The sequence below is a fragment of the Rhyacophila brunnea genome, unplaced genomic scaffold, assembly GCF_057557595.1.
Source record: "Rhyacophila brunnea isolate RB1 unplaced genomic scaffold, BYU_Rbru_1.0 scaffold_11, whole genome shotgun sequence".
NCBI classification, from domain to species: domain Eukaryota; kingdom Metazoa; phylum Arthropoda; class Insecta; order Trichoptera; family Rhyacophilidae; genus Rhyacophila; species Rhyacophila brunnea.
The window spans coordinates 34,479,395-34,530,609 of NW_028232763.1; the positions used below are offsets into that span (position 1 = coordinate 34,479,395).

Sequence of the window (51,215 nt, forward strand, 5' to 3'; positions counted from 1 at the left end):
TATAAAATTATTAAATCAATACCGTTAATGCAAGTTAAAATTTGTTGGAAACAGGGACCTACGACTTTAGTTTTTATTGTACCTTGGTAAAATATTTCTAAAATAAAAATTATTCATATTTTTCTGAATACCAACAGGATAGTTTGAAAATTAATTATAAAAATATATTTCGGCATAGAAATTTTAATTGTTATAATAATGATTTGATTGAAAAAGAATGTTTATTTAATATAGGTAGAATAGGTAGGTAATTTTAATGACGTTGACGTCGAATAACAATATGCATCACCAGCTGCGAAATAAATTTAGTGTACGGGCAACATCGGGCGTTTAATAAAAAAAGCAAATTCTGTAAAGAGGTTGGGGTTGGCCTGTTACTCCGTCGTCCCACTGATTGTATAAATTTTTTGTATAGTAATTTTTTTGTTACCAGAAAGTGATAAGCATTTTTTTATTTCGTACAATTATGTGTTTATAAACAATCGCCGTGTAGATAATCTAATTGTCGACCAATCTTATGATAATAAGTGACAAGTTTGGTAATGGTGGCCATGTCATGAAAATCCCGACAACCATGGATGATAGCTCGGTTTCACACCAAAATGGGGGACAATTGGGCCCCCAAATTGGCGGTACAATCAGCGATAAACAAACAGAGGAGCCAAGTCAGACGCCCGAATATTCGATCCCTGGCATTTTGCATTTTATACAACACGAATGGGCCCGCTTCGAGCTGGAGAGGTCTCAATGGGAAGTCGACAGAGCGGAGTTTGAGGTACGTAGTTCTGACGTTACTGCAATGTCAAAATACGATTCAATATTTTTTATTAACGGGTTAGATTTAGAATAAAACATCTGACGATATAGCCACGCGTGGTCAACTCGCTATTTATAATTAGCTTAGTGAATGTAACTTCAAAATCTGCTTTATTTGTATGTTTGTGTACTTTCCCGACGGTGACATTTTTTATGTTTTTTTATGTCACTCGCTAAAACACCGATTTATTTACATTCGATATTGAACTATTATTATTGAAAATTCAAAGTTGTGCACTTACCATCAGCGCATGTATAGTTATTGGCAATTACATTTTATTTATTATTATTTTTTTTACAAATATCACTAAAATTTTCTATTTTACCCTTGATGTCAGATTTTCAATTAATGTAGATAAATTGAATTTATTAGTTGTATTTATGACTTATGACTTATTTCAGATAAGGAGTTATTTTCTTAATCAATGGCATAATTTAGAAACTGAAATTCCAAAATGAAAAATCATTTTATTTTTCGATGTCTGAAATTTATAACCTATTTATTTGGGGAGTGCCACAAGCGAATTTAAATACCTTAAATGCACTTAATTATATTTGTACCAACATAATAAATAATAATTCCAAATGTAGGGACGTATTAAATGAGTCATTATGCACTGCTTTATTACAAAGATAAAATCTGATAGTTATCTATAATAAATAATTGATTTCAGATAGTTACCTGATTGTAGGTGGTTGATAGTCATAGTTTGGCTTCAGATGTTTATTGAAAACTGAAAAGAATATCCTCTCTTTCTTTACTTGGTTTAATATAAAAATATATAACTAAATCTCTAATAAAAATAGGAAGTTGACGTACATTTATAGATTTAGAATTGATTTTAGTCTATGGTGCTGAATTAAAGTTTTTAATACAGTCGAGCTCGATTATTACAATCACGGATATAGCCAGATCTCAGATGTAACGAGGAAACATTCGTTGACATTTTAGTTTATGATTTTTTCCATACATTTATTCACTTTTATAATGAGCTCCATATCGGATATACCGAGGTAAAATATCATCAAAATTTTTCTTAAAACTGTTAATGTGTCGATTGTTTAAAAAGATTTTGACCCTAAGCAATAAAATCCGACCGGACAGGATGCCGCCGGGTTCGGATTATGTTTATGACACTAGTTAAGTGTCTAAGTACCTAACTAATTGGTTTTTTCGCCGACAAGATTAAAATAGTATCCACGCATATGGTTGAAAAAAATCCAAGGTTTGTGAAGTAAGTAGGTACCTACCAGCATTCATTACAATAAACAACTTCTTTTGTAGTTATGAATGCCATGCTTGTTCGGGGAAAAATTCTAATTGTATTTTTGTTTGAATTGCGACTTTTTGTGTTATGTGACCGCTCATTTAAAAATACCTATTCTCTGACATAACGAGTAACGCTTATAACGAACAAATTCAGTTGGTCCCATCTTCCTCATAATAACCAAGTTCGACTGTATATGTTTTTTTATCGTTATGTCGTCATCTTAGGATTGGTTTGTTGAAAGCGACAATATGTGAAATGTTCAGGAGACGAAAAACAAAGTTCATTACCTTATAACGCCTGTACGTGCATGGATTTACTGGCGGCAATAGTGCTTATTTTAAACTATCATCACAATAACTGTTTACACGTAAAAGTGCTGACTGTCTCTCCAATTCATTCTCTAAGAGTGAGTGTGACGCGATGTTGTCATTTTATGGTACTATTTCGTACTATTTGACAGCAGTGAAAATCGTTAACCTGAAAGTTCGTTTTTTTGCTGGCAGGTTCGCCACTATCGTTCTACTGCGCAGGCGCAGATCGAAAAAAATTTTACTGTCATGAAAATTCAGAAGCTTCCAAACTTGTTTGATTCGTGCATCCAATCTTGCCAACTGCAGGATAATACATGTTTACCCATACATTTTCTTACTGTCAACAGTAAATCCATGCGCATGTAAATGGGGTATTAAATCAATGCTTGAAGATCTTTCATATTTATTTATTTTACGTAGTGAGAGATACACGATATTTGAATATATTAAAACAGGCTTGGGCAAACAACGTTGTTGTTGAAATTTCTTTTTCATGGTAAAAATACTATAGGTATGTCCAAAAATAGTATTTTACTTGCGGACCGCCGTTCATTTTATATTACTAATTTGGCCTTTCATCCAAAAAGTTTTCCCAGGCCTATAAAGAATAATCCAGCAATATTACTCATTTATTTGAGAAGAATTTGTATTTATTTAACACCTGATACTGCACTTGATCGTTCCGAATTGTGGAGATTAGACAATCCAAACTGTATTTTTAAATGTCTGTCATAAACTACAGAGTGGCAAAAAACAGTTTTACAAATTTTGTGTCGATAATTTGCAACAATATGAAAGAAACAACAAGTGTGGGTAGATGAGCTCGCACACCTAGAAATCAAACGAATAATACTACTAATCACTCTACTTCTTCATCGTGTATATCCGTCCACCTTTTCTTTCTGTATTTCACGGGATGAAATCACGGTCGATCGCTAGTATAATTTTATTTTTCCTGGGCACTGCAAGCCCTCTGTGGGTCTCGGCCTCCTGTAGAATCTGTATCTATCCAGGTCCACAAAGCTGTTTCCATCCAGTTTAGGTTAGGACGCCCGTGGTCTTTAAATCCAACTCATCACCATTACTCCATCTTGTACGAAGTCGACCAGACCTTTTTTTGACTTCCGGCTTTCCGAATGTCAGTTTCTTTATCATGCGTCGCTTGTCCATTCTGTGTACACGGCCCAGTCATATAATGCGGCCCACGGTGTTCACAATATGACTAACACAATAATGATTCTTATAATTTTGATTTACTAATGTATCATTGTAACCATTGCAAGGTTTTATACGTGAATCCATGACCTTTGAATAATATATCACATAATTTATGGAGTCACTATATCCACAAGAATGATATTCGTTCAGTTTTAGTTCCAAGCATAGAAATAGCTATTATTGCTGTTCTGACCATGTGACGAGTTGAAAATTTTGAGATTTTCTCTACTTATAAACCTTCATTTATGTATTATTATTATAATTGTAACAATGTAATTAATACACAGGTTGTCACAAAAAAGTATCTTTAAATATTTGTTTGAAATTCAAAAATTCAGTTATTACAATGTGACAATTATAAGAGGCTATGTATCTATAGGATATGTAGGATAATATGTATCTATGCTAGTTCTATAATTATTACTACAAGTAAAAATATAAGACATCGGTGGGTGCGTAATTTTTTTCAAAAAGGGACTGCTGTAAGAGCCAGGCCACACCGGGCGACTCTGGTCTCTTCGGGTGATTTACTCGGGCGACTTGCCGGCGACCAGAGAGGCAGCCAATAATAATAACACTAAAGAACGAATGTACACGCAAGTATGCAAAAAATACGCCTCTCCGCGGCTTGGCTGCCGGCAACTGGTCGCCTAGTGTGGCAGCGCTCAATACATAGCTATATGTTTTCATACATCGCTACCGATCGCCCGACCAGAGAGACGGGGAGACCAGACCGACTGCACGAACGAGATTTTACTGATCGCCCGACTTTATTGCTTGCGCGACTACTGGGCGACCATATAACATATAACTGCATACATCGGTCTGGTCTCGAGACCAGAGTCGCCCGGTGTGGCTCGGCTCTAAGAGATCTGATATTTATTAAAATATCTTAGAATGGACAAATATGATTTTGAAATTTTGCTACAAATGATACTTTCAAATATACATAAATTTAAATGTACCTAATGTACAATAAAAATTTACAGATGTTAATCAAAACACACTTCACTCTTTCTCCACCGAAACAGTAAACATATCATTGAAAATCTAACTTTAGTACCAGAAGTGGACACCGGTTGACTTATAATTTGGATTATTGTTGCAGGCTCGCATAGCATTCCTGCAAGGCGAGCGGAAAGGGCTAGAAAATCTACGCAATGACCTGGTGCGGCGGATAAAAATGCTCGAGTACGCTTTGAAGCAGGAGCGTGGCAAATTTCACAAACTCAAGTACGGCGTGGAGCTACAGCAGGGAGACACCAGGCCGCCCGCCGATGACGAATCCGAACTGGCTGAGCAGGGACCCGAACCACTACCCAATGTCACATGGAGACAGGGACGGCAACTCATCAGACAGTACTTTGAGGTATGCGTAACTCTTTTGTCCCAAGCACATTGAGATCTCTCGTTTATCTGGTTATTTCTAGACATAGCTCTGTTAAATATGTGCGTATCACAATATACATCACATTCTGAAGAATTAATAAATGTGGAATCGAACCACACCACTTTATGAAGACTCCAATCTATGCTCGAGTCAAATATTCATCTACAATAGTATTCAAAGATTGTGTAATGTTTTTCAATTATTAAACAAAGAGACAGTATTTAATCATGAGAAAAAACTAATTAGTGTTTTCTTTGCTGTAATGTGGAAGGAAATAAATCATTATTCACAAGACTTATAAGACAGCGATGTAAAATATCTGCATATATAAAATTTTTGCTCCTTTTGACCAATAAGTAAGAACCATGATCTCTCGGTCAATAGGCATACAACTGTTTAGTCCTTAAGAAGACAACGATAGATGACTACTTGGCCGCAGTGTCTCAAAAGATACCGAAATATAATCTATATTGAGTAGTATATTTTTGCTCCTGTTTATGAAGTTTTTATGATGAAATTGCACGCTATTTTAAAACCAATAAAGTTTTCATTTCCTTCACGGTAAAAGTTATAAAAAATTCATTTTGAATTGGCAATTTAATAGAAATCCAAAAACATTGTAATTGGCATTGTGAGTTTACCAGTTTAGTACCATCCATCAATTCTTCATCATAGCTATTTACATAATATATACCTATATTTAAGGGGGAGTCGTTAAACAAGAGTGAATTGTCTATCTGAATTTCATTATCGGCGACGTCTTATAGCAATGTAGGTAGAGGTCACTATCAGGCAATATTGACTGATAAAAATAATCGGATTGCAATTCGTTAATAATCTTTTCATGAATTTATATTCTAAATAGATCATGCTTCAAAATGTGAACAAGCTCATTGTATTCGGGACTATGATATTCACTCAGATAATATTGAATTGCATTCTACCAATCATAATTACATAATATACAAATTAAGTGTGTATGGTATATTAATATGTATAGGGATGAATGTATGAGTAATCAGATGCTCCATAAAATGACATTTAATGACTAATAAAATATTGATTCTCTGTGTTACAAAATTTATGTCAGTTTTATAGCGAATTAGGTAAGCAGTATCGCAAATAATCGTTTACTTAACCTTGGCTTTGCTACTGATATCAATAACAGTTTAATTATTATTGTTATAAGTTGATTCTCGTTTTACTGGGATAGACGGGAAAATTATTCCCCGTAATATCGATATCCCCGTTAATCTGAATAGATGACAATGTTAAAACTATGCAATGGGCATAATATTCTTACCCAATTTCACTGCACGTGTCGAAGGCTTACAGACAATCACACTGACTCGCCACTTATTTACTCATGTTATTGTTTTTAAAGACTTAAACAATTCCGTATTGGTACGGATGCACACTAGAAGATGCACGCATGGTGTTGTTGGCAGTTGGTCAGCTCACACTACTGAAAAGAGTCCCATGGCACTGCCTATGCCATGTGCGCCGCGTGTGTGCAGTGTGCTTTTGCTCTTAGACAACCTCTTATTTCTCTGTATGGCTCCATGTGTCACGTCCATACAGAACTATCCATTATACCGTCATGTTGTAAAATACGAAATTTGTTTGGTTTCAACTTTTCAGTGTCGGCTAACTTAAGGAAAATGTTACTGTTTTCGGTAATGGTCGTTGCCAAATACTATAAAAGTCAAAGACATAGCTTATAATCAGTATCTTTAGAATTATCTTCAAATGTGTGAATCGTGCCTATTCTTTGAATAATAAAATGCCTAATTCTTGTCAAATTTGGGATCACAAAGATTATAAAATATTATTTTTTATCGTAAATATGTTACTATATAATGTTAACATTATTTTGCGTTTAAAAATTAATAAATGTAAAAAATTTTAACACCACTGCACATTTATGTACTGAAATACGACTATATTATAAAACATTAGAGCGAGAGGTTTAAAAGAATACTATTTTATGTAATAAAAATACTTTATGCAGTCACCAAATGTTTAAAATAAATATAATGGATAATAAGGCTTCAAAATTATATAAATAGATTATCTACAACGTTTAAGGTATGTCCAGGATCATGCTTTGAAAATAGAAAAAAGCTCCATTTTGACCCACGCTGAGCACGTCCGTCCTTAAAGAAGACCCGTTTTAGTGATTTTGTCTCACATTTCACATGTGAGATAATGGTACGATCATCATACGTTGTACCTTACTCGCCATGCGCTATCTTCCTCGTATATCTTTCATTGATAAGGCCTAGCATTCCAATCCGTAGGTCAATACGGGCCTGATGAGGGTTGTGTTTAGTTTTATTTTACTTATTCTTGAGAGGAACATTCACTTAAGTGCGGACTTCTTGGTGGATGTTGATTTGAGGGGTAATGCATGATCTCAGATACATATCGCACCGTGAGTGTAAAACCAAGGCATCTCCAAATTTTTCAATTTCGAGATTAACGCTTTCGCTGCTGAATAGATAATGAGATTTTAATTGCCCCCTTTAAAATGCAGGTTAATTACATCGATCGGCCGCCTGGTCATTACGCACCGTGTGCGTCTTCCGCGTCCAAAGTATTAAATGCAAAACAACTGCAAAAGTCGTGATCTTGATAATGTAAAAGTGAAGTAACTGAAAGAACATGCAATATAATGTAGATATAAACCAAATATTATGGTTTTTTTTAGAAACTCTATTTCTAACAAAATGAAGACTTCAAACCCCAGTATTTCCAAAATATGTCTTTTGCAGATGCCTTGGTTTCACACTCACGGTGCGATATATGAATTCGTCGGCTCGATGTCAATTCTTAGCCATTGATCATGATGGGAGCCTCACTCGCAGGCGTGTATTTTACAAATATATTATAGAAATTCCTTTATCTACAATAATGTTATTGATATAAAATGTCCTTGTTTCATTGCAATACAGGAGATTGGATATGCGGAGACAATATTAGACGTGCGTTCAAACAGGGTACGCGCTCTGCTTGGGATGAACAACAACACAGATCAAGAGGATAACATCAGCCTCAACTTAAATGGCAACGAATCAGATAAACGGGGCTCCGACACTCAAGGTATTCGGTCTTATATACTATTTTGACACGGTAGTGTTCTACTTTTCTGTCAGATTTGTGAACAGATCGATTTAAAAATTGTGGAGCAGGATTGGACAAATTATGCCCTGCTAATTTTATTAATCTAATGCAGGGATTAAGATCATGAATTGAAGAAATCTTTCGAATTGTTTGATCAAGTCGAATTAAGTTATTTTTGAGTTATCAGCCTGCGTAAATAAAGAATTTTATTATTATTGGTTTGCTGAAAATCTACCCTTTATAGTTCTACAATTCTACCATATGCCAACAGAATTTTTTCTGTTGCCATAGGTTCACCACCACTGGACTAAAGGAACTTTATGATATGAATTTAAATTCTAGTTAATAAATGAAATTGTACAAAATTTTCCGCGATTGTATGTAATATAATTTTTTTATTACATACATTATTAACGGTGTACCGATTTATGTATTGAATGGCGGTGTGACAGATGCAGGTTGTGTTACAGTGAGGCGGGCTCCGGGTTCGGTGAAGAAGGCGCTGGTGGGCGGGTCTCGGGGGCCGGCCTCCGACCAGTCGGCCATGCTGGATGGGGAGGCGGCCGTGCTGGCCAACTTTGAGTTCCTCACGGGACAGGAGATGGACGTCGACGACCTCGACGACATGGACACCAAACCTTCCTCCACGCTTATCACCAACCCTGGTAATTTGCTCATTTCTTAACAAATACAATCATTCTATTGTCACCCTTCCATACGAGTTTGTCGGATGTATGCTATAAGCATACAATTCTGTGCGGGCAAGGACGGCTATAGAAAATGAGCGTGTATACATGCTGGACTTTACACTCATTATGGTAGGCCCGGTAGCCATTGTTTTAAATAATTCAATATATTGTGCATTTATTGTCATCTCTTGGAATCATGGTGAAATACATGATATACTTTTAATATATTTCCATAAAAGATATTTTTTTTTTCATAGAAATTCGCAAGAAATTAATAATAGAAACAATAATTTTTGAGGGAAAGACATTGTTTTAATTAAAATAAAACACATTATTAATAAACATCTTATATCACCAATCCCTTCCTGACAATTATTAAACTACAGTCGAACTCGGTTATTATGTTCTCGGATGTATTGAGGAAACATTCGTTGACATTTTGGTTTATGATTTTCTCCATACATTTATTCACTGTTATAACGAGCAACTTATCGGATATACCGAGCTAAAATACTGTTAATGTGTCAATCGTTTAAAAACATTTCGACCCTAAGAAATAAAATCCGATCGGACAGGATGCCGCCGGGGTCGGATTACGTTTATGACACTAGTTAAGTGTCTAATTACCTATCTAATTGGTGTTTTCGCCGACAATAATTAAAAAGTATCCACGCATATGGTTGAAAAATCCAAAGTTTGTGAAGCCCGTAGGTACCTACCAGCGTTCATTACAGTAAACAACTTCTTTTGTAGTTTATGAATGCCATGCTTGTTTCGGGGACTTTTATGATGGTTTTCAGATTTTTTATTTTCGACTTATTGTGTTATGTGACCGCTCATTTAAAAATACCTATTCTCTGATATAACGAGTAATGCTTATAACGAGCAAATTCAGTCGGTCCCATCTTCCTCGTAATAACCAAGTTCGACTGTATATTATGAAATAAGTACTGAATGTGTTTTATTTTTTAATTAATTCTTAGACTATGGCAACTATGTATAACTCAAAGGCAATTTGTTTAGGAAACTGTTTAGCTGGCAATGCTCACATTAGCACTACCACAGCAACACCGCTTGTTAAAGTTGTCCCAGTCTAGCATGTATGCCATACTTGTTTGTAATTTCAATGGAATTACATATATTATTATTTCCAGATGCACGTAACATCTTACTATGTACAGTAAAACCCCGTTAATAAGAACACGGATAATTCTAAATTTTCGCGAAAAAAGTGCCTTGAACATTATTTTCATATAAAACCATACCTTTAATTCGAATTGATTTCAGAGTCCTGGCATATAAAAATGTTATTGCAATAAACCGTAATAAAGTACATTATTTCATGAGGCAGTCATTGAAAATTGTGACAGACTTTTCTTAACCCTTTCAAAGCGTCAAGAATACCGCTTTAATACAATAGAGCGCGTCATGATTTCAAGTTGTGATAAATCACAATAAATGTCAGTCAAACATGTACAAATACAGTCATCAAAAATATTTTAAGTGTTCAACGGTGATTATGAATAGTCGCAATATTTTTAACGATCTTAAAAATAAACATTTGTGACCTGATTATGATAAAGAATGACGAACAAGCCGCGTTATACAAAAAGCGTGTGACTTACGTTTCAGTCGCCATTTTGTTGACGTGTCGGCTCCGGACAAGTGCGTCGATGACAGAATTATGTTCAAAACTTCAGAGTTAATGCAACCGTAATCCCAGACCACTTAATAAATTATGAGAAATCCTTTTTTACACCCCACTTGATAATATTAATGGTTTATTTTGATAACATGACAATACACTATTCACTAAACAGAACACATAATCCACATAGTTTCAAATGTTATTAATTTATAAATTTCAACATCGTCTGATATGTAGGTAGGTCATTTTAGTATTTTTGAAACACTTAAATATTTTAATAGTTCACCTTTTCATGGTATTCTCTAAAGCACGGATACACGCATAATGGCACGTTACACTCGGAACACATGTATCTGGAATATTTTTTGGTTTTCGGCTTTTTTTTTGTATTCGCACAAAGATGACAAACTCTGCAAGGATTTATCCGTTTATTTGCGGGAGGAATTATGTCCGGCATATGCTTTGCCATCGCTCTAGCTGATAAGCGCAGTGGATGGTCGACGGGTTGCTGTGCGCGGGATGTGGCTGGAACTTGATATTTTTCAAATATTTGCCTGATTACTTTTAACTGAAAATTAGCTAGACCTGTTTTTTTGCCTGTGATAGTACTAAACAGAATATATGAATTTAATAAAAACAGATCTATGATATGGAAAGCCACCTTTTTGTACCATTTTATTGATTTTCGCATACAACTTAGTGTACTTAACATCATATCAGCTTTATCTACAGATCCCATACATTTATTATATTGGATAACACATGTAGGTTTCAGTATAGGCTCTCCGGTCTGCCTATTGAATTTTCCTGTGGGTGTAAATGAATCATTGTGCAATGTAGTCAACATATGGACTTCGCGCCGGTCGTGCCATTTTATAGCCAATAGCGAGCTACTATTTTTTGACTCCACTTCTCCTTTCTTGAGCTTCCTAAATGTTGGCATATTTCTTCGATTTTTTCGGACTGTTCCGCAAGCATTTGTTTTTTTTTCGTGAAGATGTTTAAATAAGTCTGGGCTTGAATACCAGTTGTCAGTCCACATAGTATGACCTTTACCGAAATATTCGTTCATTAATGTCGTTACCACAGCTCCCGAAATGCCAAGTCCCTGCTCATCGACAATATCTGTTCCTTCCCCGCAATATATTATGAAATCTAATATATAACCAGTCATCACATCGCAAAGAACGAACATTTTTATGCCGAAACGGTGGCGTTTTGAAGGAATGTACTGTTTAAACAGCAATCTACCTTTGAAAACAATTATGCTTTCGTCGATACATAAGTTCTCGTGCGGCATCATTGTTTTTTTGAATATTTCTCGGCAATGGTCGATCAGAATTTTAATTTTATGTAATTTATCTCCAGGAATTTGAGTATTGGGATCCGAAAAGTGCAACATCCTCAAAAGCAAAGTATATCTGTCTCTTGGCATTACTTTCCCGAACATTTGGCTGGATAAGAGTGGATCGGTTGACCAATGTTCCTCTATTGTGATGTGACGATTTCTAGTCATCAACATACTTACAGCAAAAAAAATGTACATTTCTGGGACGTCTGTGTTGACCCACTTATGCATTCGTGATTTCGGCGATGGTTCTTGTCTTCTAATGTCTTCTGTATAATAGTTATTTGTTTCGATTACGATTCTGTCCATTATATTTGAATTCAAAAAATGCTCAAAAAATTCTATTTCTTTAGAGCTATCTGATAAATTTGTGTGCGGGCTGACTCCAGAAAAGAAATCATCAAATTCGTGAACAACTGGTATGAAAGGTCCAGTAGTCCACGAAGACAGATCGTCAACATTACGATTTACATTTAAATTAGAGGCGGCGGCAGCAGCACTTTCTGATGGGGCACTGGAAGTATCTGAATCATCGTAGTACTCATTTTCACTCAATTCATAATCTGAATCAGGATCATGAATTGCTTCTCCCATTTCATCGCTCAAATTACCAGGGATATCCATTTTAAAATAATGACAAAATATCGACCACACACAATATGCTATCACAAAATGTTTTTAATTTTTCCGATACAGAAATTTTCAATTGTGTGAAAATGTTTATTTACTTAACATATCTTTTCTTTATAAATGACTGATAACTAAGGTAAATAAACAACTTTTGTCCGTTTTACCTATTAGTATAATCAGAAAATAGTATTTAAAAATGTTAATCAACAATAAACAAAGAGAAATATTGAATCGCGGACTCTTATATTTAAATTACACCTTGTTCAAATTATTTTCCGAAACTATTAACTCGCGGATAATATACTAGCAGGTAGACGAATGAATGCAATCTCAAAAAGCATTCCTTTTGTAAAATGTTTTGTAAATTCACTTTGATCAATGTAACTTTCTCATATTCTATATAACAGTTTATGCACCAAATAGTTTTTCAATCACTAAAAAACAATATAACATATTATATCGCGAATTCGTATCGCTACAAACGCGTCAGTCAAATATCTTCGGCGCACATGCACTAAGAAGCGATAAGACACTAATATACCCGGCAAGTTTGAATTGGCCCGATGACTGATATTTTTTTATCCAAGACACGCTCCCGAAAAATATTTATTTAAATTAGATAGAACAAAAGTTTAGGCTATTCATTGACAGATGTCAAGAGAAGGATGATTTCTGAATAAATTAAATCAATATTAGATTTTTTCGCGCCTGGCCGAAAGCAGTACTAGGCAAACGAAAATCGAAATGACTTTAGTCAGCTGACGCGCGGATGACTTGCGCGTATAGGCTGACTAAAGTCAGTTGCCGCGTTAGAAAGGTTAAAACATCATAAATTACTTATTTTAAGAACTGAATATAAATAATCCTGATATTTTATGACCCATTAACACACACGGAATCGGAAATTAAGTAGGCACATCTATGATCGTAAATGATCTTAATGAAAATCGAAAATATTTTTTTTTCAAAATTTTAATATTTTCCCCCATACATTTCATATTTCGTAATTCGAATTTTTTTCGATTTTCGGTCCTGTGGAATTCGTATCAACGAGGTTTTACTGTATGTAGTTACCTCTTAGAATTCAATTTAAAAGTAACATTCATCTTTAGTGGAGAAAGACATTCATTTTTGTTTATTCCTACATGTGTAAAATGGGCACAATTTGTTTGATTCTTTTTCTGTAATTGCAATGGTGCACTTCATTTTGTAAATCTGGGAAGACACTCTCAACCAAAAACCCACATCCAAATTTTGGAGTAATTTCTTATTTGAAAACTTAATTTGTATAAACATACCACAAGGGGTTGGATAATTTTTGACATGAAAAGACAACAATATAAACATAATGCCTTCCTCCCGCGCAGGAGAAGAATTCGCATCTACGCTTATTCATTTAATAAAATCATTACGAAAATATAAATTAAAATCAATTACGTTTTCGTCACATGCGGTAGGGCAGTGACCAAAACATGAAATAAACAAGTGTTGATGTTTATTAATTGATAATCTAATATCAGTAGCGAAGGGTGGAGGTAGGCTGATATAAATAGTGCCCTCTAAACTTTGTCAGTCATACTTATTTGATTTCATTGAACACGGTATGTTGGACTTCCGCACTTTTGCAATTAATTTCTTAAAAAATAACTTAACTTGGATATCCAATCTTTCAGCTCTAAAGTATAATTGGACTACCGCTATTTTAGAAGTGAGTATTGTTAAAACCATGCGGCATTAGACTTCTGAATTTTCAGCATTATCAGAATGTGAATACGCATTTAAATCTGTATACATACTTGACTTAAAAACGATAAAAATGTGACTTCCGCACTTTCAGCTCTAAGGTACAGATATAATATGTTGAATATCACTGACTTTAAAAAAATAACATTGTTTTACAATTTTTATATTAATAAATCGAATTACAATAATTTAATATAACTAATTCCAAAATGAAATGTTCAAACACATTGGTGCATATTATGCAGTTCACAATAAAGGGTTTTCAAAATTATAGTATTAATAATAAAATGACTCGCATACGCATAAAATGCGTGTTTTGTGGTGATGCTGCAATATGGTTGAGTTGAGGTTGAGTTTGAGAATTGATGCATTTTGTAAATATAATGTTTGCAGATGAAGTGGATGCGGAGGCAGAAGAAGTGTTGAATGAGCTGGACATTTTGAGTCGCGACGAGGATGATTTAGTTAAACAAGAAAATAAAGGAATGATATGGACAGAAGGTAATATTTATTCATCTGTGCTCTCGGTTATTGTCTATTGAATTCTAATTGATTGAAAAAATAATGCATACTGTGATAATCTATGGTAATATGCTGTGGTATTTTCAATGTGTGTTTGATTGAATGACTAACAACCATTTATCCTTTAAAAAGGTAATCTCCATTTTGTGGGGGAGTCAAAATGGTTATTTACCATTTAGATATATATGCAGAAATTACAATGTATATTTATTGTTATTAAAAAAAAAGGTAATTCTACAGTGTCTGAAATTGCTCCTTTAATTTAATTTTGTATTGTCACCATTACAGTAGTCTTGCTAATGTATTTTCCAAAATGTACTATGTCTTAGTGTAGCCAGTGGCGGATTGATGATCTGAGCTCAATCAGTTCAAAATTAAATTGTATTTAAAAATTTAAATTTTAAAAAACAGTGTTGAACAAACACGTGAGACTGAACGAATTCTGTTGTGGAATATTGAGCAGCTCGGAGGGCAGTAAAAATATAATCGACACAGCACGACAAGCTACCACGAATTATTGCATATGATTTCATGAAAACAGTTTCACTTCTGTGACATATTAATTTGTAATCTATACACACATTGTTCATGATTTGCAATAAAATTGTTTAACAAAAGTATTTGAATTTGAAAGTTGTCAGTCTGGGGCTTCTCCCGGTGCCGTGCTAGGCCATTTTGCCCCGCCCCCCCCTAGCAGCTAAAGCGAACTTACTCGCCGTAATTACACCAATTCTTACATTTATTACTACCAATTAACTAATTGCGGCATAGAAGAGGCTAAAATTGCATATCCTTATTGACAATTGTTTGTTTACATGTGCTTGCGCGGCAGTAGGTCGTAGCGGGACGTGCGTACGTGATGGGGATGAGGACTCACTGGCACTGGGTGAGCTGGCACAGCTCTCCGTCACCAACGAGGCCGACGCCTACAACCTGGTGCAGACTAAGGTGTCCTTTCGCAAGACATGGAATGCAAAATACACACTGAGGTCGCATTTCGACGGGGTGAGTGTTCCTTCAATACTGACAGTCATAGGGCTGATTTATTGGTTTCAATGCAATTTTTGCCCCCGTAGTGGATTAGGGCACATATCCTAATTCCGCAGGTCATGGGTTTGAATCCCATTAAAATCACATATTTCTATTATCAGTTAATCAAGGTAACTTTCTCCTCCATTCTGTAGACTGTGCTTCTGTGTTGCATTGAAAATGATGTCTTACCCCATTTAACCACATGAAGGAATCAAGAATTGTAATTTGAACGGGTGTATCATTTCAGGTTCGGGCGCTGGCCTTCCACCCGACGGATTCGGTGCTGATCACTGCATCAGAGGACCACACTCTGAAGCTATGGAACCTACACAAGACAGTTCCGGCGAAGAAGTCAGCCAACCTGGACGTGGAGCCGCTTTACACATTCCGGGCGCACCGGGGAGCCGTGTTGTGCTTGGCCATGGGCGCCGGCGGACAGCAGTGTTGGTCGGGGGGGCTGGACGGCGCAGTCCGCACTTGGAACGTACCGCCCTCCTCCACAGACCCGTACGACGCGTACGAGCCGGAGGTGGTTGGACAGGCACTGCTGGGACACACGGATGCAGTATGGTCGTTGGCACACTGCCGCCAACGGCTATTGTCCGCCTCGGCCGATGGCACGGTGCGGCTGTGGTCGCCCAATACACCGACGCCTCTCACCTCCACCCTGCGTTCAGAAGCGGACGGCGCACCTACCTGTGTGGACTTTGCGGCCGACGGCACTCGGGCTGTGGCCTCTTTCCAAAGCGCTCACACGGTGATCTTCGACCTGGAGACGGGCAAGCCGGTGACGCGGTTGGAAGGCGAGGGTCGCGGCGCCATGCGAGTGGTGTCACACCCCTCCTCTCCACTGACGGTGACAGCGCACGAAGACCGCCACATCCGCTTCTGGGACAATGAGACGGGCCAGTTGACACACTCCATGGTGGCGCATCTGGACGCCGTGACCAGCCTGGCCGTGGACCCCAATGGCCTCTTCCTGCTGTCGGGTAGTCACGACTGCTCCATCCGCCTCTGGAATTTGGACAACAAGACGTGCGTGCAGGAAATCACGGCGCACCGCAAGAAATTTGACGAGAGCATCCTGGACGTGGCCTTCCACCCAGCGCGGCCGTACATCGCCAGCGCGGGCGCCGACGCACTCGCCAAGGTCTTCGTCTAGCCGCCGCCCTCTCCCCCCTCTCCGTCGTTCGAGAGATATACTTCAAACAAATATGTAATTCGTATCGCTCATCTTAGTGTTTTTATTTTATGTTTTAATATTGATGAATTTTAGAAGTGTTTTTGATGATATTTATTGACATTGTATGATAAATAAAGCAATTCGTAGGCGATAGGTAGCGTATTACGGCGCCCCCCTTCCCTCATCCCTGTCCCTTCCCCTCGACCCCTCCGTCCCGCCGCCCGCTCGGATCGAGCTTTTCACTTTTATACGACGCGAAACCGAACGTCGCCGCCCCGACTCCATCCGGGCGTGTCTCTGTAAATTGCCTGATTTTTTTTGTACATCCGCTCGTACGTGCGTGTAGGGGTGCGTTTCCAACGGATGAGAGCGGCCGCTCGGCGCGCTCCAACGGCGGACGGATAGACGGAGAGGTGTTCCCATCCGTTTTATCAGTTTGAAAACGGTTCCGAGCGGCTTTTGGAGCGCATCCATCGCCAGTTATGTATATTAGGGGAAATATTACACAAATATTGTCTATAATATGCGTCGAGACATGTTCGCGTAGACATGTGACGCATGAATACATAAAATATATATATCTATCTATAAATATCCATAGTCATTTGATTATTGTCGTAATGCAGCATCTACTTTTCAAAAATCACATTTTTATGTTGAGGTAACGCGCAAGCTATAAGCGGGTGATTGTGTTGGTGACTAAATTTTATCCTTTGTGAATGGCGTATGGCTGCCCTGTATACTTCACAATCTCTATAGAAAGGACAGGATCAGGTGCACCATCATACACCTGGCACAAAGTATGCCAGACAGGGTAAGAAAATAATCTAATTAGTTGGAATTGTCTTCACTTCAACAAAGATAGAAGAATAATTTATTGTTTCGTGTCAATCATAACAAATACGTCATTTGGTATGTATATAAATAATATATGTTATGTTACAAAAGCCGGCATGTTGCTTTTCATGCAAACCTTTTAGCATTTTCATGAGAAATTTTTAGCTGTGTTAAAAAATTTAATGCTCTCCGCCAGATACATAGTTTATTAACTACGAACCTATTAAAAAATGCTAGAACTGTCAAAAGAACGCTCGGTTGGCAACACCGATATAAACAATCACCGCCGTCTTATAGTTTGCCGGTCTCTTTAATGTATTGTTCAAGACGAGGCCGCCCGTCGTTCGGGTGTTTATTGGATTTTGTCACCATTTTAATTTAGGTAGTGTTCTTTTTTACTATCATATGATTTGGATTCTTAACCTGATCGCTAATGCTAGGGATGTTGTATGATAGGACGCACTACCTTACCAAACGCTGCTGCGATATCTCATTTGTCTTTATCGATGTAATCAATATGTCTTGTGGTTTAATCCAGGCGCAGATATAGTAGTCTCACTGGCCAATCAACCGTATTTATTTTATCTTGCGGTGACTTTTATCACCTTATCGTTTAACATTTTTTGCTCACATTATCGTCTATTTTCTCTTGCACACTACCCAGAAGAGGTGCCTAGGTTTGTCAAGGCTCTAGTTATTCCAAAACAATGTGTCCAAATAACGATAATACATAGACAGAATACAGTCTTTCCTTGATGCTTAACTCGTTCAGTATTGAGGTATTGTGGGAGAGTGTTTTATTTACAAAATCATCAACACTTTTTGCCAGCATATTTCATCTATAATCGTACCATTCCATACAATAACAGAAGTATAGGTACATTTTCCAGAGAAGGTTATGGACACCTGACAAAACTTGAGTGGAGGATTATAAGGTTCTAAGTGTTTTTGGCGAAACAAAAGTAACAATGAGGCAGCTTAGAATACTACTTAATTGTTGCGTTTGTTTTGTAACGGATGAACACTTAACCCTGTAGTATTAGGCTCGCAAAAAGTCTAAGAATCTCCCTATTGCAATGTAGGTAGAGTTCTCTTTAAAGTACATAACAATAAAATGACATAATATGTTGTTTCTGGAAATTTGGAAATTGACCCTTATTTCAAATTTTTCCATCACTCTCATCTTTATTTATCTGTTAATTATGATAAAATAAATTGTTCGTGGAATGATTCTGGCATACTAAACGTTAGTCCACTCTTGTCCATATAATAATACGTCAATGTCTAATATAAAGGAAAACAAATTCTTATTTTTATTCAAATGAATATTGAATTAGGTGTCATGTTTCTAGCATTGTAGGTACCGCAGCTATGCTTGGTAAGGCGTTAGGCGGAAATGTAATTTAATCGATACGTAGTGAATTTGTGTATGCATCTGCGAGCGGCCCGGTCGCCTCTCGACACCGGAGATGAAATCAAACCGACCCCGATGCCTGCGTCGCGTCGGCTGCTTAACATTATCAAAATATTGTGTGTCGTTTTTCTGTAACTAAAACCAGAGTGAAATCCAAAATTGTAACAATAATTTTGAAACATTCTCAATGAAGTAATTATTAATACCTCACATGTAAATTGTTAGGTAATATTTTTTTACTGACGCATTTAACTAATGTTTATGAAATTCTTTATCTAGAGCTTACTAAAACTTACTTTTTGTCTTATTAACTTAGAGCAGGACAGGAATGAGTGTGACATAGAATATCTCTATGCAGTGAGCAATATAAAACAAATCATTTGTTATTCTGTACCTTACAAAATAAGATAGACTTAAAATTATTCAAACACGTCTGGTATGGGTTTGATTGTTTATCGATTTTTAAAGTAATAATTGGTAAATTTTTGGGTCACAAATTCAACATGGAACAGTGCTGAATTTTGTTTGAAAATACAAACATACTAAATTCATTCAATGGAAAATACGTTTACTGTATGCCAATATAAATTATAAAAAGTGCTGGAAAGTTTTCAAGTACAGCGAGGCGTACAACGGTCGATCTATCCAAATAATGTACCTTATATGTACAAGTTATTTATTATCAGGCATACAGGTGTAGAGCAGTATGTAGTGGTTATTTTTAAATCGAAAAATTATTGGAAATATCAAACCAAATATCATATGAAAACCATTGTCAATCACGTGATTGTGTTCAGCCGGAATGTGCATCATCGTTGATTACTTTAACTTGTAAGTCAAAGTCGAATAGATTTATGATATCGATCACAACACCGGTTATATACGTCCGGGGCAAGAATATATTGAAATTGTCGATGTTGAAACCAGCACTATTTATCTTGTGTATTTGTGGCAGTAATTCAGGATTAATTTTTTTGTTTCAACATATATATAATAATATTCACTACATCTCATTGTATAACTATATGAATTGAAAATATAGGAGAAGCCCCCCAAGCACAGACAACATTCTTTCGTAAACAATTAATATTTTCTATTATACATGTATCGGTGCAGGAAATGGATATCAATCCTTTTGACACACATTAATCTTTTTATCATTTTAATCCACTGGCAAATAATTTTGATTCTAATTAATTTTGGGCATGTTTAAATGCCTATCACAATGTCAGATCAATAATTTGTGTGGGCATTTTTACTTGTCCAACGCAGTGTTTATTCTCAGTTAATATGTGAAATATAAGAATTTTTACAGTGCTAACAATGCGAATAAGCATTAAGTCAAAAATACTAGTTTTGAGATAATCGAGTTTGAAAGTTTGGACGGTCTTAACTTGTTTTATACATATAAAAGGCAAATTCCTTTCTGCGATATTGCTTTGAGTATGACTTAGTGCAGTTTCGCACGCAGAATTTTGTGAATACAGCCTGAGAATGAGAGAAGCAAATGCACTAAGTCCCTTTAGTGCCTTTTCTCTGAATTGATGTATGTCTTTTTGACTTATAACATAAATTATCTTCGCCAGTTTTATAGATATGACTGTGTGTGTTTTTGTAGACTATAGAGCGTACTCTTAATAAGATTACCTCATCATTAAGTCAAAACAGCAAAATTTTGACTTAGTGCTTTTTCGCAGAATACCCACGAATGTTAAAATGGATATATTTAGATACAGTCAAACCTTCTATTGCGAACAAAATACCTTTTTATATTTTTATTATTTCAATTAAATATAAGGTAATCGAATTTATTAATGACTTCACTGTCGCTAACGGAATCACTGCCATCTGTCGGCTCATTGGAGTCTTTTTCTTTTTGTATGATTTTAACAAGGAACCTTTCCAACGACACTTGCTTTTGCCTCCTTTTGAGGATTTCTCAGTAAGCAAGAGAGAGGGAGAAGAACAATCAGTTCAGTTGTGATCACGTGACGCTCGGCCGACGGCGTATACGCATTATTGGTACTGCAAAACCTTGCTTGTTAATCAAGTAAACACTTAAACCAAGTTACTCACAATCCAAGGTTTTACCGTAATTGTCTATGCTACGCGTTGATGTCATAATTCTATTCTACAAAAATTTTGCTTGTATAAATAATTGAAGAGTTCTCCACGATAATTGATTTAAAACATGTATTAAAAAAAGTATGAAATTAAAATTGCAATGGTTTGTTTAATATTATCTTGTATTAATCTTCTTTTCATTATTAACCCGCTTATCTCTTCCTAAAAACCACACTCGTTTGATTTGTACAATTATATTTCTGCTTTGAGATTATTTTTTATTGTAAGTGTATATTGTATTGTATGTAAATGCATACATTATAAAGAGTTTGAATTATTGTCCTTATCTGAACATAGATACTTTGGAATGTCAATGACGAATCCACAATTCACAGGAAGAAGCTTCGGTGGGCACCATTATTAGCAGTAGTTGATAGCGTTATGTAAGTTTTCAAATAACTTATTCCCATATACCTCTCATTGATAACGGTGATTCGGAAATACACAGTGTGTTATCTGAATGCGGCCGATTGGTTTTCAAATTAGATTGTAATCGATAAATAATATTGTAGAGAAAATCTTTCACAATTTTGTCAAAATTATTCATTGATATGATAGATCCCCGTTTTACCTGTCGACATGTATAATTATTAAACTTATCGATCATACCGTATTATTTTTGGTTATAATATCTTTTATATTGTGATCATCATTGATTTGCTAGTTATTATTAAAAATAGTTTTGCTTATATTAATACTGTGTATTGATATGGCTTTTGTGTATTCTGGCATTGTGCGTCAAAATCACTTCCCATAAATTGTACAACTAAATTGACAACTAGGGAGTAATTAATAACAAAAAAAACTATAAATAAAATTAATAAAGATTGAATTGATTCGCTTTTATTAAATTGTTTTGGACTCGTTAAGGACCCTTTGTACAATGCTTTTATTTGAAGTATGTAAGCCTCGTGAATGTTTTGATTTTTTACAGAGTTTGATGAAACATTCTGAATCTTTTTATTAATTGTATGTTTCATACAGTATTTATAATTTAATAAATGGAATTTTACTTAAGTTAGTTTCTGTAATATTTTCAGTATAAATATTTAACAATCTATTGTAATTAAATAATGTTTGTGTGTTAATATAATTTTCATTAAATATTATTAGCTAAAAAAACCTTATTCCATGACTATAAAAATTAATCCCATAGGGTTATCGGTGACCTTCCGTTTCCTTTCTGTAGGATGTCTTAAGCCTTAAGGTCTAAGGTCCCCCCTCCGCTCACATTGACAAGTATCTCTGAATGTACCACGATTTAAGGTTCTGTTACTTTGTTTTTGAGAACATTCCACCAGGGTGATATGTGTGTGAATGTTTTTTTACATCATGAAGTTAAAATTAAGAACACTCCCTATTTATGTAATACTAAAAATTTCAATGATGAAATATATGACAATCGTTATGAAATTTGAGTGAATCACTGCTATTTCAGCGCATTGTATGTATGGATTCGGAATACTACTTACGCAAGACACACCTAGTATATAATATTTATAAAAGTCAAGTAAAATGTAATGCCGCGTCGCGTTCGCGTGAGAATAGATGAATGAGTTGATATTCAAACGCCGACCGTTTCAAGGCTAGCAAAAAGACACTGCCGTTTTGACGCAAACGAAAAGTTGTGCAGACAAAATACCATGGACAAAGGGCAAACAGCAAAGAGCGCATTATAATAATTAACATTGTTTACTTTTCCTTTGTACAATGATTGTATTCAGAGCTGTAGTCTTGTTACTCTCCCTGACTGGAACTTGGGATTAAATTAAAGTAATAATTATATAAAATATTAATTTGTGTGTAATATATTGTATTTAAAGTAGATGATGTATTACCAATCATTGTAATATGGTTGCTTATTATTACCTAAATATAAAATTATAATATTATTTCGTTCTTATTTATCAGCCTTCTCCATTATACCTCGAGAAATTATAACGACATGCGACATTCATGTAGGACTGACTGAAACAGACGAGTCAGAGGCTACCTGTTAATCAGTTGTACTGACTCGTGATGTTGTGGTTAAAAAGCTACATTTCCACCCAGTGGGCATCATTCATAAACACTTTTAAAAAAGTGTGTTGGTGCGAGAAATTTTGTTTGGGAATCGAATGACCTAACTCAGCGTTTCTCAAATGATAGGTCGCGACCCGCTATCGGGTCGCAGAAAGCAAAATGCCGGGTCGCCAATTTCCTAAAATAAATCCGTATATTAACTATTTAATTTCATAATAAGCGAACATGACGCAATTGAACATGGTCAAAAATAGTTTGTTGTAGTTGGTAAGTGAAATTGGGTTTTTTGTGCTGGCAGCATTGATGCGATGCTAACACCTAAGATACGAGGGTGGGTCAATAAGTCCTTAGAAAAGCCGACAGGTGGCGCGACTAGTACTGTAAGCGGTTTGTTTTCATGCAGCGGCACTACCGATTCAGTATGCTGCGAAGTTTCAATCAGATTGGTCGGGTTGTTGTGTGTTTCTCGTACATTTAAAAAAAAAATTTGCTTGTTTACAAAAATGGAGAAAATTGAGTTTAGAGCTGTTATTAAACATTTTAATATAAAAGGGTTAACAGCAAAGGAAATAAAAAATGAGTTGGATTTAGTTCACGGCATATCTGCTCCTTCACTTGCAACTGTTTATAACTGGTTAAATGAATTTAAACGTGGTCGTACATCAACAAAGGATGAACCACGCTCAGGACGTCCTGTAGAGGTGACTACACCAGAAATGATCAATAAAATCCACGATATGGTGTTAAGTGACCGAAGATTAAAGTTGAGTGAGATAATTGAGGTTACAGGGATCTCAAAAGGTAGCGTCATTTCTATTTTACATGACAAATTGGGCATGAAAAATATTTCTGCAAGATGGGTGCCGCGTTTGCTCACAGTCGACAATAAACGCAATAGGGTGGTGGCCTCTAAAGCCCTGTTGTCGCTCATGCAACGCAATCCGGATAATTTTTTTCGTCGCTTTGTGACTGTAGATGAAACATGGATACACCACTATACTCCCGAGACGAAAGAACAGTCAAAGCAGTGGATTGCGAAGGCAAACCATGTCCAAAGAAGGCGAAAACCGTAAAATCAGCTGGTAAGGTTATGGCTACTGTATTTTGGGATGCACGTGAAATTATTTTCGTTGACTATTTGGAAAAAGGAAAAACAATAACAGGGGATTATTATGCATCTTTATTGGACCAGCTAAAAAACAAAATTGAAGAAAAACGGCCTCATTTAAACAGGAAAAAAATCCTCTTTCATCTGGACAATGCCCGTGTTCACACATGTTTACGATCAATGGCTAAAATTGAAGAATTGAAGTTCGAATTGGTCGACCACCCACCGTATTCGCCAGATTTAGCCCCCAGTGACTTTTTCCTTTTCCCAAACTTAAAAAAATGGCTAAGTGGACAACGTTTTTTTTCAAATGAAGAAGTCATCGATCGGACAAATGCTTATTTTGAGGACCTTCCGAAAACTTATTTTTCTGACGGTTTAAAAAAAATTGAGAAACGTCTAACCAAGTGTATTGAGCTCCAAGGAGATTATGTTGAGAAATAAAAAAAAATCCAAAAATAAAAACTGTTTTAATGCTTTTTTCTAAGGAATTATTGACCCACTGATACACCCCTGTTACAGGCGGGCTTCTCCCGGTGTAAAATAATCATTTAGTAGCTATAAGTCGAAACGTAACCCTGACCTCTAGAAACGGCTTCATAAAACATCTAATCTGATTCCTTGCTCAACCACGTAAGTATTTTTTTTTTAATTTAAAAAGTAAAAATGATGATGGATGAAAGAGATAATTTTAAGACTAAATATAAGGATTCAAAAATAATAAATTTTGCCGCGCTTGTCGGCAACGTCCAAATTTCGACGCGCCTGCGCCAGGGTGGTCCTCGTGATTCATGAAATCAAAAAACATCACGCGATAAAATTTGGCCAATCACGAGAGTCCTTTTTGTGGAATGGCGTGGGTACGCGAAGTTTGAAAAAGAAAAAAAAATTAGTAAGCGTCCCCTTTCCGATAGGATAGGACCTGCGACTATAATCGTAAAAACCCAGATATAAATTTGTGAAACTAAAAAGGATAAGAAAATATAAGACCACGTCACGAACACGAAAGACCGAGTTTTATTTATACTCCAACCATTTGAATTTCTTTTTTTGTGAATCCGGGGTTCGATGGACTCCTGAGCTAGCCGCTGGAACCCCGGGGATCTCACCACCCTCGTACATAAAGTTAAAAAAATTTACTAGCTTTTGTATTTATTGATTACGTTTAATTTGACGATGGACAAATGGATGATAAGACAACAAGTACATGATGTGCCACTAACGAAGTATTCGATTAGCACCGACAAACAATCAAGTGATGTCCAGTCGGGTACAACTTCTGAAAGCGGAACCAACGAACGGAGACAGATTTTATAAAAAAAATGTTTCGAGGGTTTTGTTAAATGAAAAAGGTTTGGAATAACTAGTCCAGGGCAATTAATAACTCAACTATCAAGTGCAACCATTGAAGTGATGCTGTTAATTTTACCAATGGTCTTTTGAGTTCTTAACCGGACACAGTGGTTGGCGTCTTAGTTCTCAGTTTAAGGGCCAAGACACAGTGTTGAAAATTGAGGCAGACATTCTCATCTTGTTTTGTTCAGTGTGTGTTTGAATAATGCGAGGACACAATGAGTTTGTCGAATGGATAACAATGACACTTTGCAAAAAACTCTGTTAATGACCGCTATGTAGTGCTCAGCTTTGAAGCGAATAGTATTTTATCCTTGCCTACTTGTTATAATAATATAGTCTTCTGTATCGGTATTGCCATCTTTTTTGATGCTGATTATAGTACGTAGACATAAAAATTATAGTATTTCTGAAAAAGATTTAGTACCTACATGAACATTTTTCATTTTATATCCTATAAAATTATTGTATTTTTGGTATATTTGGCATAAAAATATAGTATTTCACTATAATTGTAGTACGGATGGATAGCAACACTGCTCTGTATGGAAGAAGAATCTACAAATTTTGAGGTTAATTATAAGAAAATATAATTGGAAACAATGTCTAATTGCAGGGCTGCTTTGAGAGTAAGGGTACCGTAAGTTGAAGGCGGTTAGTCTATGGCACCTGCTACGGCTAATCACTGACTTGATCAATTTTTTTAATGGCATTACATGTCACTTTTCGAAAGATAGGAATGGGTTGCAGGGCCGAGACCTAGAATAGATTATTAGTACCATGCCTACGATCACCGACTTATAATGTCATGGGTCGAAATTCACCTTTTTAATGTGTGTTCGGATCAGACAATCCATTTCTCGTAAAAACAAAAATCTGTTAATACGTCATAATACTGTGGACCCAGAAATAATTTTATTGATCTTAGGATCGAACATGGCAAAAAAGTGGACAGAATAAGGAAACCAAAGAAGTAAAATACAAAATATGATTTTATTATATTAAATATTAATTGCATCTTACAAAATTACATTCATGTATCATTGATAAAATCACTATCCATTTTTTGAAACTTCTCTTTGTAGTCTTCAGGAACTTCCACACTGCTAATATCTTCCACTGCCATTTCTTCTTCTTTTCTGAAAAATTTACATGTTGACTAATTAAATTTGGGGAAATATGTTTATAATACAATAAGTTTATTGTTGACACTAAATAAAAAATGTCTCAAATTGCAAGCTTCGTATTTTGTCGCTAGGTGCCTCTGCGAGTCTATTCTATACACAAGGCTGCTTTCGGTCCGCTATGGCAGCTAAATAGGGTAGGAAAGTATCGAATTATTAAAACTTATTGTAACAATTACAATAATTTAGTTATAATATTGTTACAATAAGTACTATGTTTTAACAGCACCTCTCATAAGCCTCAATTATATTGAGCTTCTTTACGAGCTGTTTATTGACGAATTTAAAAGCGGGCGATTCAGCTACTGCAATTTGATGATTATACACAAAACTTTCCATTTGCTGAGAAGCCACAAGCCAGCGACTATTTTGACGGAACGTAGTTCGTTTTTTTACCGGGAGGTTGGTACTGCGCAGACGCGGTAGGCCCACACGCCGGCGTGTAGCGTGTAAAGTTGACCGGCTTTCAACTTTTCTCAGTAGAGTGTTTACAACCTGCTTATTAGCTTATTCGATGATTACACTGGGCGACTTTACAGGCAGATTGTAAATTCGCCATTAAATAGCTCGTAAAGAAGCTCAATGTAATTGAGGCTTTACACTGGGCGAGTTTACAGGCAGATTGTAAATTCGCCAATAAACAGCTCGTAGAGAAGCTCAATGTAATTGAGGCTTTATGCGTTAATGACATTAAGCTACTTTACAAGCTGTTTGTTGGCGAATTTAAAAGCAATTCAGCTACTGCGATTGTGATGATGACACACAAAACTTTCCATTCGCTGAGAAGCCAACAAGCTAGCGACTATTTTAACATAACATAGTTCGTTTTTTTACCGGGAGGTTGGTACTGCGCTCTACTGCGTAGACGCGGTAGGCCCACACGCCGGCGTGTAGCGTGTAAATATGACCGGCTTTCAACTTTTCTTGGTAGATTGTTTACAATCTGCTTGTTAGCTTGTTCGATGATGACACTGGGTGACTTTATAGGCAGATTGTAAATTCGCCAACAAGCAGCTCGTAAAGTAGCTCAATGTCATTGACGCTTTAGCTGTGATAAATTTTAGACCGAGATAGACAGTTTTGACATTTCAGACGGTTAACTTATTGTAATTGTTACAATAAGTGTTAATAATTCGATACTTTCCTACCCTATATACTTAGCTGCCGTAGCGGAACGAAAGCAGGCTTGTGTATAAAATAGACCCGCTGGTAGGTGTAAATATTATGTACATCATTGTTTTTTTCCAAACTGACAGTGACATCATTTCATACCTGAATAAAAAGAAATATACATATTCGCAACATACCTAATAAGTATATCAACGACATTTTCACAAGCCAGAAGTGCTCTCCTGTCTGTCTCCCACTTGTGAAGCTCTCGGAGAATGTAATAAGTACCATGATCTCTTAAATATTCCCTGCCATGACGTTTAGTGCAGAGCCTGCTCAAACCTTCCAGCAGAAGTCTTCTAGTGGTACGAAGAAAATTTTCTCATTAATAATTGACCAAACACAGGAGTAAGACTTAAATTAAATATAAATTTTACATAACTGGTGGTTTTATATTACATTATATATGATGTGGTGAAAACCAAGCAATACGTATACATACATACTAATCTTTCTACATTGAGTGCAATGTGATAGGCAGTTTTTTTTCAATGTGGGACAAAAAATTCCAGAACCAAACAACCTACTAAGTAGGTGCTAATTTCTAGGTTTCAGCAGGTTTTGGTTTGTTTCTATGCCCTACGTGGAATTAAACAATACACCAAAAATGCGAAAAGTAGAAAAATCATTAGACAATAAATATTATAATACAGAACTATCAAAAATTACACGTAATGAATAATAATTGTTAACAAACAACTATTTTTATTATTTAACGCATAAGACACAAGATGTGAGAATGTAACATTCCATATATTGAACATACATAGTTTGAAAACATCTCATGCATCACTACTTAATTACCCACTAGAAAAACTCCAGTTTAGAAAAAAAATTCGATACCCAACGGGACTTGAATTTGTAACCATTGGATTCGTGCTAGTGTGCTTTTCATATTAAGCCACGGGCATCCTACTTAATTATGATAATTTTAACTAGTAGTTCTTACTACTTATTTTTTTTCTAAAATGGATTTTTTCTAATGGGTAGATGTTTTCAAATAATGTATGTTAAACATAACTACAGTGAAACCCCGATTCTACGATTTTTAAGGGACCCAAAGAAAAAACGATAAATGCAGGATATATAAAAAATAAAAAAGTCGTTTTCTCCTGAATTTTTTTCGACGTTTTGAATTATTATCAGTTTCTCAGCTAGAGTTCTAGTATTTTCATGGGGGGCATTTTAGTTGCGACTTATAAAAATTCGTGATACAAGATGCGAGGCAAGCCTGAGCACCGACCTGCCTGTCTGAACCTGGCTGAAAGGTCTGTAGTATATGTCATAAATAATTCTATGAAAGCAAAATGAAAAATATTCAACAAAAACGGTACAAAGGACAGTATTTGTGATGGGACCATAATATTTAGGCGATAGATCGAGGAAAACGATAAATCGGGGAACGGTAATGCGGAATTATTTAACATTGTTCTTATGGGTGTTTGGCGGGACTTTCAAAAATAGAATGGTAGACCGGGGTCCACTGTATCCTTTTTTCTAATAATATGTATGTTTCTTTATTGTAAATTATGTATTTTCAACATAAACTAAAGATTGCGATTTTGTGTCACAGTGATTCTGTTATGTCATTGCCACCGTATGAATAATTGATGAATGAATGAATGAATGAAAGCCATAAAGGTATTTTATAAATCTTCTGTTTACCTGATATCAGGGTCCTGTTCTCTTTGTTTCTCCTGTGGCAAGTATTGCAGAGAAGTTGGCAACACATCCATCTCATCATCGCGAAGTTCCTCCCCCCCGGCCAAAGGTAGTAAGAGATACGTTAAAATATCCACCTAAGAGATTAAGTTAAGAGATTAAAAATATATTATTTTTGCAAAAAGAAATTGGCCATCGTATTACTGGGCGGGAGAATTTGTTATTATTGAGATTGATATTATATTATTGAGATATTTCATTCAGTAATAATAATATAGAAAATAATGGTGTACTTTACCTCAGAACTGAGTAGCCAATTATGTTTATCCACATCAAAGCAGATATTTCTTATTGTTCCTACTGCGCCCCCTCTTCGTACAATGGATCCTTCATATTGACAAAAGCTGGCAACACGGATGACACCTCCTTTGCTTTCAGTATTATATAGCCATTGTCGGATGCAAGAACTGCCACTAATATTACTCAATAGAGGTCCTAAAAAAGAGACAATTTTAAAATTAGTAAAAGTAAATTACCATTTTTGTTCATAAGTATTGCGTAGTAAATCGAAGACATGCCGCCGCCGTAAACTTTTGTACCTACCAGTTGTAAAGGTTCTGAAAAAAAAAAGATTTATTATCTAGAAAGAAAGAAGATTTAACAGTACACAAAGCAAAGTGTTTTGTTTAGTAAAGATGTTCAACGCACTGCCGATGCAAAGATCGATCTAGCCTGCTTCCATGTCGACGCCGTGTGATTACCGAGTTCACCGCTCCGTCTGTCTTGGGTTTGCCGCACGTCTGCCTTGACCCTTAGACACACGGCACTTCGAATTACCGCGCTGATGTGCATTGCATTGTCTATTCTTCAACGTAGCGCGGATAGGCAATACAATTCATATCTGGCTTACGAAACCGACCTAGTATCTGAGTCAACGTGGCAGTTTGCTGCGGCGTATGTCTTAGCCCTAAGTAGAGCATATGGGAGAATATGAATATGAAGATACTACCTATTATTTATTGTCTGTACTGGGTTTGAGAAATTATTTGTATAGAAAGACTGGCTTACCTATGTAATGTAGTTTTGAACCGGCTGTATTGTACGAAACATTGGTAAAAGCATCCATTATCTCTGTCATGTGAGGTAGTAAAAGTGTTGCACAGAATTCAACATTTGATTCTGACCGTGAAATATTCGATAAAGCCATACAGGCAGCATCAGAATCCTGAAACATTATTTAAAACGACATTTTTATCTTGTGTATTAATAATTATATGAAATTTGTACACTACTTACTTAATTAAAAAAAACATTTTTTACAAGCAAAAAAGCAATCTAGTGCAAAATTTGGTTCTTGTCCACTTTATGGCCTGATTAATTTATGTTTATTTGCACGGTTTATATTACATGGTAACGTGGACACTTGCTGTGTTAGGTTTTGGCTTTTTTAAAGGTTACATATTACTTTTTTGTCACTTGTCCATGGCGATAACGTTACTGACCTCTGGCATATTATGTTAATACCATGTTCGATCTTAAGAAGCCACAGAGTGGAGTTTGTATTAAAGAGATTTTTATTTTTTACGAGAAATAGATCTTAGCCACTTGCTCAATTTATTAGGTCCAAACATACATTGAAAAACATGCAAGTTTGCCAGACCTTTGATTTGAACCCGGGACCCTCGATATAATAAGCTGATGCGATAATCAGCCATCGTTCGCATATAAAGGGTACATGGCAAAAACAGGCGCATGGATTTTTTTTTCATTTTTAAGATTTAAATGCCATTTTGTTCAACAGAGCAAGTGCTCAAGAATGGTATCATTAAAACTACCAAAATCGATTTCATTGCTTCATAAAATGAAGGGAGAAGAAAGTGTAGTCAAGGCAAAAATCAGCTCATTGTGTATGAAACTATACAAGAATGTAGCATTTATTATGTTTTATTACTTTGTTTCACTTTTATTATATTTAAAAATAAATGAGAAATCAATGTATAATTTATTTTACTTAATATTAAACCATTTTCCAACCAATAAGGATTTCATTCTTCTTTTTGCTCTTCTGCACAACTATCATTTTGTCAATGAGCTTGTTTTTGCCGTGTACCCTTCATATGCTAAAAAAATAATATGTAGTTATACACAACCTTATTCTGAGGATTAAGCAATGATTTTATCAAAATGTTGACGACGTTTGTAAAATTTGGGACCACGTCTTTGTAGGAGGCTTTATTTTCTAACAACATCAAAGCGACAGCTCCCACTTCTTCTGCAGATATATTCACAAGGCAAAGGAGAGCGTCTTTTTTAATAGTTTCTGCAGTATCCGTCGTCAATAGTATTATTTTCTTTAAGACATGGTCACATTTTGAAAGCAATGTGACTCCATCGACGGTAGCAGAGAGCCCTGTATAAATTTATTGAATTAATGTTACAGCATTTATTTTAAGTAACAAACAAACATTCTAAGTATTGATTGAAAATATGGCAGACAGCAAACATGGGACTCCGGATAAACGAAAGAAAAACAAATAACACGCCAGTTCTCCAGAGTGCAACAGATGATCATAATACCTTTATCATTGGCGGTGATGCTTTGGAAACTGTGGAGTCATTTGTTTATATGGAGTCACAAATACTAATAACACAAGCGACGAAATAAATCACCCTCGCCAAAAGATGTAATTTAGGTTGACGAAAACTAAATCAACCTTATATAAAACTCTCAGTTATAATGCTGCAGATGACCGCATAGCCATTTATCATTTTTTTTTTGTGGAAACAGTTTATCCCATGTAGACAATTGAAAGTTTGATATTTTCATACATTTCAATGCATCATTATCACACACTAAGCTTACGTTGGGTTTGGTCTAAAAAAAAAGTTATAAAAGGTCATGCGGTCATCTACACCAGTGCTCCGCAACCTTTTCCCACCCATGGCACACCAAAGGTCTTCCCAGAATCCCGCGGCACATCACACGTAAAACAATTTATACACCAAAACATAGACCCCACATCCTGAAGAGGGGGACCCCAGGCCAAGATCCTTGGCGGGCCCCCCTACCTATAGCTAAGGTTGAAGACAGCGTGATACTCTAAAATTGCATTTTTAAAATAGTGTTCGAGGTAAAATTAATGGTATTGATTTTATGTTTAGCAATTTTTCGTATGGTTATATTATATTAATATAATTATGGTTAGTTGTCAGGTTAGGAATAATTATTTGTCGAGTATTGACACAATAATAATAAATTGTATCCTATAATAAGATGTTTTAAAATATTAATACTAAAAATAGTAAAAAGTAGGAGGTGACTTTTTTTGATTCGAAAATGGGAGCTGAACTGCGATAGTTTTGACGGAAATCAGAGGATATTTTTTATTAACCGAAATCCAGAAAATAACCAATAGAACATCAGCGAAGTTCAGTTTTAGCGTCCCGTCATTTATCAATTCAACAAATTCCTCTCGAATTTATAGGGTAAGCGCTTCTATAGAATTTTCGGCATTGGTTGCAAAAGGGTTTCGTATCCAGTCGCACTGATTGTATGAAAGTACTGATGAAATTTCTTTTGCAGCAAAGTTAAATGTTTTTGAGACGGATCCAAAATTGATTGCTTGTTTTCAATGGTGGTCTGGTAGTTCCTTTGGAACATTTGTAGAAATCCTTGTCTTAGCTCCTGCCAAAGTTCGAGTTTATTTTTGGATTCTGCTAATTTATCAGAGCACGTCAATATATTTTCATTCTGACCTTGCATTGTTTTACTAAGTTCATGCAGGTGCTCAAATATATTACCAGCCATGTACACAAATTTGGCTATTGCACCGCGGCACACCTAGCATCGTCTCACGGCACACCGGTTGCGGAGCACTGATCTACACCGTAGATGACCATATCACCTTTTATAACTTTATTAACTTGCCGTAGATTCGACAGCACCATTAAAAAATCTCCCCTGCTCCCAGCATTAATGTATGGATCAGAACGCTGGGCGCTCGGGAAACAGAATGAGAGAAATATAGATATCTTTGAGAGAAGAATCTTTGGGGGTTGCCAAGAAAGTAGCATTTGACAAGAGAAGACCTGGACGGCTTAAATTGAGATGGCTGGACTGCGCTACAGGAGATTTATGAATGCTCATTCGAAGTAACAGGAGAGCAGTATCGGCGCGTGATCGTCCAGGATGGAGGAAGGTTTTGAAGGAGGCCAAGACCCGCCAAGGGTTGTAGTGCAATAAATAATGATGATGATGACTAGGACCATTTCTTAAATGTGTCGTACCTATGCTATAATAGTATCATGTAATTATTAATTATATAGGTACCTACCCATAAGATGTTGAAGGGCCACAGCTTTTAAATCTAATCTCGCACTTAGATCGAGGAATTGCGATATTTCTTGCAAGGCTTCCATTATTGTTTAAATATGCCTTCTCTTAGGATGGTAAACACAAATCTGTGATTCTTTCATTCGAAAAATTCTTTGAAAATATTTCTTATTTTCGCATGTGCGTTTGACAGAAATGGTCATAGACAATTTTAAATAATTAAAATCTCCAGATGTCATATTTTTTAAGTTATTATAATATTACATACCATAACGTCGGATAAAATAACGTTATTTAATTATAGAGTATTGTTTTATAAAACGAATTGTAATTGAAATATTATTTTTGTGAAAAATTGCTCTCCAAGCGAGCTTCAATTAATAATATTTACATGTAGCAACATTTTTTCACTAACGTTGCTTTGTTGTTTTTGACTTGTACGTCTCAAAGTTGGATTTTGCCGTGAAAAATTGTTGGGAATAACGTTTTCCCAAACATAGAATACAGACTATTTCCCAACTTGGGAATAAATCGTTTGCGTGGTTGTATTGTTAAAACAAAAGGTATTTTCTAAACCCCCCTGAAATAGCCAAATCGCAAATGGATCGAACAATTAGCAAGAATAATGTCCTGTCCTCACTGTAGTCTTTAACCTTACTTAGCGTTGCGTTTTTACACCGGCTCTCTGTTTAATTATTGGCGGCAAAATTAGACATTCCAATGATTATTTGAAAATAATAAAAAAAAGTTTATTGTCTGAGGGTGTCACTAGAATTTCTGTATCATCATTTGACAGAAAGAACTTTTATTCTATCTCATGGATTTCATTGGTATTTTAAAACAATCCAGAAAGAAACTACATAAGACAAAGACTCCTGCGTAGTCCCATGGCCGCTCCTCAAGTGGAGCATATGGACACAAAGAGCCACCTCCAAGAATTCAGTTGCTCGTATGCCTTTTTGCACCCTTCCGGGTCATGCCAGCATCTCGTAGCTCCGGATAGTATTTAGCAGCACTATAGAACACCTGAATTCGGTCGGCTTGAAGAAAAGGCGCCATGGCATTTGGCCGTTCGGGGTCAATAGGTCTTCTGTTTAATGTGAAGACATTTTCTGAAAAAGTCAAGCACACCTATTCCCGTTCTCGAAACTCAGTTTAGAGTTTCTCCGAGTCTTTGTAAGGTCCCATGGCTTATTGGCAACCCTGGAGTATACCTTAGAAATTTATAGTAATTTTTAAGTTGCTTGAATTGCTTAAATTACTTAAATTGTTTTTGGTACAAGTCGCTTATGGGGAATACAGCGACAAACACATTTTGAAAATAGCTGATATACTGGATTATCTGTTAGGTTAACCTAACCTAAACTAACCCAACCTTGATACCCATATCTGTTATTATTCATATAGAAATATATTCGCTGATATCGCAGATGGTGAAGAAAACCTTCTATAGAGATTTTTCCTAAACATATGAAAATAAGCCAAAATTGACTACTAGGACTTGTAATTTTCACAAAAACTCTGAAATGAGAGAGCTTAATTTTTTTTTGTATATCACGTGAAACTGGAATTTGCTTTAGTGATTTTTACACGAAAACCAAAGAAGGCGGCACCTGAAAGAAGATTTGACATCTTTGCCTTGTGTCCAACCATGAAATCAATTTTACACCACCATTATCAAATTTTTTTGCGTGACAAACTGGTTTTTTTCTAATGTAATTTCTATGCATGCAAGATGAAAGCTGTCAATAAACTCACGATCTGAGTGGCTCTATTATTGTCCATTATCTTATTTTTCATCAGGACCTTGTGGTCCTCATGATTTGGTTGTCAGTCAATCATATCCATTACTCAACTACGTCTCTTTTGGCTATCAGTAGCCCGCTGAGCCGGTGTCAGTGGAAAGCGGATGGAACTCTTGATTCGGTTCGTCCATCTGAATCTAAATGACAATCTAAAACTAAATGGTCAAGGAAGAGCTATCCTTGTCCTTTTAGATCTTTGACATGATGAAATACCATGAATTATTCCAGGTTGGAGAGTTTGTTTGGAATGTTCAGCTCGTTGAGTCGGTTGCCCTTTTGACTTGCCTATGTCTTTTTCTTGTCTTTAACAGTCAAGTTTCGGAGCCATATATAACAATCTCTGACTAATTATATTCAAATTGTATAATCACTTCAAAGTCATGAACAATATAATTTTGGGTTGAGTGAATGACCAACATCTATTCATCACTACTTATAATAGTATATGAAAAGATAATTTTATTTCTTAACTTTGTCCTTTTTACATATCTTGTTGAATTTACAATATGACTATAGTAATATCTCGATTCTTCAAATTTCATTATGATTATCAGTTTCAAATGAACAGCACAAAAAGATGTTGAAAAAATGATTATTCTGGAAGTAAACACAGATTATTCTTGATTTTTTTCGTTTTGTCAAACTACTTTCATCACATTGAAAATCACCAATTCATTAGTCCGGATAATCAAAATTGTAGTGTATCTGATTACAGCTTGAGATTGCTGCAGTTCACCATGACGTCTCAACCGCATTACTCTTTAACATGGCACCAATACCATGCGAGTATGTGCTCCAATTTCAGCACTCTGCAACAGGTAATTATTCATTATAGGTACATATTTTGGAAATACCTCAGAAATATACCTACAGTGGAACCCAGATTTTACATGCCTGGGATTCACGCTTTCCCCCTATTTCCATGTAGTTTCTGCAATCCCATTTCATTTTAGTTCAATCAAAGTTTTTATATTTTTATTTCCTGCAATTTACATCTGAAATATTCAAAGTTCAATTAAAATTATGTATTATAATTAAAAATCCAATTTACTTGAACACATTCAATTGAATGCATGACATTGAAGTTAATTCCAGATGCATGTGTGCGTTCTATTTATAGATCAAGGTTACACAATGCAATTTTTTAAGTTTGTTTTTTGTTTACACACATTCAAATAATGTCTCGGCAAAGATGGCATAATATCTCTCTCATATAGTCTCGTTATTTAGTTAGTGGCATACCTATTTTATTTATTTTTCGGTGACTTTTTTAGGTGAATTTGATGAGTCTTGTAAAGTTAACCGTTCGGAGCAGTCAGTAGCGCATTTGTGTATTTAAAAGTTACAAAACAAATTAAGAGTTTAATTGAAGAAATCCGTAGAACATATAAATAATGGGAAGTGGGTTGCTTTCTGAGTGAGGTTGTAACAAGGTTTAAATCTCGAGTGTGGAGTGGGTATAAACTTAAATAGGTGTGAAAGAATAATATGATATTTTGAAATATGTGTCATAATAAATGTGTTAAATTTTGTCACATAAACAAAACATCGGTTATATTTGAGTACAATCGGCGTGCTTTGTGTTTATTGTATTTTATGGCCTGACTGTCATAAGGTAATAAACGGAGTCTGGCTTTGAAGCCTTGGACAATGGCGACCGGCTTTCACATTTCTATCTTATTATTATTATTTTATATGCTTATTTTTCAGAGGGGCGATTTTGTGGATTTGACGCTGGCGGCTGATGGACATTTAGTAAAAGTTCACCAATTGATTCTCGGTGTTGCCAGCCCCTACATCAAGGAATTGATTCAATCCGCTCCGTGTAAACACCCTGTTATATTTCTGAATGTAGGTTTTATTTTAATATTGTAATGCTTTTATTATTAAATTCTTAAGCGCCACCACTAGCCTGGACGTTTTAAGTAATACACCATTCTGCCACCCGCTTGTTACTCTATGGTTATCTACACTTCGTGAAGCTTCCTACAAATGAACCTGCAATGCAAAATTATTTGCAACAAATTGAATCATTAGTCTAGTAACGAGATTATTAGTTTTATTTTCATATAAGTATAAGCCCGCACATCTAAACTCGTCTCGTCTGCGGCACTGCCATAAATCAAACCTTGTAGGAATGTCGCATGCATGTTGCATATTCAACTGCGCCACATAGGCGCCTAGCGACAGTGACGCATGTAACGTCACGAAACGTCGACGTTGTCAAATGCCAAAAATATTGGGTTCATCCGTTAATTAGGCACATCTCCTAGTATAGTCATATATACACGATATTTCTCAAATTTTGAATGAAGTAAATATCCGAAGGTCTATAAGATAACGTGTTTTTTGTGAATAACGATTACGTCACATCGACGTATTTGACATGCTGCAGACAAGACGAGTTTAGATGTGCGAGCTGGCTAAGATATTATCTAACATGCAACATTTCAGGAGAGAAATTTCAAACTTTTTAAACTGATTGTTATTGGCTGATTTAATATAATAAAATAGTCTTTGTGTATTTTCAAATACAAAACGTTGTAGCTGAATATATAATATACTTATTAATTAAATTATCAAGATGGAAAAAATGCTGTCCACTTAAACGGATCACTGTCTGATTCGTTAGCTCTATAAATTATCTGAATCATGGAACTGAGGATTTTTTTGTGTATTACTTCATTGCTGTACTTGTATCTTAATCCCATAAGAAGGCCATTTCACAAATATTCAAAAATATACTAAAACTGAAAAGGATTCTTTTTTACTCATTCCTCTTACGTGCATAGCATTACAGAGGCTTTCCATCATCACAGAATGAGAATTTCCCGTTTATCTTTCCAGAAAGTATCCTATTCAACGTTGTGTAGTCTTCTGCAATATGTGTACACCGGAGAAGTGGCAATCGCCGAAGAGAACTTGTCGACGTTCTTTGAGGCGGCCAAGGCGTTGCATATTCAAGGACTTGATGGAATGGTATAATTACTACTTTACTCAATATGTTAAGCATACCATCACGATTCTTTCATTGCTAAATATTTATTTCCATTATCATCAATAATGGCAACCAACTTTTGTGATTTATAAATTAAGGTTACCAACTAACTCATAGATATTGTCAGATTATTTATCAAGAATATTGACATGAATATTAATTACTTGAGCCGGTAGCTTAATAAATATTGGTATACTTAATTAATCTTGCCCGGATTGCCATAGATGTTGGTTCACGTCCCATTCAGTAAGTCTTTTTCAAGTATTTTTCGAATGGGTATGTTTCTGATTGTCTTAAATTATGAAGAATGTATAGTGTATTATGTGCATGGTCCCCACAAGAGGGGGGGCTGACAGGGCTCTAGTCTGGGGGTCCGAGCTCAGCGGGGGCCGGCGTGGTGGTTCGACCAGATGACTGAGATAAACACACATCACAAATTTGCATTAATAGTAAAAAAAAAAGTATGTTCCATAAAGAATATTAACATTTTGAAATAGGTTGTTGTGTGATGCGATTTTTGATTATTGTGTGTTCGATACTCAACGACTATGGATGTACTTAGAAATACAGAGAATCGCTAAAAATACACTGAATACCCGTAATTTTATCTTTAACACCATTTAGAAAACGATACTGCAGAGTATCACTCTGTCTTTAACCTTAGCGACAGGTAGGGGGTCCGGGAGTCCGCTTCAGGATATGGGGGCCATGACTATGTGTCAATGTCCCCTTTAGTCAGTGGTTCCCACTCCTAAATTTCTGGCATGTTAAGTTAGACAGGCCTAAAAAAACAACATATATTTTCACTTTCTTACTAGCTACGTTACAAATATTTTGACAATATGTTGCTGCAGTATTTTTTTTTATAAAGCTGTCCAATGACATCTATCATCCGAATATCTAACCAAATTTAACTTCCAAAACACTTATTATTATTTTACTATTAATTATCATTATTTTATTAATAGGTCATATAAAAACATTTAAATTTAAAAAGAAAATACAAAAACAGTGGCAAAATGTACCCTTTTCCATTAGTTTTTTGCAAGCTCTCGCCGAACCCTAGAGTTCCATGAAATGATTGTTGAGAATCACTGTACTAAATGAGAATCTTTATGTAGAATAAGTAACACTGTACCTGCAATACCACTTATCCATTGAGTAGCTTATTGTCTACGGTTGCTATCAGGGAACTCAGAAATAATGGGAACTGAATCTCTTACTCTGTTTAGAAGACTCTGTTTAGATCGTACCTGTTATATTACCCATTACCATAGCATCCAATCCATTATCATTTGTTTTCTGTCCAAATTATTGAATGGTAATTGATAAAGTGGTACGTTAAGTATATATTCCGTACCTATATGGCAGAAGCATATAAGTCATTTTTTCGCATTTTACAGGAGAAGGTTATTAAGGTTTAAAGAAGTGTCACAAATCAGGATATGATGGAAATTGGATTGTTTAATGTTATTATTATAAAAAAACTAGTATATTTTTAAAATATATTTGATAAAAAAAGAAAATCAAGCAATTCAATGAGTTATTAAGCATTTAATGACATATGAGGTTTTGGCATAAAAATACTTTCAACATTTTGACATATCATTTACAATAATAGATGTTTTATTATAGAAAAACTTATGAAATTAAAACAAGAGCATGGAAATTAAATGAAAACATGATAAAATTAAACTAACAGTGATAATAATATTGGTAAACAGTTGTTTATGAGTATTACTTATAGTATGTATATAAAAAAATTAACAAGTATTTAAATTTATATAAAATGTATGATAAACTGGATCTATCAATGGCAATAAACTGATGAGGTCATCTTTCTTAGATTGATTAATTGGCAGAGGACCGTTATAGTATTGCTTAATGTTAACAATGTTCCTTCTTCCTCTTGTTGTACGTCGTAAATGAAGTTGAAGAAATGGGTCATCTTCATGTAATGAATATTTAAATTTTATTAAACCAAACTCCTTCTCATACCTGAACGATCTAATTTTGTTCCAAACGACATTTTCTCCAACTGTATTAATTTTTCGCTTCACCAGTTGATTAGAAAGAAGTCTTGAATAATTGTAAATTTCATCCTGAGACATCTCTTTACCAATAAAAAATTTCTTACCCCCTACTGTTCTAACAAACTGATACCAATCATGGGGAATATTAATTTCTATGTTGGAAGTTTTCTTGGCTTTTTCAACACGTGAATGGTCAGTGTCACATTCAATTTGCGTATGGCCTGGGAGCAAATATTTATGGTCCATGACCTGGATAGTTGGTGATGTACTTACAAAGAAAGATAGAGCTGCAGTTATTATGTTATTTTTATTTTGTCCCGGACAAGAATCAGAGGATGCAATAACATTTTCAACAGTTGGACTTAAGGTATTCAGAAGACTTATCACACAAAACGCTATTTCGTTGGCTCCCCTTGCAGCTATTCCCTTGTGCCACATATAACATGAGGTTTGGTTCGATGTGCAATTTCTTATGGTCAAATTATATGTGTACAATTGCCTTTTATAGTACACTATACTTGAGTTAAGAGAAGGCGTTGGCAAACACTGCTGCAGGTCGAATGCTAAAAAAGCAATTTTACCTTCAGATTGGAGAGCTTTGGTCTTATCGTTTTTTTTTTTTTTTAATTCATAGCCTTCATCTGCCACTTGCAAACTTGTGGGTTTCCAATATTTGTTTTATTTGTAAATCTGTAGCACATTTTAATTGAATATTGTATGTATCACAAGTTTTTCATGTGTTTTTGTAAAGTACTTTAAATTTATATCCGGTGTTTTTAAAAATTGAAGCATACATACTATATGACACAGGAATCATATTTTTTCTGTTTGCATATAACAATACATATCAAACATTTTGGATATGTTTAGCTGCCCAGACAGGTATTCTTTGGATGTGCGACGACGTGAATAATGACTTTCATGTTTAGGAAAGCTTTCTATGTGTGCAGTAACTTCTTCCCGTTCGTTTGTTTTCTTGTTTATGGGATAGTGTTTTACCACGGTTATCATTACCTTGTTGTTTTTATTTAATAAAAACAACGATACAATGCAGTTCCACCATGAATTGACAGTTAACAAAATAAAAGAAATTATCATTACCAATAAATCCTGTATCTTTACTTTGTTTGCAGTGATTCCAAAGACATGTTGAAACATTTTTTTGCAAACTTTATATTCCAGTCCCTCTGTATTGCTAATTTTATAAATTCAATAAAGACAGCTGCCAAAAATGCAGAATACCATAGATAAGTCTGCGCATGTGTAATTTTATAATATGCCAAAAGCATATATGTCAGACATATATGCTTTTGGCTTATTAGAGCTTGACATTTTATGACATGTATTGTTTTTCCAAGTCGTTTTACGAGAAATCTATAGGTTTTAGAGATATATGCTTTTGCCATAACATAAAGTAGGCATTTTTTGATATATTGGCATTCAAATCTCAAAATCGCCAAAACACGACTTATATGCTTCTGCCATATTGGTACGGAATTATATATTGTTTTTTTTTGATTGATCGTTATTTTGTGTTTCTTTTATTTTTAGGACACCGATACGGAGCTCGTAAACAACCCGAGTTTGAATATCAGAACGAAAACGGTAAAGGCTGAAGCTGCACCTCAGACCTTTCAAATCGAAGTAATCGGAGACCCGTTGAATCCTGAACAAGTCAAGGATTTGAATATTTCGAATACTGTTAGGATCGCGACCACGCCAGAGAAATTCCCAGTAATGATTAGGAAGCGTCCGTCCACACTGAAAAAGTCTAATGATGCAGTCAAAAAGTAAGCAGTGTTTCCCGACCGCTGATTTGTAGAAATTTTTGGCCGGTCCGTAAAAAATGTCCCCTATTTGAAATAAATTCCAAGGAAATCTTCATGCATCTGCAATTAATACTAGAGAATAAAGAAACCTAATCGAGTTGTCTGTTGATTGCTCAATTCACAAAAATATTGTACGATGGTGTTTTGAAAGGATAAGCTTCGGAATTAGAATCGTCTAGTGATACTTGAGTTGCCGCCAAAAATGAAACCGAAGGCAGTTATATCTTCCGGTTTCGTCAGGCTATAAATTATCAAGGTTAGCGGTTTTTATCATACAATATAATTTAGTAATGTGTTAAATTTTGTTTATTTATTAGGCTAAGCATGCCAAGCTCCGAGCTTGCAGACACTAGTTTCCCTGACTCGGACGGCGACGACTATTCGGGTGACCAATCCAAAGCTGGCAACACAGGAGTGGGATCCAACTCTGCTCAGCAATTCCAGTTGACAAATGTAGTCGAGAATTCCGGCCCCGCTTACACCAAAAGTCTTGGTAAGATCTACCTCTTTTCACTCATTGAATTCAAAATAGACAGTACACAATGATTGATACCTCTTAACAAATCCGTCTTCCGTTTATTTTTATTAATACAGTCGAACTTGGTTATTACGATCACGGAAATAGCGAGATCTCGGATGTCATGAGGAAACATTCGTTGACATTTTCGTTTATGATTTTCTCCATACATTTTTTCACTTTTATAACAAGCTACTTCTTGGGTATACCGAGCAAAACTGTTAATGTGTCGATCGTTTAAAAACAACATTTTCGACCCTAAGCAATAAAATCCGACCGGGCAGTTAACTAGACCAATGCCGCCGGGATCGGATTACGTTTATGACACTATTTAAGTATCTAAGTACCTAATTGGTGTTTTCGCCAACAACATTGAAAAAGTATCCATGCATATGGTTGAAATTGCATGTAAAAAATCCAAGCTTTGTGAAGTCAGTAGGTACCTACCAGCACCGGCGGCTCAGCACTTCATTACAATAAACAACTTCTTTTGTAGTTTATGAATGCCATGCTTGTTTCGGGGATTTTTACGATGGTTCTCAGATTTTTTTGGTTCTATGCTTAAATAGAACGTGGTGTGAAAAATGTTATATAGCGATATAACGAGCAAGTCAGTCCCATCTTCCTCATAATAACCTAGTTCGACTGCGTTACATAGTGAATACTTTAATTTTGTTTCAGAATTGCAATATACCGTGTCGAATCGTGGCTCACTGCAGCTCATTCTAAACCGGTATATGTATAACTTGTTCTGCAAGAGTGGCGGCGGGGAGATAAGGCGTTGGCGCTGTGTGGACTATCGAGATCACAAGTGTCCCGCGTGCGCTGTCACCGAGAAAAATGTTGTTATCAAAAGGTAAATCGAATCGATCCCTTCTTGCATTACTAAATAGCAAACCTGTGGTTCTGGGGCAAAAGTTCTTGTGTGTTTTGCAAGCAAAGTTTTTAAGTGACGAAAACATATTGGGTCTATTTTATAAGTTTAATATTGTTACTTCAAAGCAATTTGAATAATTTAAATATACTTAACTCATACAAATAACATTACCAATGAGGAAGTTTTAAGATGACCCAATACGACGAGAATTTATACCTAGTACATATTATCAAGCGCCATACATACGTGGGGTTCGATGTGGGAGAAGGTGATGAGGATGATAAAGGCAGCAGTAGTGGAAATGGGTTTGATGTTTATTGTCTTGATGTAGAGTACAGAGAGTTACAATGGTGAACTGGATGCTCAGACTGAGCCGCGATCCGGTAAGAGTCATTGTCGCAATTAAATAAATCTACACAAATAGATACTGTTGATCTAGTTTATGATTGAGGAGGTATGTAATCGCTTCCACCACTCTGGTTTTGTTTTGACAACTAAACATAAATATTGAAGTGTGTCACACTTGTAATGTTGAGTGGTATGATTCCTACACATACTACTACAGCCATATTTTCTGCATTGAGAGGTATGATTTATGTATTCCAACTTATAATGCCGCGGTAGGTGGAGGCCAACGGAGGAGGAGGAGATTCTTGGCTAGGCTACTTCCATAAGTGACTCAATGTCCAAGGGATTGGGGATCTGATATGACTGGCTCAGAATAGGGGGATGTACTGCAAGTTTATCACCAATCTTCGATTGAAGATGGCACCAATAGAATTAAAACAATAATTTGTTATTTTTCAAAAGATCTGAATCCAACATAATTTTCTTCATTCATAAAACATAATATTTATCTGAAAAGGAACAATTTAATACAAATTATTACCATATTGTAGTAATACTATTGGTTTGCGTCTAAAATATTATTTTTCTTCTATATATAGCAAAACAATTGTCACTCTGGTCGGAGTGACACAATCGGTAGTGTCCGCGTTTGCTAATCGAACTGTCTATGGATCGAACTATCCATCCTGCCCACTGCCTTTGATTTTTATTTCATTTGTCAAGTGAATCACCACGGTTTTTCATCATAAATCACTGGAATTCTCTCTCCTCAGAATTTTCGTGTGCTGCGCGTTGAAATGTTCGACTTTTGATAACTTGGAAAATGTCCATGCGTGCACTGAATTACGTGTCATTTTGACTGAACACGACGACACGAGCACACTACATAATCGCTATGTTTTCTTTTACACTTTTGATACAACTTTTATGATTATTTGTATTTTTTTCCAGGACAAATCTGCACAACCATCCATATCACGACAAAAAAATAATGGCCAAGATTGAGAAGAAGGCTGTCTTCTTGGAAATCAAAGCAGTCGATGGGGTGGACCACGGCTTAAACACATAGGGGGTCATCCATATATGATGTTACACTCCAAGGGGGGGAGGTGGTCTGATACAATTTGATGATTTGTAATGAAAGGGAAGGAGGGGGGTTGTAGAAAATATGATATCATTAAACCAACAAACTGTAATCTAATTACAATTTTTTTCTGAAAATATAAAAATACATAAAAAGTTTCAATGAATTTGTTTTTTAATGAATGAGGAGAGAGTTCGTAATTTGTAATATAGACAGGCAGATAAAAGATTCTGTGAAAGGGCAGAGGGGTTAAAAATACCAAAAATTATGTGCCGTCATTTATGGACAAGCCCTAATCTCACAAATCTTATACAATCTTATTTAGTCAAGATACGTTAGCCATCAGGCAATATGCCGTATAATAAATCATTTGTGTCAATAGAAATCTATAGGATCCGTTTTTCAGCATTTTAGAAAAAAATTTGAGAATCTCAGAAGTTTTTAGTTTAAATTGCATTTTATTTATTTCAAAATCATTTTTGAATATTCGCCGGCCGGCGAATAATAATTTTCGGTAGGCAAAATCGATCAGACATATTGAGTGAAACAAGACTAAATACTATTACATTGTATGGCTTGAGATGAATGGATTATTAATTATATAATGAATTCAATTTAAATGCTGCTATGGTTAATTATTATGCAAATGAAATTAATATAAATGCTGCAATGGCAATTATTATGCAAATGAATTTGATGTAAATGCTGCTATGGCAATTATTAAGTATGAATTTAATAAAGCTTTAGAGTTTTGGACAATGATTGTAACGCTAGGTAGGTAGGTACGAATTTAATGACAAGGCTGAGAAAGTAATTATTCTTAATACCTACGTATTTATGAAATAATACCTATTTAGTTAAGACTTTGTTGGCTAAAAAAGGGTGACTATAAAATTTCTTACATCTAAAGCAGCGATACTCAACCTGCGGCCCGCGGGCCACATGCGGCCTTTTAAGCTTTTATGTGCGGCCCGAAACACATTTATTATCAGGAACATGATTTTTAATTTTGAAATAAACGCTTGGATACACATTACTTTTGTTTATAATTTTTAAAATCTCAAAAAGGTTTTGTAAAAAAGGGGGGGTTTCATGATTTTTTTCGTCACACCATTAGTGATGCGGCCCGCGTTACTTTACAAATATATGTATTTGACCCGAAGAAAAAAAAGGTTGAGTTCCATTGATCTAAAGCGTCAATTACATTGAGCTACTTTACGAGCTGTTTGTTGGTGAATTTACAATCTGCCTGTAAAGTCGCCCAGTGTAATCATCGAACAAGCTAACAAGCAGATTGTAAACACTCTACCGAGAAAAGTTGAAAGCCGGTCAACTTTACACGCTACACGCCGGCGTGTGGGCCTACTGCGTCTGCGCAGTAGAGCGCAGTAGCAACCTCCCGGTAAAAAAACGAACTACGTTCTGTCAAAATAGTCACTGGCTTGTGGCTTCTCAGCGAATGGAAAGTTTTGTGTGTCATCATCATAATCGCAGTAGCTGAATCGCCCGCTATTAAATTCGCCAACAAACAACTCGTAAAGTAACTCAATGTAATTGACGTTTAAGGCTAAGTGTAAATAGTCGATCTGCTCATGTCTGCATGAATACGCCCAATGATGGTTCAGGTCTCATGGCCTTGGATCCTCGGAGGATGCCATGCTTTATGCGGTAATACTGTTATATTGATCCTGTAGTGTATCGTATGTTTTCTTTCACAACCGATTAAAATAAATAATTCCTCTGATTTTTTCAATATTTAATTTGCGCTTATACATGTATGTTTAATACGTCTTCTCCCTGTCTCACTCTCTCACATATTTGCAGTTTTTCTCTCTCATGCGTTCAGGGCAAATATATATAAAGTAAAACTTTGTTACTATTTTATACTTAAGGATTACAATGGTTTCAATTGCTATTTTAGTCAATAGTTAATTTGGCATTCACATCAGTATCATTCTGCTTTTTGTCACACTGCTTTTAACCATAGTGGTGGGTAGGGGGCCCGCCAAAGATCCTGGACTGGGGGAACGTTTCAGGATTTGGGGGCCATGGAAATCACTATATTATACCTACTTATATTCAAATATATGATGTTTTTACAATTTTTTTTTTTTTCGTGGCCAACGTTCCCTCTAATTTTTCTATTGTGTGTGCGGATCATCAACGCATCTGTGCAGGGTTGGTGTCATTCTGTGCGATAAATGTACACCCCCCTCCCCCCACAAACACACATACAATTTCTTTTTTAATGACAAAGTTTAAAATTTAAGTTGAAGTCCGACGAATTCGAACGCATAATATTCAGGAATATCTGTGTATTTAGTTAGATACATGATTATGAATATCTTGTACAGAAAGCGTAGAAGCTTTTATTTTTATAGCCAATAGTACATTATCGATTAACACTAAATCGCAACTAGATTTTTTGCGCTCAGCGATCTCAATCCTATTCTTTCGTTCTTCGGGTGTTTCTGTCATTATTTTTAAAATTCCACCTCCTCTAAAATTTTTCAATTTCTCTTCTCGAAACTTTCTCTTACAATATTTTTGTGTGAGAACTGTGCGGGGGATGAAAACATGTGTGCGGACATATTTTGGTAGGTGTGCGCGCGCACACGCACACACCTTAGAGGGAACATTGTTCGTGGCATAGGAAAAGTTACTTTAAAATGATATTTGAACATAATTTTCTTTAGTAGGTAAGAAGTTTGGCAATAAATGAGTTCCGGCACCTTATTTAAAAAAAAAAGCCCCTGGTTATTAGAAATAAAGAATCACTTTAAAATGAGACCTCATTATACATAGATACACCTCCCTAATGTTAAAAACAAGTACCTAGGTATGCAGAGTTTACAAGAAATTGCGTAGGTCCTTTGATGTTGATTTACTCAACTTGGCCACTCACGGTTTTACACTATTTTACAGGGTCAGGTTGAAAATTATTTGCCATTTCACTTATGTATGCTCTATAGCAGTGGTTCCCAAAGTTGACTGGGCTCCGACCAATCTAACAAAAATTTCCAATCTTGGGACCCACCTCTTAGCTGTCTTAGAGAAAAGAGGGCATACATATTGGTAATGCTCAGATTCCCTAGTGGCGAGTCGTGGAACTACTTAATGCTGTCTTATTTGTTCTAATTGAAATAAAAAAAATGTTTTTTATAAGTGTTACCAATATAAATGAAAGACTGTTGAAATAAGAAACAACTTAAATAAAAAAAAAATATTACTTAAATACCTACACCTGTAAGGTTTTTTTACAAAGTTACTTCAATGAGAAGGATGTATTTGTTTCATATTTTTCTTCATTACAGTTTTAGCATCAACTTCAACTTTAGTTACTTTTAATCGCAGATTGATATATCCAATTTATTTCGGTATTTAGTTTTAATGTTAACCACAGCCGAAAATCCGACCTCACATACATATGAGGTAGTGAAGAGGAGGAGGACTTTCATAGCTTCATCGAACATTCATTATTTTATCACAATATTTTCCGTAACTTAAGTTTATTTCAATTTTTAGGAATTATAAATAGCTGAATGAAATATCAAATTTATCACTTCCTATTTTTTTTAAATTTATGTATACAGTGACGAGGGCCCACTCAATATTCGCTCAATATTCGGACCCATAGTTTGGGAAACCATGCTCTATAGCATTAAAATTGTAAATAGTTTTGTAATAGTAATAGCTTGTAAGTCTATATAGATTTTGTTAATGAGTTTGAGAGAGATGGATGTAAAAGATGCATCACGCAAGGCATGAGATTTCTTTTGCATAACTGTATACGCCGAATTATCATGCGGCCGTTTTAAAACATTTAAAGTTAGTCGAAAAAAATACGTAATCGTAGAAAGACGCGATAATTGAGCACGCGAACTCTCGCGCCAAAAAACTTAACAATAAAACGAATTCAGATAATTAATAATTAGAATATAAACGATCTTAAGATATAATTAACCTTAGGAACGTAAAAATATAAAAATAATTTGGACACTGTTTAACACAAGTTTCTTTTGTAAAAATAATCATTAAAAATACAAAGTCACGTGCTCACCAAAAATAAAAGACGGTTTTATTTAATTTATTTTGTGAATCTCGGGTTCTAATACTCTCCAAGCTAGCCACAGAACCCGGCATATCTCATTACCTATAAATAAGTAACAATTTAAATAAGCATAGGTACCCACCTAAAGTAGGTATTGATTGGTGTTACTTTGGGAGAGTGTGACATTATGCGCAATTACATAATAGGTAGGTACCTAGGTATATCTACTAAATGTTGCATGCTATACCTAGGTATGTTCAGAAATCATAAAACTTATAAGTACTTAATTATGCCAACAATAAGAACGAGAATGTAAATTAGTCCCATAGGCTCTTTTACTTTTTTTTGCAATTAGAGCAAATTTGTAATTTGAGTTTATCTCACTTATCTGCTTGACCGGCCACGCCACCCCCACCTGAGCTTGGGCCCCCAGGGCACCAAAATTACATTACATACCTACTTATCTGATAAATAATTAAATAAACATAACACACGACGAAGAACCAAATGTACATTATTATTCCCGTGTATTGGTATTATCAATAAATGGCTTGTTTCAATGATCGTAGAAGTTTTTAGCCTTAGTTAGTTTGGTAGCCTTGTCAGAAATACGAGGATATTTTTTATTAACCGAAATCTAGAAAATACCATAAGAGGTTCTATAGAATTTTTGGCATTGGTTGCAAAAGGGTTTCGAATCCAGTCGTATTGATTTTATGAAAGTAATGAAATTTCTTTTGAAGCAACGTTAAATGTTTTTGAGACGAATCCAAAATTAATTGCTTGTTTTTATTGATGGTCTGGTAGGTCCTTTGGTACATTTGTAGAGATCCTTGTCTTAAATCTTTCTAATTTATCAGATCACGTCAATATATTTTCATTCTGACCTTGCATTGTTTTATTAAGTTCATGCAGGTGCTCAAATGTATTTATTACCAGCCATGTACGCAAATTTGGCTATTAAGTAAGTATTGTGTACTATACTAAATTATTTGTGTTTTTTTTTGTAAGCAATGCTCGGCGGCACACCTAGCATCGTCTTGTGGCATACCAGTGTGCCGTGGCACACCGATTGCGGAGCACTGATTTACACTCCCACTGACTGTAGTGGGTGTAGTCGTTCTTTTCGCCGAATGTTTATCTTCGATTTTTGGTTTTTTTAATATTGAGGCTCCAAAATATTAATTGAAAATGGACAAAAAAAAGTATTATTGCATTTAACTTATACACAAACCTACTCAACACAACACAGCCTAATTTCTCGTTTATCAGTCTTTTGTCTATTGCACTCGGTGTACCTACCTACACCATGGCCCCCACCAGTGGCGCACCCAGGATTTAATATTGGGGGGGGCTCAAGGAGGAGAATGTAAATTAGTCCCATAGGCTCTTTTTCTTCTTCACAGCCTAATTTCTCGTTTATCGATCTTTTGTCTATGGCAATCGGTGTACCTATACCATGGTCCCCACATCCTGAAACGGGCCCTCAGGCTAGGATATTTAGCGGGCCCCCTACCTACCGCTAAGATTAAAGGCAGTGTG

The 51,215-nt window shown here is 35.6% G+C and overlaps 3 protein-coding genes across 7 annotated transcripts; 2 read left to right on the top strand and 1 right to left on the bottom strand.

The window, feature by feature from the left end:
- The first annotated feature begins 307 nt into the window (after window positions 1–307).
- On the top strand, window positions 308–17,562 carry Cka (Connector of kinase to AP-1). 4 transcript variants are annotated; one of them, XM_085960331.1, is made up of 7 exons: window positions 308–775; window positions 4,725–4,985; window positions 7,961–8,108; window positions 8,600–8,794; window positions 14,581–14,688; window positions 15,542–15,714; window positions 15,989–17,562. In XM_085960331.1, the coding sequence occupies exons 1-7, from the start codon at window positions 518–520 to the stop codon at window positions 16,901–16,903; spliced, it is 2,058 nt and encodes a 685-aa protein (XP_085816457.1). In that variant the 5' UTR covers window positions 308–517; the 3' UTR covers window positions 16,904–17,562. The 4 variants fall into 4 exon arrangements, with proteins under 4 accessions (XP_085816457.1, XP_085816456.1, XP_085816454.1 ...); XM_085960330.1 differs by having other exon boundaries at window positions 8,588–8,794; window positions 15,989–17,074; XM_085960328.1 differs by having other exon boundaries at window positions 386–775; window positions 8,588–8,794; window positions 15,545–15,714; window positions 15,989–17,037.
- Window positions 17,563–26,756: 9,194 nt separating this feature from the next.
- LOC147078657 (co-chaperone protein HGH1 homolog) lies at window positions 26,757–34,338 on the bottom strand. Its single transcript, XM_085960340.1, has 7 exons — window positions 34,133–34,338; window positions 31,949–32,208; window positions 30,867–31,023; window positions 30,097–30,293; window positions 29,802–29,935; window positions 28,274–28,435; window positions 26,757–26,921 (listed from the first exon to the last, which is right to left on the bottom strand). Exons 1-7 carry the CDS (start codon window positions 34,215–34,217, stop codon window positions 26,816–26,818), a joined length of 1,101 nt encoding a protein of 366 aa, XP_085816466.1. The 5' UTR covers window positions 34,218–34,338; the 3' UTR covers window positions 26,757–26,815.
- A 216-nt stretch (window positions 34,339–34,554) lies between these two features.
- LOC147078658 (uncharacterized) lies at window positions 34,555–45,787 on the top strand. 2 transcript variants are annotated; one of them, XM_085960342.1, is made up of 8 exons: window positions 34,555–34,694; window positions 36,652–36,754; window positions 37,647–37,787; window positions 38,784–38,915; window positions 42,519–42,757; window positions 43,114–43,289; window positions 43,995–44,169; window positions 45,490–45,787. In XM_085960342.1, the coding sequence occupies exons 2-8, from the start codon at window positions 36,674–36,676 to the stop codon at window positions 45,605–45,607; spliced, it is 1,062 nt and encodes a 353-aa protein (XP_085816468.1). In that variant the 5' UTR covers window positions 34,555–34,694; window positions 36,652–36,673; the 3' UTR covers window positions 45,608–45,787. The 2 variants fall into 2 exon arrangements, with proteins under 2 accessions (XP_085816468.1, XP_085816469.1); XM_085960343.1 differs by having other exon boundaries at window positions 36,637–36,754; window positions 45,490–45,786.
- Window positions 45,788–51,215: the final 5,428 nt, after the last annotated feature.

Coding starts and splice junctions, on each gene's coding strand:
- Cka (XM_085960330.1), top strand. CDS start 518: ATGATAATAAGTGACAAGTTTGGTAATGGTGGCCATGTCATGAAAATC. Junction 4,986..7,960: donor TCATCAGACAGTACTTTGAG/GTATGCGTAACT, acceptor ATTGCAATACAG/GAGATTGGATATGCGGAGAC. Junction 14,689..15,541: donor AGGAATGATATGGACAGAAG/GTAATATTTATT, acceptor CTTGCGCGGCAG/TAGGTCGTAGCGGGACGTGC.
- LOC147078657 (XM_085960340.1), bottom strand. CDS start 34,217: ATGGAAGCCTTGCAAGAAATATCGCAATTCCTCGATCTAAGTGCGAGA. Junction 32,209..34,132: donor GGCCCTTCAACATCTTATGG/GTAGGTACCTAT, acceptor AAATTTATACAG/GGCTCTCTGCTACCGTCGAT. Junction 28,436..29,801: donor GAACAGGACCCTGATATCAG/GTAAACAGAAGA, acceptor TCGTACCACTAG/AAGACTTCTGCTGGAAGGTT.
- LOC147078658 (XM_085960342.1), top strand. CDS start 36,674: ATGACGTCTCAACCGCATTACTCTTTAACATGGCACCAATACCATGCG. Junction 36,755..37,646: donor ATTTCAGCACTCTGCAACAG/GTAATTATTCAT, acceptor CTTATTTTTCAG/AGGGGCGATTTTGTGGATTT. Junction 43,290..43,994: donor CGCTTACACCAAAAGTCTTG/GTAAGATCTACC, acceptor ATTTTGTTTCAG/AATTGCAATATACCGTGTCG.